The sequence below is a fragment of the Zingiber officinale genome, chromosome 7A (assembly GCF_018446385.1).
Source record: "Zingiber officinale cultivar Zhangliang chromosome 7A, Zo_v1.1, whole genome shotgun sequence".
In the NCBI taxonomy this organism is placed as follows: Eukaryota; Viridiplantae; Streptophyta; class Magnoliopsida; order Zingiberales; family Zingiberaceae; genus Zingiber; species Zingiber officinale.
Genome location: NC_055998.1, coordinates 3537011 through 3608238, shown reverse-complemented (window position 1 = coordinate 3608238; position 71228 = coordinate 3537011). Strand labels below are relative to the sequence as shown.

The following is a 71228-nucleotide window of genomic DNA, read 5'->3' as shown; positions in this document are numbered from 1 at the left end:
AGAAGAAGTAGATTAAATGGATCAGGTATTGGCTTCAGTATCTTTCAATAGAGAACACTCAGCAGGCTTGAACATCTGTGTACACAGTAGAGGTCCCCCCACTCATCGAGCTTCACGGAAAAGCTGCCTGGGGGGGCAGGTTTCAACATGCATGTACAATGCTGAAAGAAAAAGAAAGCCTGTATGAAAGCGATCCGACGATGGCACGAGAGTAGCATACAATTTCTTCCAGTAACTTTTAGATAAACAGTCAAATAAATCAATCTGCTAAAGCCACTTTGCAAGCAAAAGAATAGGACACGCATTTTAGAGTCTATAGCTTGTTTTCTTGCTAAACATGCCAAGCCATAAAGGTCATGCATTGACTCGCTAGTTGCTCCACTGGACGAAGGCATACTGAGGACTGCACGAGTGACAATTTGAAGGGTATGCAGCTACTTTATCAAAGCAGTAAATGCTATTGAATTGCAGAGATGTTCATGAAGGGACAAATTTCTAATAGGCATCCACATGAGACAATTGGGCAAAATGATCGAATTAAGGTGGAATTCATTTCATCTTCAAATGACTAATCATTTAAGCTGCAGTTAGCTGCACTCTTCGATGTTCATCTATATTTCGATAAATCTCAGACATGGGTTAGAAAAGAAATAAAACACACATGCCGAATCATTATTGTTTAGAAGTGGAAAACTGATCATGAGAGTCTAAAGAGAAAGCAAAGAAATACACGATCATAGGCGAAAGATATAACAGAGAAATTAAGCATGCATGACTCCAACAATGTCATAGAGACATCAACGTCTTAGGCAACGACGCCTTGGTCAATATTAAATCTCGAATCACAGAGATAACAGATATAGAACGCTTGCTAACTAAAACCCTTCTGATCCCAAGGAGAACCTATGTGCTATAATATTAATCGTTTTCCCCCTAGTTCCGGTTCTTGCACTTCTCCATGGCCCTTGGAGCTGTAAGAGAAAAATAAGAACTCATTTAGCGTAAAAATGATGGCATATTGAATCTGAAACAGTATTCAAATATAGGAATCTTGTTCAGTCAAATATATGCAAATTTTATATTTTGGAATTATATAGATGTCAAGAACTGACCGAGTCCAATTGCATCAGAACCCTTCATGATCCTCAATCTTCTGCAGGAGTCAGTGAACATCCTGACATATCAATAGATCAACAGTGCAAAATTAACTTTTCAGGATCTGGCAAAATTCAAAAGCAAGAGAGGCTGCTAATCTAAACAAACTTCAATGCAATTAATATGCATTATAGAAAAGACAAAGAATATGTAAATCTCAATTTTATATTGCAATAGCATCACGTGAAGAGATCAAACAACTGTAAATAGTCAACTTACTTCCATGGCACATCACCAACAAGCATCCAATCTCCATCCTTGTCTTCATAAGTAAGGACATATTCAGATCCATTTAATAGATCCAACAACCTGCTTTCAGATAGCCCGTCTCTCATTGGAATTTCTTGAGAGCTGCAATGCCCTGAAATTCCAATAAAGAAGAAAACTTTATATGCTACAATAACCAGTGGGTAAAATGTATAGGGTAGTTCGGGTAAAATCTACTCTGTCATGAAGCATATATATGATAAAATTTGCTCTTACTTTATCTAGATAAATGGGTTAAAAGAAATGTCAAAGTACAATCAAATAAGTCATCTGTCAAATATAAATATATGGAAGTATATACTCTATAACAGTATTAGGTGGGAGACCTAAGTAAGCTTTGGCAGTCTCAGAAATTTCCTTCTTTATGGAATTCATCCATGTTCCATCCAAGTTATAATGCATGTAGGATAGATAGGCCAAGAAAATACCAAATAGAGGTAATGCATCTAGTTTCTTGAGTTTCATGGCCAATTACTTACAAAACGACATGTTTGGCGATCATAAAATCCAGACCCAACAAGATGAGAGATTGATTGAGAATGACAAAAGGTTATTGTTAGAAATGTTCAAATTCTAGAACTAGGGAGGACGATAAAGGATGGGAAATCATTTGTTTTATGTTCAACGTAGTATGAAAATTGAAAACAAAGAATTATGAATTACAGAAGGTAAGACAAATTAATACAGCTACTCCCGGAAAGGTATAAAAGGACCAAAAGATCAGTTAGAAATATTTTTTCAACCCTTAAATCTATCGATTGAATCACCCAATATTAATATAGAGTTCAATGTCCAGAACAAGTGTGTGTTACCCTTAGATATTTAGAAAAGATTCTAGTTATAATTTTCCTGTCTTATCAAATACATAAGCCAGTCTATTGTGAATTTCAAAGAGGAGAAAGAGAGCTTACCAATGGTGAAACCACTGAACATTTTTTCAAGTGCCAAAGAAAGTTCTTTGTAGTCACTATATGTTATCAAGTCAACTTTCCTGAGATAAGGAGCACCATCCATGCTAACCTTGACATAAAGACAACCGAACCCATGTTTTCCATCCACTTCTTTGTTCTTTGGGGGATTAGTAGCCATTGTGTTCTTTCGGTAACTACGAATTGGTGGCCAACCAACAACCTGTGCCCTGTCACGAACAAAGAAATAGTTTGATGAATGTATCAACAGACATTTTCACCAATAAAGCATCACTCTGCACATTATTTCCAGAAACAATTTGATCCTTAAAAGTAAAAGTGAAACATGTATGCATACACTAACTAAGATAACCAAAATATTCCATAACCATGTAGATCAGGAAGAGCATTATAAACGGGAATTCTTTGCATAGTTTAAATTTTAGAATAAACAGGCTTGTTTACAAATTAGGTTCAAGAAAGTAGAATAGAAATGGAGGAAAATCATGATCAACACAAACTAAGAACACTTCAAGGAAGATTAAAGATACTCCTAAAGTTAGTGCAACGATTCAAAAGAAAAGGGGGAAAAAAATTAAATCAAATGATTAAGACAAAAGGAGAGAACAAAGCAAATGATAGGAAAACACAGGACAATGTAAAAGCTTAAGGGGTAAAATTTTCTCATAGTAAGTTAGAATTTTATTATCCCAAATATTTTGAGATTTAAATCCTATAAAAATTCATGGATTTATGTTTGAGAATTCTTGAAAATTCATAAGACTAACAGCTCTATGTTAATACAGTCTCTCACACACAGAGATATATCAAGTTTATGATTACAAAATAGAATTTCACTTCTCATTTTCTCACTTAATCCAAACAAAATGATTGAAGTTAAAAATTTTAAGAACTCTTTTAATTTTTTTTCCCCCAACTAAAAATGATTCCAAAAAAAAGCCTTAGTAAAATGACAAACAAAAAAAAAGGAAGGAAAAAAAAACCTCAGTTTACTCGACTTACTTTGCAGCAGGAGGAATTTCACGCTGGATTTCGTCCGAATTTCCCACGGAGATCTTCGAATCGCGGCCGGCAGCCTTTGTCCCCACATCCTTAGCGGCACTCCCTAGCACAGCCGTCTTCCCACCGCCAGCCCCCTCCCTCTTGGGAGAGAACAAGGCACCGCCTTTCGACATTTCCTTCTCAGAGTCATCCCCACCGGCTGCCAGGCCCCACTTCCCGGCTCCAGCATCTATGGCATCAGCGAATCCCCTCTTCGCGCCTGTGAAGAAGCTCTTAGGCGGTAGCAACTCCAGGGTGAGGCCAACCTTGTCAAACCGGTCGGGTGACTCCGATCCAGGGAGGCCCAAACGGAGCTCCGTCTCCTTCAGGTTGAGAATCCCATCCCCGGCAGCGGTCGCCGAGGAGGTGCGCTCCGTTAGGACGATGCAATCGTGCTCCAGAGGTGGTGACATCAGCCTCTTCGAAGGCCACCAGCGAGCATTAGCACACGAGGAGACGAAGGAGAAGAGAAGAAGACAGCAAGATGAGAAGCAACGAGCGAGAAGGCAGAAAGGAGCGACCTTTGAGAGTTGAGTTTGGGTATCTGCGTCAGCGCAGAGAGAAGCCTGCTGTATTTTGTCTCCATTTATTTAGATCCAGAAATTTGTATAAAGGCGCTTCTCTTGATATATTTTTATTTGCATTAATTTTTTTTGTAAACCCAAAAGTAGCCTACTATATTAAAAAAAAAAGTAATTTTGCTGAATTTTATAATATACAATTAGTTTTTTTTTCTAATACTCCCAGACTCATAGTTAGGGATGACGATTTGTAGTGATGTAAACGAGTCGAATCGAGTCGAACAGTATTAGGCTCGAGCTCGATTTGTTAATTAAATTTTTATCACAAGATTCGAGCTCGATTCGTTTTGGAATTATTATGTTCGTGAACAATTCGAACACGACTCGTTATTAGTTCGATTATCAAAGTTAACGAGCCTAACTCGTTAAGCGAGCTCAGGCTCGTTTTCGGACTTATTTTAGAGCTCGTTTTTTGTTCGTTTTAGAGCTCATTTTTTTGACTTATTTTAAAGCTCATTTTAAGGTTCGTTTTAGAGCTCATTTTTTTTTTTACTCATTTTAGAGCTCGATTTGAGGCTCATTTTTTTTTGTCTCGCGAGCCTATAAATGAACATGTTCGTAAGCTCACGAGCCAAATATCCTTAAGCTCGAGCTCGGCTCGATAAAATTGTCAAGCTCGAGCTCGGCTCAATAAGATAAACAAACGAACTCAAACGAACTTTTCATCGAATCGAACTCCGAATAGCTCGCGAACTATTTGGTTCATTTACATCCCTAATGATTCGGCTCAAATTTATATCTTTCTTCGTATTATTATTTTTATATTTATATCTATTAAAAAAAATTAGATATTTTATATATACGAATAATTTCCTTTTTTTCATTCTACTATTATTTTTCGATAAAAATATATATAATTACATCATATAAACATATATATATATAATTAAAAAATAAATTAAATATCTATATAATCTACTTTTAATTTTTAAAAAAACTAACTTATAAATTTTTGGAATTTCCTATGTATAATTTAATTAGATATTTGAGTCCGATATCAATAATATATTTTTTCTATATTCTCAGATATCGAATTCTCCATTAAAATTAGAATAAATTGTCATTGCAAAGGTCCAAAAACTAATGTGACTGTATATTATTGGGACCATACTAGACTATTTAAAGGAGCAATAAAAACTAAATTTAGAACTATTGAAATATAAAGAAAATATTTGTATTATTGGATGTTTGAATGAGAGAGAGAGAGAGAAAGGATAGTAACTTTGTCGGGGCAATAAAAAAAAGCAATAAGTGAGGGGCATAAATTTTGATACTTTAACTTATTTTGTGGCAGGATGGAGCCTGCCCCACCGACAACCTACTGTAACTCGTTCGCCATGTCTCACATCCAGACAAGGACGCCTCTCTCCCCATTTTCTTATTTTATTGCATCCTCATCTTCAAAACGGCAACTGCCGTCGTGAAAAAAAATATCAAATTACAAACATATTTCAATTCAGTTGAATTACTATCAAAAATTATTATTATTATTTACTATAATAATTATTAATTTGGAATTTAAAGGTGAACCTTTTGATCAAAATGGAGCGCATTTGGGCTCTTATTGGGCTAAAAGCCCAAAAACTCCCTACCCTGAACGTCAAGGAAGTCAACACATGCACCGTTTCTTTCTCTTTCTTTTTTTTATTGTGTGTAAATTTACGTGATTAATTATTCATAGATCTAATCAATTAAAAAGCAAAATATTCCAAATTATCATAATAGCCTATGAGGACTCGGCACCAATATCAAACAAAAGGAGGGGGAAATTCCACGGAAAAGGTTGACATAAAATAATTTTGAATTAGATTTGGGTGGTTTAGGTCGAAAGGCTTCATTAAGAACCGTAATCATGAGCTCGCCTTAATTAACTTTTGTTTTTAATTGGAAAGTAAAGAAGCAATAGGACGAATTTGGAACAAAGGCATCCATTAATTACATTATAGAAAACTATTATAAGTCAACACTAGTGGTGTTTTCCAGGGGAAAAACAATTTGAAAGAACGATATATAGATAGATGCTAATTTTGTTGGTGTTGTAAAGAAAGGGAATAATAAAATTCCAAATTTAATGCACTGAAAATGACTCATGGGAACAAATGGATTAATTCATGTAACGTAAGATCCTCGAGGATCAGTTCACGTGCTTAGTGTCCTAACTTTTCTTCTATAATTTGGACTTATCTGAAGAGAAATATATATATATATATATATCCTTTGCTAATTGCTAGGATAGATCGATCGAGAAGAATATAATTATAACCCCTATAATTATTTTTATAATAATTATTTGGTGACAAAAATTAATGGGGATTAATTTAGGCTTTCTCCAAAAGAAAAAGAAAGTTTTTCTCACCATCGCTCTCGACAAACATAAAGCACTCGACCAAGAAATTTAACAAAGTAACTTTGTCTCGGTTCTTGATTCAGCTTCTCGAGTACAAGGACAAGTTGACAATGGTCTTAAGAAGTCAGTGAGGAGCATCATTTAAGGGTTGAATTTAACTAATATGTGTAGGTATTTGTCAACAATTTTATATTAAAAAATATATATTGCGACATAGAAATAAAATTAGTTTTTGTAGTCTAGCCCACGGATTTAGATTTATATAGCATGTTTGAATACAAATTTAAAGATAGATCTACTATTTTAACGGTCCCCATATTTAAATGAAAATTCAAACATCTATATAATCTACACACTAGGAAAAGATTAATGCTTATAATGATCTATTGGCAGTATTAATCCCAATAATCAAGGCTCTAATTGGATTGTAGTTTGTTGGCAATCATCAGTATAGGGAACTAAATCTCCTATTATGTATAAAGATCTCACTCCCAAAGTGAATTGTACTTGGACAATTTCTATGATCCTTTTACAATAATAATAATAATAAATAAATTGTTTTATTTTATTTTGAATATAAATTTTCATTCTATAGGATGTAAAAGGTGATAATACTCATTTGGTGCCCTTCCACTACACACCAAGGTTTTATACGTTAGAACACTCCAGCAAGTTAAAGGAGGATGATTAACTCCAATCATTTTTTCAATAATGAGTTACAATATAAAACACTTGAAATAATGTAAAACACTCAGATTTACTTGGTATCCTCCACAACAAGATAACTAATTCAATGATTCGCATAAAGTACACACTCCACTATAAAAATACTCTTTCTCAGAAACACTTCGGTGGTAAAGAAACCTTGTACAAGCTTATAAATAATAAATATAATACAAACAAGAAGAAATTACACAATATAAATGAAAACTTTACTTTCTTTCTTATAGCTTGTAAATACCTTTTGATCAGTTGGAAAATATAGCAACACTTGTTTTACAAAGCTCAAGGATCGACTGTGAATAATAGAAAAGAGGAGTTACGTTTGAACCTTCGTCGTCGCCTTTATATCTTGTGGATTAAGGCTCTCAATCGATTGATCTTACCCCTAATCGATTGCCACGTTAGATCCGAGTCATCCAATCGTTAAAACTTTGCAACGGATCTTTTCTTCGTCACTTAATAGATTAGTCAATCAATTACGGACATTCTTAATCGATCACCCAATCAATTATGAAGTCCGTTGTTCGCTTATGAGCTTATCACAATCAATTACCCAATCGATTATGCTCTCACGAGGAAGCTACTGTGCCTCGTGAAAAACTCATCTTGATCAATCAGCTAATCAATCAAGATGCTATTGTTTGTCGCGAAGAAACGCGGCCAATCGATCACTTGATCGATTGGTGCATATCTTGATCGATTAACCAATCGATCCAGCCACCTTCTATTTCGCAAACTTCTTCTCTCAATCGATCACCTGATCGATTGGGTTTGACTTCGATCGATTAACCAATTGTTCCGAACCCTTTTTGCTTCGTAAGACATGCTCCCAATTGATTCACTGATCGATTGGATTTGGCACAATTAATTACCTAATCGATTGCCCAACCCTAACTCACTTGCCAACGTGTGGTCCTCTTTGACCCAGTTGAACTTTCCTTTACCAAGATACGATCCTACTTGACCCACTTAGACTTTTCTTTACCTAACCATAGTTAAGACTTTTCTTGCCAACGTGCGGTCATTTTTGACCCACTTGGACTTTCCTTACTAATGTGCAGTACTTTTTAACACACTTGAACTTTCCCTTTGCTTAACCGCAATTAAAACTTTCCTTGCTAATGTGCAGTCCTTCTTAACCCACTTGAACTTTCCCTTTGCCTAACTCTCGAGTTAGGACTTACCTTGTCTAACCTCTAGTTAGTACTTTACAAATCAAGTATCGGTTCTCCTTGACCTACTTACCTTTCTCACATATTGTCCAAAAATATTGTCCACAATATATTGTCTAAACATCGAAATTCAAACTCGAATCCACTCGAGCTTAGTCAACTTTGACCTTGAGAATGATTACACTAACAATCTCCCAAAATTATGGAAGGGAGATAAATCATGGTATTGAATGGTCTCCTAGGTCGAAGAAACTTATTCCGGAGTAAATCCCATGAGATTCAACCTTTACTCTTGTAATGTAAATCTATCATCCAAGTATTAACTTAGCTACGCCTGGGGAGTTAAAATTTTTATCCTTTCTAATACAAAAGTTGATAATACTCATTCCATGCACTCATCTATTGTCCACCCCAAGACTTTGGGGAAGAAATATAAATTATGATAATAAACAACCTCTTAGGTGGGATGAATTTTCATCCTCAGTCATGCAAAATGGGTACCTGACAGAGATCAATTTTTGGCGATAAGGGATTATTTTTATGGACACGTGTTTTTGGAAAAAGACCCATTTTATTTTCTACTCAATTTGGAGTAACACATGAGATTAGCATAATCAAGAGAGAAGCGCACCATTCAAATCCCGTCCACTTAAAAATACGCCGTGACAACTCACACCACTAGAAAGGAATAAGCCAGCGCTCACTACAAGACAAACCAGAGAGCAACTACTTTTATTGATGCAAACTCTTTTATTAAAAAAAACACACGTTTTTTTAATAAATATATATTAATTCCTAAAAAGCGTGAGAAATAATTCCACAATAAATTTAAGTAAAAAAAGGCCACGAGGCTCCCGACAAAGATTGCAAGCAAGGTACGGATTTTGAGAAATGAGAACTCAAATTCTCGACCCATCCCGGAAACCCGCCACGGGCTCGGTTTTTGAGGGGGCGCGGCTAATTAATGGTGTGGCTTCGGTGGGGGCAAAAGGGATGTTGTTGAGGATAAAATAATAATTAAAATTCTCGTGTTTACTTAGGCAAACCGACGGCTTATAATTCTCTGTATTGTTGCTTTTGTGTTGCTATTGCGTCTGTGTGTGTGGCTTGAAGTGATTATTATTCCTTTGTACATGCAAATTGAACTCTGTTTCTTATATATAATCGAGAAAATAAATTCTTTTTCAAAGACTACTAGTCAATGGACAGTGAGATTCACTCGTTCTTCCACTTTCCCCTCAAGGCCTCAACTAACATTCTGCATAAATAAACCAACCATGCAATTAATTAAATACTTCAGATTAATGATGTGATTAGAAGCCCATCCCTAACAGTAGAATCATCTTTGCTAGCTTTTCTCACACTACTGGAATTATCAACCTTGCTTTAACCGTCTTTAATAAAAATTCGGTTAAGGTCTCATCCTGTCTAGCTAGCTAGCTAAATTTTATTCCATTAGATCAGTCTGATATCCCAACATTAAAAAACAAAAAAAAAAAAAAACTGCTACTCAAATCCCTAAGCCCACGCTGCCAACTCCTTGGCCTAATAATAAATTTTATTCACTCAGGCCCCTCATCAATTAAAGTCTCAACCCACTTCCTGGTCTGAAAGCACTGCCCTTCCCTTTTTGCTCGAGCTACTTTAACACAAAGCCAAAGCAGCAAAAGAGAGGGGGGGAAATTGTAGAAAAATTATGCCCTAAAATATTTTTAAAAAGGAGATAAAAGAGAGAGAAGCAGACCCCAAAACAAGAAGGCTTTATACCTCCATGTACTAAGCTGCCTCCGACTCTCTTCGCTCGTAAATTTCTTCTCGATTTAAGTTTACTTTGAGAGCTCCGATTGATGCAGCAGGTGATCATGGACGGTAGCAGTAGTAGTAGTAGTTCTGCCGCCCCGACTTGGTGGAGCTTGAACAACACGATGCCAGTACCCTTCCCTCAACCTTCCAGTAATCCTGAGATGTGGCATCCGGATCATGGAAGCCAAGACTTGCCAGAGTCATGGTGCCAACTTCTACTGTAAGCCAATATATTTTCCTTCTCAATCCCTATACACACACACACATGACACATATGTATGTATGTATGTAATTTTATCTGACAACAAAGAAATGATCCAGCGGAGGGTTGGTCGCAGAAGAAGAAAAGCATGGGTTCAAGAGGATGGGGATTAATGACAATTGTGGAGTGTTGGATCAATTGCTACGCGAGCAGCAGATGGTGCATCCATCGCCGTCTGAAGCACAAATAGCAGCTGGGTTTCATCATCAAGTGTCATCCTCATGGAATCAAAATCCTATTGTTTCAGCTTCATCTCCCAGGTCCTGCGTCACCTCCAGCAACATGTTGGATTTCTCACACAAGCCCAGGCAGCAAATCGATAACAACTCTTCTGAGGTAATTCGTAATCATCAGACCAATTAATAGCAGGAGTAGTAATGTTTGATCACACGAACTGATCAAATCTCACTACTTGTTGGTTTACTGAAACCATGTTGTATAATTACGAAGGGAAACAGCACAGAAACTGCTCCAGCTTTGAAGAAAGCTAAGGTTCTTGGGTGTTCCTCTCCAAAATCTACTCTCAAGGTTAAAACTCGTTTCTCTATCCTCATTACTAGTTAATTAGCTAGGTGATTACAGTTTAATGGAGTCTTAAGTAACCAAATTAAATAACTGAGAATTATATATGTGGGGTTTGGTTTCAGGTGAGGAAGGAGAAGCTAGGGGATAGAATAACTACACTGCACCAGTTAGTGTCCCCATTTGGAAAGGTACTTAATGCTTCTTGCAGCTTTTAAATGGAACACAAATTCTATCCCCCATTTGTGTTTCATTTAATGCTGGTTACATATTTATTTTTAATAATACAAAAAGTTATTGATCAAGTCCTGCATTAAACTGATAAACTATAGCTACTAGTCAAGGTGCATGTAATTGTCCACTCAATAATTAGCTTATTTTGATGTTTCAAATAAAGGAAACCTGACACGAACTCCTTTTTAGACTGACACAGCGTCGGTGTTGCAAGAAGCCATTGGCTACATCAGATTCCTCCACAGTCAAATCCAGGTCAATCAAAATGTTTCACCCTTCTCTAATTAATCTCTGACCTTTAACTTCCACACTGAAATCAAGTGAAATTTTCAATTTTTTTATTTTTTTATTTAAAAAAAAGTGGGAGATGTACAGGCACGCAGTAAAAGGGAAGGCATTATAGAATGCACTATATCTTTTGGTTATTGTTGTCTTGTAGTCATATTATCGGTTGTTCTTTGGTGTGTATTGTTTGTAATTTTGTAGGCTCTGAGCTCGCCGTACCTGGAGCAGCCGCAGGCCATGAGGCAACAGAAGCAGCAGAAGACTGTGAGTAATTATATCTATGTTGTTACCATTCCCAACAAATTAGCTCGCACGAGCTCACTGACGGATGCACACATGTCGATGATATTTCCTATCAGAAAATTAAAACAAGGAAAAATCTTAGGCGAAATTCTTATATAATATATATTTCATCCTTAAGATTATCAGTTTGGGACAGGTATGTTTATCACAAACATCTGGATCTGATCTGCCCAACATGGATGAAAAGTATATATTTAAAGAATCTCACTGGAAAGATGCGTTACGATGGACACAATTAAAGGCATTGGATTGGAACAAATTAAAGTTGCATTACCTTTACAGCTTCAAATCACACCTAATTCTTTTCCTTGCGCTAAGTTTATGCACTCATGCAGATCTTAGATTATTGGATGATAAGTTAATCATGTACTTGTTTGATTAGGTGAATGATAATGGTGATGGTGATGAACAGTCAAGAAAGGATTTGAGGAGTCGAGGGTTGTGCCTTGTCCCTGTCTCCTTCACCATGCACGTAGGAAGTGACAATGGTGCAGATTTGTGGGCTGCTGCTCTTGGTGGAGGATTCTGATAGCTAGATCCGGATGATCAGGAGGAGATTCATACACATGCATGTAATAAATATATATGCTCTTGAAATTAACTAGCTTTCATGCATGCTTCTTCGGACTTAATTATAATCACGATGGACATAGCATCATTAGCCGTCATTCTGCTCAAGGTGAAGGCTGATCGCTAATGATGTTATGGAAGTTGGTCAATTGCATGCATGAAACGTAGCACGGCATGCAATTCGGCAGACATTATGAGCAAGATTGTTGTTATATTTGTTTTACTAAACTCCCCAACTCAGTATATATCAGGCTGCATGCGATGCATGCCTGCCGTGCGTACGTTATTAAAGCATGCACGAGAAAACTGTAATTAGTAATTGAACAGAAGAGTACTAGCACTCTTTAATGCCTAGAGCTATCTTTGTTTGAGTTGAAGTATATCAATATCAGGATTTTCATTCTAGTAAATTGGATAAGAGTATTTTAGTCTAGTAAATTGAAAGAGCTTGATTTGAGAATCTCTGAAGCATGATTGGGTATTTCACGATATTAGGGGCTCAATTATTGTGGTTTGTTTATTATTCTACTATTGTTTATATATAGCCAGTAGCAAAGCTTTGTTGATGCGGATTTGGGGAGATCACAGTCTACATAGACATTTAGTATTGCTAACAGTTGGGTATTTTAGTTGAAAAAGTTTATTATTTCTTTACCACAAAAATTGACTATATTGTTATATTGCTAAGGCAAGAAGAGATTTTTCTGATGTAGCAAGCAAAAAACAAGATGATCTTCATCATGTCAGAGTTGGAGTATTACGTACATAGTTGTTGAAAATCTAGCTAGCCTCTTTCATTAAAAAAAGCATAGATTTAGTTGAAGAATCACATCATTCATTGATTATTGAATCACTGAGTTGAGCCAATATGTACGAGAGTTGAGCAATTCACAATGAGCTTGTTGCATGCTGCAATAGCGCTTGCAAGGGTGGGAAGGGCAACATCCTTAATTAATTACTAGGGTTTTGGAGGCAACTTGGGTGCAGGGACATGGAATTAAACAACACAATCCTCTTCTACGATAACATTTTATTAAATTATATGCCACACTTATATTACAAAAATGATAAAATAAAATCTTTTTTTTTAAAATACACGATATACTAATTAGCTTCCTTCCCTTTAACAGATTATACTCTAGCCTTTCAAAAGTATATACTCATAGTTCACCGTTACATTTCTGTTGATGTTAGATTCACAGAAAAGTACTGTATTTTTACTCGTTTCTTAACATTTTTTTATCCATGATTTTAAATATTTTTTGGTCATCATCAAGCCGGTTGAAAGCTACTAAAAATATAATACATTTTTTAACTTTTTACCGAACCATCAATTTTTAAAATTATTAAATCATCTATCTTAGTTTTAAAATTATTAAATCACATAATTAACGCAATTTTTACCCTGGTTACTGTTCTCGATCGAGTGTCTTTTTAGCAGTCGAATCGATTTCTTGTAAGCTGATTTTAGCCAACTCATATTTAAAAAATAACTGCTCCCAATATATTCTGTCAAATTTATATTTAAGAGTATTTTAACAATTAAGAGAGTTAGACAAATACTTATGAACTGATTTCATTCCTAGGTCTCTAAATATATCAATCAGTTTCGGTCGAAACATTTTAGTTTCATTCGGTCAAAATCAGTTGATAGACCTAAAGTACTCGGAATCATGTGAAATTAGGTCCTATGAGTTTATCTAATTCTTATATATGTTTATATTTATACTCTCAAATATCAATTTGAACCAATATATTGGGAACAATAATTTTTTTGAATACAAATATATTCGAAAAATCTAATTTGTATTCAAAAAATTATTGTTCACAATATATTGGGTCAAATTGATATTTGAAAGAATTGATATAATCATAAGAACTAGATGAACTCATAGGACCTAATTTTACTTCATTCCGAGCTTTTTAAGTCCGTCAATCGATTTTGACTGAATAAATCTAAAGAGTTTCGATCAATCGGCAAAAAAAAATCAGTTGATGGACCTAAAGAGTTCAGAATGATGTGAAACCAGGTTATATAAGGTCATCTAATTCTTATGATTATATTCATACCACAAATATCAATTTGACAAAATATAGTAAGAGTAATGATTTTTTAATACGAATTAGTTTTTTTTTGAACATATTCGTATTATAAAAAAGGCCGAAATTAGCTAATAGATCTAGATATATTGGAATAAAACGAAACTAGTTCTTATTTGTTCGTCTTATTTTTACGATTATAAAAATATCTCAAATATTAATTTGACTTAATATATTAAAATTAATAAAAAGGGTGTGAAGCTCCCGTCATGCGGGGTCTCGAAGAAGGATTTATTGTACGCAGCGTTACTCTGTTTTTTTGCAAGAGGTTGTTTCTAGAATTCGAACCCGTGATTTTTTGATCACATAACAATAATTTTACTGTTGCCAAGGCTCCCCTTCAAAAATCAATTTTTGAATGGAGTTTTATTCTTACTAAATAAAATCAATTTTTTATTCATAAATAAATACAATTTTTTTTTTAATCGAAACTTTATATTTAGTTTTCATGTCAGTAGAAATTTATTCCCGAGTAAAATCGAAATGTGTTAAATGAAATTAACCAGTTGTGGGTATAAACGTGGGGCAGAAAATCTGGGACATTAATCTATCCACCGATTAATTGGACCGAAGGCATTAAATATAAATAAATAAATAAATAAATAAATAAAGTGGGTAGAAAAAAAATATGATACATGTGTAATGTTCATCGCCGTCCTTCAATCGTTTCCAAAAGTCCAAAAATCTCGCTCTCTTCTCGATGTCCGCGCTGGAGCCAGGGTAAATGTAAATGGCCTGTCTGGTATGAGATACGAAACATCATATTTTTCCAACCTACTCTTTGTTATTTCGAAATATGACGTCACGATAGCTATCACGCTATCAGAGGTTGATGTTTCCTGCCTGCGAAGAGTTATGGAAAAACCCGCACATTAAGGCAAGCAATAAAGGAACGGCATCCTTTGCAGCAAACACCCTCCGTTAAATTTATCGCAGATATCGAGAGCGAGATCGACTGACCGAGAGCCTGAGCCAGAGCGAGATCGAGATCGAGATCGAGAAGAGAATGGCTCCAATCGCTGTTGGAGATGCGCTTCCGGATGGCACGTTGGCGTGGTTCGATGAGAACGACCAGCTGAAGCCAGTGTCGGTCCACTCCCTCGCCGCCGGCAAGAAGGTCATCCTCTTTGGCGTCCCCGGCGCTTTCACGCCTACCTGCAGGTAAGCGTACCGATTCCCTTCTTATCTCCCAGTACTCTGTCCAATAGATGCTCTATGCCCAAATCTCTTGGCAAAAGATTGTTTGTTTGACGCTCAGTTACCAGACGAATCACCGGCATGTCAAAGCCATGGGCTTCCTCTGCCCTCTTTGGATTGTGATTGTTTTTTTTTTTGGGCGTGAGAGATATTCTTCGTATGCAAGCGGAAAAATGTTTTACATAGGAATTGAAGGGAAAAAAGTGGGGGAATGTAAAGGTCATAGAAATTAATTTCGGCCAGTCAAGATCGCCACTATCGGGACGCTTATTATGCTCGAACCTTTACGCGATCTTGCTCGGGACATTTGCGCTTCCTCAGGAGATCTTTGATTTTATCCTTTTTCCTTTTGCAGCATGACGCATGTGCCTGGCTTTATTGAAAGTGCCGAGGAACTTAAATCCAAGGGCGTTGACGAGATCCTCCTCATCAGCGGTAATCATCTATTTTTATCTTCTTAGCGAGCATGATTCACACTGACGGACAATTTGACAATATTGCGTTAGTTCTGATGCACTAGTATTCAATTTAGATGAGATTAATTTCACATGTTTTGGATTGTGTGTTCATCTTAATACTTTTGGTTTCATACTTAATAGGAAAGAATTTTACCTTTTAAGTGAAGACTTCTATGCTACAATGGATTGGAAGGTCTCCAATCCCAAAGAATTAAGGAGCCTATGACAAAATGCAATTTTATTGATCAAACAACTTGCACATTCTGTCTTAGTTAACTAGTTGGTTCTTCTGTTTTTTCAGGTTTCATTAACTTTGTCATAGTTCTTGTTCCTCATGATCAAATAGTTTGGCACTCGTTAGGCTTAATGTTCTTTTTTATAATAAAGACAAAATGTAGATAAAACGTGAAAGAAATATAAGTTTTTCTATTGTTACAATATGGGCCTCTAAGCATTTGTATGAAAAATATAAACAATTGTATGACTTAGGCTTGTTTAGCAAATTCACAAGCATCAAGGACCAATATATTTTTGTTGCGAGCTTTATGAAGTGAAAGAAATCGCATAGCAAGAACTAAGAAACCAAAGTGACAACCAATGATGCAGTAGTTACAACTCTTATAGAACACCTTCATAAGATGAAGTATCTATTCACACATTTATTGGTGGAAAAGTCAAGTTACTTGGCAAAGTATGAAAAACAAAATCTCATCACTAGATGAGTCCACAAAAACTACTTGTTCTCTTTCAAACATCAAAGCTGCTCTTGAGATTACTGGCAATCTTGTTCAACATGAAGGATATGAAGCTTGATTACATGAAAAATCCTCTTTGGCACTGCCCGCATCGTAAACATTTAGCACAATATGATCTGCACACGTCACTTAAATCAAATATGTAAGTCCTTCTAGTTTGAAGGCATTGAATTGATTATAATTCAGACTGACATTCTGCTATAGAAAAGTGATTGGAGCTCTTTCTTATTTGTGTAAATCTCTTGCAGTTAATGACCCCTTTGTTATGAAGGCGTGGGCAAAGACATATCCCGACAATAAGCATGTGAAATTCTTAGCTGACGGCTCTGCAAGCTACACCCATGTTCTTGGCTTGGAATTGGATCTCGCAGATAAAGGGTTGGGGATTCGGTCACGAAGGTTTGCTCTCCTTGTCGACAACCTCGTGGTGAAGGTTGCAAACATTGAAGAAGGAGGAGCATTCACCATTTCCGGTGCAGAAGAGATCCTCAAGGCCCTCTAAGATCATTATGGTCACTTTGTTTGTGTCTGTACGTCAAGTCTACTAGTTGTGTCACCCTAGCAATGTTTTGTGGTGGTTTCCTTTATGAATCATGACGTTTGACTGATGCAACTATCGCTTAAATAAAGATCTGTTTTTGAGCAACTGAACTTAAAACAAGTAAATTTGCTTTCTGCTAGTCATTCTGTTGTTACTCAGGAGCCATCAGTCTTGCTGACAGTTCAAGAGACACCAACTCTTAGGGCAATTTTTTGTAGAATTGTTTAACTTGTACTGCTTTTGATTTCATCTGTAAACTGATCGATGGCTCGTATCTTCTGAGTGGATTGATGGAGCAGGATCAACGGTAAATTCTCAAACAGCACACGTGAGATTTTAAAATTATGATCCTCAAAGGTAGGGGTAAAATTATGATCCTCAAAGGCAGGAGGGTAGTCAGAATTTAAATTTATCTAACATTGATCGTCGAGATATAAACCTATGGTGATGGTCGCACTGATATCATATGCTATTTGAAAGAAGGGATGTCGTGATTGTATTCGTTGAGTCACTGTCGAATGCTTGCACAATACATGAATATAAAATATCATATGAATGATAATGTAAAGATTTTTAAAAAATTAAAAGATTATGCCGTTGAGAAAGGAGTTCGAAGAAAATCTATTTCGAAAATGAACACATCTACTCGAACGTAGTGATGGAAAAACAGGATCAAAATTAAATCTTTCACACCTATGGCTCCGCGGAAGCGAAGGGTCTTGCAAAATTTTTAATTTAATTAAAATTTCTAATAAAGTGATGTGTGCTTTGAATTTTAATTAAATCAAATCAAAGTTTTTGATTTAATAAAAAGCGCATGCGGCAGGAACGTGCAACAGGAAAACAATTAAGAAAAAATTATGGGGCAGAATTTTTTTAATTTTATTTTTTAATAAAAAAAATTGGTAGGGCTGGAGCCCACTAGCCAAGGGTGGCTCCGCCCATGCTCAAAGGATCTACCCAGCACCACAAATTATACTTTTACTTGTATGCATACATGTTTGAATGTATGCCTTTCTTCCTAAATTAATTAATTTAAACACCATTTAAAATTTAATAAATAATCCTATAAAATTATTTATTTTTACTTTTAAAACTTTAATAAAAAATTTAAAAATATATAAAATAAAGGTTAATAAAACATTTAAAATATTTTTTTTCAAATGTTTAATATCTTTAATTTTTTAATATGTTATTATAAAAGAGTAAAAAAATAAAAATAAGATTAATGGCAAGAATTGATTTTATTAATAAAAATAATAAAAAAATCACTTTGGTGCTGGTTTGACCAGCACCATAGTGATACTAGTTTTTGAAGACAATCATAGTAGTATTGATCTTTAAAATTAGTACTATGTCTTGACAGTTTTAAATCGTTTTGAGTATGGTTAGGAGAGCTTTAAAATAGTAAAAGAGAACTTATTTGGATTCATGTTCACCTAATAAATCCACTGAAGTTGGAATGATCCTGATCTAGATCCATGAATTTCAATTGAAACTTATTGATGGACATGCATAGATTACTTGGATTTCTAAAAGTTTACAATGAGATTGAAATATGGAATGTATAAAGATAGATATGATGAGAAATCTTGATCTTGAGTCTTTTACATGAAGTTATAGGTCTGTGTTAATTTGCAAAAAGTTTGAAACTTTTTAAACTTTTTTAGTAATGTTGAAAATCCTTTACGATGATAACAAAGTGCATATTTGGACATTGGGCATTGCAAAAATTGTTGGTTGCTACTCGGAAAGTCTAGAGGTTCCACTGTACAAAAATTTTGTACAAAGGTCTGAACCTTTTCCTAGCTACCATGTGTTCTTTTAAATTAAATTTTGGATCGCCTGCGGAACTTAACACGTTTGATCCAAAACTTAATCTATTTGTTCTTTTAGGTTTTGACTTGGATCTCCTGCGGAACTTAACACGTTCGACCCAAGTCACCTTAAGTTATTAATTCCATTAAATATTAATTTCCATAATCGGTTCCCAGTACTGACGTGGCGAGGCACATGGCCTTCTTGGATATGGGAGCAACCACCACCGACTAGACAAAACCTTTTATAGAAAGCTAATATTTAATTTCCTAAAATAACTTTAGGTTAACCGAAAAGAACAATCAAATCACAAGGAAAAGAAAAACAAAAGAACACTATATCGAAAACAAATTCGAAACTCTAGAATCGTATGCCTCTTGTATTTAGTATTATTTCCAAAAATAACTAGTATGATGCGGAAAGAAAAATTACTAGTTATACCTTTTAGAAAAACCTTTTGATCTTCTACCGTATTCCTCTTCTAACCTCGGACGTTGTGTGGGCAACGATCTTCCGAGATGAGAACCACCAAGCACCTTCTTCTTCCTTGCAAGTTTCGGCCATCAAAACTTCTTCTAGGATGAAGAGGTTCGGCCACCACCACCATGCTCCAAGGAATGCTAGAAACAAAGCTTTCTTTCACTCCTTCTTCTTCTTCTTCTCTAAACTTGATCCGGCCACCATATGAGTCTCCACAAGAAGGATGAGGTTCGGCCATCAAAGAGAAGAAAAGAGGAGAGGATGGCCGGCCACACCAAGGAAGAAAAAGAGAGAGGAAAAATAATAGAGTTGTTTTTCATGAAGACACCTCTACCCTCTCTTTTATAATCCTTGGCCTTGGCAAATAAGGAAATTTAAATAAAAATTTCCTTAATTCTTTTGCCATTGATAAGGAAAATTTATTTAATTAAAAAATATTTTTTTCTCATCAACAATGTGGCCGGCCACTTTAAACCAAGCAAAGGAAATTTAATTCAATCAAGAATTAAAACTTTCCTAATTTGTTTCCGGAAATTTTATAAAAAATTTCTCTAAAAATTTTTCCCTTCATGATGGTCAATAAAAAGGAAATTTTATAAATTAAAATATTTCTTTTAAACATGTGGATTAAAAAGAAAGTTATCTTTAAAAATTAAAATCTCTTCCAATCTACAAATAAGGAAAGATATCTAATCTTTTCTTAATCTTTGTAGAAGCTTTATAAAAGAGATATTTAATTTTTAAACTCTCTTTTAAATCATGAACATGATTAAAAGGAAAGTTTTTACCAAAATTAAAATCAACCTTTTAATCTACAAATAAGGAAAGAGATTTAACTCTTCTCTTAATCTTTGTAGAATCTTATAAAAGGAAATATTTAAATTTTAAACTCTCTTTTAAATCATGTTATCCACATAAGGAAAAATTTTAAAATAAAATTCCTTTTTATTTTAATAGGGACGGCCACATGAATTCACCCATGAATAAACACATGGCCAGCCCTAGCTTGGTCTCCAAGCTAGCTTGGCTCCCTATAGGATGGGTAAGAAGGTGGGTATAGGTGGGTATAGTACTCTATAATTAAGAGGCTACGATAGGGACCGAGAGGAGGAATTGGTTTTGGTCTCCCGATAAAATTAAGCATCTCGTGCTCGCCCCGAACACACAACTTAATTTTATCAATAATAATTCATTCCACTAGAGAACTATTATTGAACTACCGCACCAATCCCAAATTATATTTTGGACTCCTTCTTATCATGAGTGTGTTAGTCTCCCTGTGTTTAAGATAACAAATGTCCACTAATTAAGTAAGTTACTGACAACTCGCTTAATTAATATCTAGCTCCAAGAGTAGTACCACTCAACTTCATCGTCATGTCGGACTAAGTCCACCTGCAGGGTTTAACATGACAATCCTTTTGAGCTCCTCTTGGGGACATTCTCAACCTAGTATCTCTAGAACACAGTTTCCTTCTATAATCAACAACACACACTATAAGTGATATCATTTCCCAACTTATCGGGCTTATTGATTCATCGAACTAAATCTCACCCATTGACAAATTAAAGAAATAAATATCAAATATATGTGCTTGTTATTATATTAGGATTAAGAGCACACACTTCCATAATAACTGAGGTCTTTGTTTCTTTATAAATTCAGTATAAAAGAAACGACCTCTAATGGTCCTACTCAATACACTCTAAGTGTACTAGTATAATTATATAGTTAAGATAAACTAATACCTAATTACACTACGACCTTCAAATGGTTTGTTCCTTTCCATCTTGGTCGTGAGCTACTGTTTATAAGGTACTGATAACATGATCCTCTGTGTGTGACACCACACACCATGTTATCTACAATATAAATTAATTGAACAACTATATTTATCACAAATGTAGACATTTGACCAATGTGATTCTTATTTCTAGATAAATGTTTATACCAAAAGCTAGGCTTTTAGTATACACTCTAACAATCTCCCACTTATACTAAAAGACTAAGCTGCCATATCTGCTGCCATACATCTGATTCCCATCCCTTCAACATGCCCATCAAAAGCTCTTGCCTTAAGGACCTTAGCGAAAGGATCTATAGGTCATCACCTGATGCAATCTAGGCGGCAACAACTTCTCCTCGTTTATACGATTCCTCGTATTGGTTGGTACTTGCGCTCTATTGTGTTTACTTGCCTTATAGACTTATGGTTTCTTCGAGTTTGCTACTGCACCAACATTATTACAATAAATTGTAATAATTTTTGGACAAACCAGAAATCATATCTAAGTCTATCTGAGGTTATTGAGTCATTCAGCTTTTATGGCTACCTCAGAGGCTTGCCATATACTAAACTTCTATGGTGGAGTCCAGAAAAACACCTATGCTTATCACTCTTCCATAGTTATGACTTTACCTCCTAAAGTAAACACAAAAACCCCGAGGTTGACTTATTATTGTCCATATCCGATTGGAAGTCAAAATCCATGCAACCCACAAGGACTAAATTAACTGTCTTGTAAGCTAGCATATAATCTCTAGTGCCTCTAAGGTACTACAATATATGCTTTACTGCAGTCCACTGTCCTTGTCCAGGGTTACTTTGATATCTGCTAACTATGCCCTTGGCAAAACAGATTTCTGATCTCGTGCATAGCATACATTAGGCTTCCAACAGCCGTAGCATAAAGAACTGCCTTTAATTCCTTTATCTCCTTTGATGTCTACAGAGACATATCTTTAGATAAAGTTACTCCATCCTAAAAAGGTAAGAAACCTTTCTTGGAGTTTTGTATGCTTAAAACGAGCAAGGTTTTTTCCGATGTATGAAGCTTGGGATAAGTAAAATATTCTTTTCTTGCGATCCCTTATTACTTTGATCTCAAGAATATATACATTCTCCCAAGTCCTTTATATCGAATTGTTTGGACAACCATACCCTTACTTCTGACAACATTTTGATATTGTTTCCAACTACCAAAAATGTTATCTAAGTATAGTACAAGAAATACCACCACGTTTCCATCACATCTTTTGTATACACAAGACTTATCCGGTTACTAAATCCATAGATCTGGATTACTTTGATAAACCGGATGTTCCAAGACCTTGAAGCTTTGCCTCAGTCCATAGACTTGATTGAGCTTACACACAAGATGCTCTTAGCCCTTTGCAATGAACCCTTCTGGTTGCTTTATATGGATGTTTTCTTCAAGACTTCCATTAAGGAATGCTGTCTTGACATCCACTTGCCAAATAGATAAAAGAATCCGGATAGACTTAAGCATGACTACCAGTGAAAAAGTTTCCTTTTTCATCTAGCCTTGCTTTGAAAGTTTCTACCTTCCTGTCTATCCCTCTTTTCCTAATATAGACCTTTTTACACCCAAAGGCTTTTATACCATTTGGTGGTTATATAAGCTTCCAGATTTTATTAGAATACATATATTCTAATTCTGTTATTCATTACTCTTTGCCAAGATATTGCATCTTTATCTTGGAGTGCTTCGTCATATGTCCGGAGATCAGATTCATGTCCTCCAGGGATCGAGTCCAAAAACTCTCCCAAAACATAAATCTTTTTAGGTTGCCTAACAACCCTCCCACTACGATGAGGCACTTTCTGCAATTGTGTATCATTTATGATACGTGTTGCAGTTTCCTTGTGGTATCTCATCTTGTACAGTTAGTACTAGATTAGACATGTCTTTTATTATTTCCTTAAGAACAAATTTTCTTATGGGCATGAGGTTTATTACATAGTTCTTTTCTAAAAATCGATCATTGATGCTAATAATGACCTTCTGATTTTTAAGACTATAAACCTACTTTCATTTCTCTAGGATAACCCACAAACAAGTGAATTCCTGTCCAACTTATCATTGTCTCTCTTCAGCATATGTGCTGGACTACCTGAATCCGAATATGCTTCAAAATAGGCTTACGTTTATTCAGCAATTCTATATGAGTAGAGAGTTATGAATTTGGAAGGTATTATGTTCACTTCCGTTTCCAGAGTATATCCTTAAAATTAATTTGGTAATTTTATAAATAACTCATCATCAATCTACTTATTTCCATAAGAGTCCTATACCTTCCTTTTTCTACACCATTCTGTTGGGATATATCTAGGTGTAGTTAGTTGGGATTGAATCTCTACTTCTGATAAGTGACTCCTAAATTCTCCCAAGAGGTACTTGCCACTACGATCTCACCGTAGTGTCTTGATACTTTTACCTTGACATTTTTTCACATCAGCCTCATACTCTTTGAACTAATCAAAGCACTTAGACTTGTGGCACATCAAGTAAATGTATCCGTATATCAAATAATTGTCTATAAAATAGACGAAATATTTGAAACAGCCTCTTGCTTGGATAGTCATAGGATCACACAAATCAGAATGAACCAATTTCAACATATCTTTGACTCCATACCCCTTAGACTTGAAAGCTTCTTGGTTATTTTTCCTTCCAAGTAAGACTCGCAGGTTGGAAAGATTTCCACTACTAATGAACCCAAAAGTTCATCAGCTACCAATGAATCATACTCAAGTTAATATAACCTAGCCTTAGATGCCAAAGATATAAATGGTTCATTTCCGAAGGTTACTTTCTCTTAAAGTTAGAAGATGTGTTACTAATTTCCATTTGTTGCATCGTGAGAGTTATTGGATTTATAAATTGCCAACCAACGTACCAGAACAGATAACTTCCCTCTTTTTCTTAATAACAACTTTGTTATTAAAAGAGGCAGAATATCAAGTTCTTTGAATAGTTTAGAAACTGAAAACTAGTTCTTTCTAAACTTGGTGCGTAAAGACAATTACTCAAAAATCCATGTTTTATTCTTATCAAAAGATAAACATCTCCCACTGCAACAGCTGCCACTTTTGCAGAAGTGTCCATGTGGACGGTGTTTTTTATTTTCATTTAGTTGTCGGGTTTCCTGGAACCCTGCAATGAATTGCAGACATGACATCTGTATCTACACTCCAGGTTCTGGTAGATAACACCACTAAACATGTTTCAACTAATGAATAAAATACACCTATATTGTTCTTAGTTCTAAGAGGACAGTCTACCTTAATGTCCAAATCCTATTTCCAATCAATTATAATTGGGACCACTAAGTCTATCCTAAAGTATATCAGCTAGGGATTGACCATCATCCTAAGAATCACAAAAATATTTGGTTAAGATCAACTCCTTAAAAATCCCCATGAATTTTGTATGCCACGTTAGTGTGGACGTAAACAAATTCAAAGAGGAAATTTTATCATTTAATTTTATTATCTCGTCAACCTTACTTTATGACGAATAAAATTAATAGTTGGTCTATCTTTAATCAAATATTTGGTCAAGACTTCTAAATTTAAAATAATATTGATTCCTCTAACAATACTATTTAAATTTACCAACACCTCAAACACAGTAAATTTTGCATGCCACGTTAGTGTGGACGTATACAAAATCAACATTTATAAGAGGAGGGTCTTACCCATTAACTATCTTGTCAACGTAACTTTATGACAAATAAAATTATCTCAACCAGTTAATTTTGTATGCCACGTTAGTGTGGACGTATACAAAATCAATCATTTGTAAGAGGAGTTTTAACCCTTTAATTTTATTATCTTGTCAACCTAGTTTTATGACAAATTAATAGTTGGTTTCATTTGGTCACACAAATAATAACAGTGACTCCGATGGGGAGGATACTATTAGATGTGTCTAAATGTATACCATTACTTGACACTAAGTCCATTAATAAGATTATGCCCCTTCCGTTGGGGAAGATCACACGCTCTTAATTAATTTCCTATAGTCATCCAAAAATGGAAGTTTGTTCTAGTGATCTGCAAACTAGCTCATCCGTTATGGAGGAAGGCACTCAGAGCCAACGCGCAAGCTTGTTTGCATCACTTACAAACCAGTAATGGAGACCATGGGATTTACTTAAAAATCCCTCTCCCACTTAGTTATTTATTAATGAGGAATTTTAACTATGCTAGCCTACTAAACTTGTAAACTAATATGCACACACAGCACAATATAAAAGCAATAAATAGAAAATCTAATTTTCAACTATTATGGCTTTTATCTCTAGTTGTCCTCCGTGTGTTGTCATCCCAAGCTGCTGCCATATTTGGCCACCGTCACCGGGTCTAGCTGTCGCATCCATCTTGCTCCTTGTTCCGCTGCGCCTCTGGTCCTTAGAAGGTTTCACGCTTTGCAAGATTCGATCCGCGACATAAATAGAATTTTACAATTTTTGATCCTATATTCCATAAAAGGAATGTACATGTATCTAGATCAAAAATAAAATCCTAATAAAACTAAATACAGCTCCTGCTGTATTTTATAATACAATCATGCACACACATATAAATGCCCTTGACATGTCCAAGGGTCCAATCACACACATAAAACTATAAGCCATAATAGTTGGATCCTGCATCCAAAAAGTTAGCACATACTACTATTATCCTGCCTAAATTATGTATGACATGTGCATAATTAAACTAATACCAAATACACAGAGGCAAAACTTTAGCTCTGATACCAATTGTTGGTTGCTACTCGGAAAGTCTAGAGGTTCCACTGTACAAAAATTTTGTACAAAGGTCTGAACCTTTTCCTAGCTACCATGTGTTCTTTTAAATTAAATTTTGGATCGCCTGCGGAACTTAACACGTTTGATCCAAAACTTAATCTATTTGTTCTTTTAGGTTTTGACTTGGATCTCCTGCGGAACTTAACACGTTCGACCCAAGTCACCTTAAGTTATTAATTCCATTAAATATTAATTTCCATAATCGGTTCCCAGTACTGACGTGGCGAGGCACATGGCCTTCTTGGATATGGGAGCAACCACCACCGACTAGACAAAACCTTTTATAGAAAGCTAATATTTAATTTCCTAAAATAACTTTAGGTTAACCGAAAAGAACAATCAAATCACAAGGAAAAGAAAAACAAAAGAACACTATATCGAAAACAAATTCGAAACACTAGAATCGTATGCCTCTTGTATTTAGTATTATTTCCAAAAATAACTAGTATGATGCGGAAAGAAAAATTACTAGTTATACCTTTTAGAAAGACCTCTTGATCTTCTACCGTATTCCTCTTCTAACCTCGGACGTTGTGTGGGCAACGATCTTCCGAGATGAGAACCACCAAGCACCTTCTTCTTCCTTGCAAGTTTCGGCCATCAAAACTTCTTCTAGGATGAAGAGGTTCGGCCACCACCACCATGCTCCAAGGAATGCTAGAAACAAAGCTTTCTTTCACTCCTTCTTCTTCTTCTTCTCTAAACTTGATCCGGCCACCATATGAGTCTCCACAAGAAGGATGAGGTTCGGCCATCAAAGAGAAGAAAAGAGGAGAGGATGGCCGGCCACACCAAGGAAGAAAAAGAGAGAGGAAAAATAATAGAGTTGTTTTTCATGAAGGCACCTCTACCCTCTCTTTTATAATCCTTGGCCTTGGCAAATAAGGAAATTTAAATAAAAATTTCCTTAATTCTTTTGCCATTGATAAGGAAAATTCATTTAATTAAAAAATATTTTTTTTCTCATCAACAATGTGGCCGACCACTTTAAACCAAGCAAAGGAAATTTAATTCAATCAAGAATTAAAACTTTCCTAATTTGTTTCCGGAAATTTTATAAAAAATTTCTCTAAAAATTTTTCCCTTCATGATGGTCAATAAAAAGGAAATTTTATAAATTAAAATATTTCTTTTAAACATGTGGATTAAAAAGAAAGTTATCTTTAAAAATTAAAATCTCTTCCAATCTACAAATAAGGAAAGATATCTAATCTTTTCTTAATCTTTGTAGAAGCTTTATAAAAGAGATATTTAATTTTTAAACTCTCTTTTAAATCATGAACATGATTAAAAGGAAAGTTTTTACCAAAATTAAAATCAACCTTTTAATCTACAAATAAGGAAAGAGATTTAACTCTTCTCTTAATCTTTTGTAGAATCTTATAAAAGGAAATATTTAAATTTTTAAACTCTCTTTTAAATCATGTTATCCACATAAGAAAAATTTTAAAAATAAAATTCCTTTTTATTTTAATAGGGCCGGCCACCTAAGCTTGAGTTCAAGCTAGGGCCGGCCACATGAATTCACCCATGAACCAAAACATGGCCAGCCCTAGCTTGGTCTCCAAGCTAGCTTGGCCGGCCCCCTATAGGATGGGTAAGAAGGTGGGTATAGGTGGGTATAGTACTCTATAATTAAGAGGCTACGATAGGGACCGAGAGGAGGAATTGATTTTGGTCTCCCGATAAAATTAAGCATCCCGTGCTCGCCCCGAACACACAACTTAATTTTATCAATAATAATTCATTCCACTAGAGAACTATTATTGAACTACCGCACCAATCCCAAATTATATTTTGGACTCCTTCTTATCATGAGTGTGTTAGTCTCCCTGTGTTTAAGATAACAAATGTCCACTAATTAAGTAAGTTACTGACAACTCGCTTAATTAATATCTAGCTCCAAGAGTAGTACCACTCAACTTCATCGTCATGTCGGACTAAGTCCACCTGCAGGGTTTAACATGACAATCCTTTGAGGTCCTCTTGGGGACATTCTCAACCTAGTATCTCTAGGACACAGTTTCCTTCTATAATCAACAACACACACTATAAGTGATATCATTTCCCAACTTATCGGGCTTATTGATTCATCGAACTAAATCTCACTCATTGACAAATTAAAGAAATAAATATCAAATATATATGCTTGTTATTATATTAGGATTAAGAGCACACACTTCCATAATAACTGAGGTCTTTGTTTCTTTATAAAGTCAGTATAAAAGAAACGACCTCTAATGGTCCTACTCAATACACTCTAAGTGTACTAGTGTAATTATATAGTTAAGATAAACTAATACCTAATTACACTACGACCTTCAAATGGTTTGTTCCTTTCCATCTTGGTCGTGAGCTACTGTTTATAATTTATAAGTTACTGATAACATGATCCTCTGTGTGTGACACCACACACCATGTTATCTACAATATAAATTAATTGAACAACTACATTTATCACAAATGTAGACATTTGACCAATGTGATTCTTATTTCTAGATAAATATTTATACCAAAAGCTAGGCTTTTAGTATACACTCTAACAAAAATGTATATGAATTGGAATGAGCCCAATAAGAGTCCTAGAAGTCCATCAATGAGTTTCAATCAAAACCCATTGATGAACCTAGATGACTTAAATTTTTTACAATAAGATGGAAGTGTAGAGTGTGTAGAAGAGAGATATGGTAATAAATTCTGGTCCCAAATCTCTTACACGAAGTTATAAACCCATGTTAATTGATAAAAAGTTTAAAACTTTCTAAACCCTCTAAGCACAATGCTGGATATCTTTTATGATGATAACAGATGACACCCTTGGACTCTAGGGAACTATAGAAACCTATGAGAGTTGGAATGAGTCCTATTAGAGTTCTTTAGGTTCATTAATTAGTTTTGACAAAAATCCATTGATATACCTAGATGACTTGGATTTTTGAATTTTATAATGAGATGGAAGTGTGAAGTGTGTAGAAGGTAGAAATGGTGAGAAATTTTGGTTCCAAGTCTTTACATTAAGTTATAGGCCCGTGTCAATTTGCACAAAGTCTGAAACTTTCTAAACTTCTAAGCAATACTGAGAATCTTTTGCGATGATAATGGAGGGCACCCTTGGACTTCAGAAACTATAAAAATCTATAGGGGTTGGAATGAGTCTAATCATATCTCTCTAAGTCTATCAATGAGTTTTGACTGAAACTCATTGATGGACTTAAAGGACTTTGATTTATGAAATTTTACAATGAGATAAAAATATGAAGTGTGTAGAAGATAAATATGGTGCCCAATCCTTGTCCTAATACATGTAGACAAAGTTATGATCACATGCTAACTAGCAAAAACTACGGTGCTGATTTTCAAAAACCAGCACCATAGTGGTGCTAATCTTTATAAACCAACACTATAGTATGTGATCAGTGTTAGGATCGATGATCGCGGCTAGAGAGGGGGGTGTGAATAGCCGACCCCAAATTCTTTCGTTTCTTCCTACGATTAGGGTTAGTGCAGCGGAAATAACAAATAGAAACGAAAAAAGAGAAGCAAACCTCAACACGAAGATGTAACGAGATTCGGAGATGATACTCCTACTCCTCGGCGTGTCCGTAAGGTGGACGAAGCCTATCAATCCGTCGGTGGATGAGTCCCCGGAAAACCGGCTAATATAAACTCCTTATGGGTGGAGAAATCTCGCCACAAAAACTTACAACAGCAAGAAGGAGTACAAGTACAGAAAGCAAACAAAAACAATAGTAAAACCTTCGCTTGCCTTCTCTTCTCGACAGGGGCGCTGACGAGCAGCAACTTAGCGGAAGCTCGAAGCTCAGGCTTCGAGAGCTACAATAAGCTCAGTATGACCAAAGGAGCGAGAGGAAGGACAGACTTTATATCACGCCCCTTCCTTGCTTACTCCTCAACAGCTAGGGTTTCGAACTTGCAGCGAGAGAGAGAGAGGGAGAAATGTCGAAAAAGAACAACTTGGCGAAGCGGAAGAAACAGCACGAATTCGACCTCAAAAGTGAGATTTTTGCCCTCCTCGTTATTTTTCACAAATGCCTGTCCTTCCTTTTCTCCCTTCGCCTTTTTCCCGTGTTCTTTGTACGTTGTCTTTGTTCTATGCCTTCTGTGTGTGTTCTTTCGATCAGGAGAAAAGGAAGAAAGGGAGAAGAAAGAGAAGAAGCTGCAAGCTAAAAAGAACAATATGAAGGTGCGCCTCTTCACTAAGATTGCATTTTTTTTTTCTTTCAATTTATCGTTGGCTTTTTAACTTCTTAATGTCATTATCTCTTCTTTTTCATTAACATTGTTTGAAAATGTATTTCTTTTAATCATGAACTCTTTTGGATCAAAACTCGGTTCTATGCGTGGAGAACATAAAGCTCATACGGTCATACGACTCTGATATTATGTTTTTGACCTGAGCTTTGACTTGAAACAAGAACATCAATTCCTCACAGGACTTTCTCACTGCCTGGCTTCACTCACCAGGATTTCCAATCTGCCCGGCTTCACTCACCAGGACTTTTCAACTGCCTGGCTTCACTCACCAGGACTTTCCCACTGCCTGGCTTCACTCACCAGGACTTTCACCTACCTGGCTTCACTCACCAGGTCTTTCCGAACTGCCTGGCTTCACTCACCAGAACTTTCCGAACTGCCTGGTTTCACTCACCAGGACTTTCCGAACTGCCTAACATCCCAGTTAGGACTCCCCAGTCAAGTATCCGGTCAACCTTGACCTACTTGACTCTTCTTCATCCAACCTGATCAGACCCTGATCAGTATCTCTCCGCATGGACAACTGTACCTGCATTGTCCATGTCTACATGTCTTTCTGTATTGTCAAACATCGAAACCATGACCAAGGTTTACACTTGGTCAACTAGGTCAACCTTGACCTACTGGAAATTGCACCAACAATCAGAACCAACACTATGGTGCTTGTCTTCAAAAACTAGCTCTACAATTTGTGCTAGTTAGCATTCGACCATAACTTCACTTACATGTATTAGGACAAAGATTGGACACCATATATACCTTTTACACGCTAAACTCTCTCATCTCATAGTAAAGTTTTAAAAAACCAAATATCCTAGATCCATCAATGAGTTTCGGTCAAAATCCATTGATGGATTTAGAGATGTTTGATCAGACTTATTCCAACTCATGTAGGTTTCTGTAGTGCTCAAGAGTCCAAATGTGTCCTCCGTTATCATCGTAAAGGATTTCCAACATTGTTCAAAAGGTTTAGAAAATTTTAGACTTTGTACAAATTGACACGGGCTTATAAACTTTGTGTAGGAGACTCGGGATCAAGATTTCGCACCATATCAATCTTCTATACTCTCCACGTTTCCATCTCATTGTAAAATTTTAGAAATCCAAGTCATATAAGTCTACCAATGGTTTTCAATGAAAACTTATTGATAGACTTAGAAATCTCTGATCAAACTCATTTCAACTCATGTAGGTTTCTATAGTGCCCAAGAGTCCAAATGTGTCTTTCGTTATCATCGTAAAGGATTTTCAGCATTGCTCAAAAAGTTTAAAAAGTTTCATACTTTGTGCAACTTGGCACTGGCCTATAACTCATTTAGGAGACTCAGGATCAAGATTTTTCACCATATTTACCTTCTATATATTTCACACTTTCACTCATTATAAAATTTTAAAAATCCAAGTCATCTAAGTTCATTAATGGCTTCCGATCGAAATCTATTGATGAATCTAAAGAACTATGATCGGGCTCATTTCAACTTCAGTAGATTTATTTGATGAACATAAGTATAAATAAATTCTCTTTTATTATTTTAAAGCTCTTCCAATATTTTATAAAATGGTTTGAAACTTTCATACTGTAATATTGGTCTTCATAAACAAATACCACTATGCTGCTGTAAAGAAAAACAAAAAATGATTCTTTATTATTTTTATATTATTAATCTTATTTTTATTTTTTACTTTTTTATAATTACATATAAAAAAATTGAAGATATTAAAAAATAGGAAAAAATATTTTAAATGTTTTATTAACTTTTCTACATTTTTTAATTTTTTATTAAAGTTTTAAAATTAAAAATAAAATAAATTTAGAAGATTATTTCTTAAAGTTATATATAGAGTGGCCTTTTAGGAATATAATTCGCGGCTGGATCAAAGTTGGTGGTCAAGTTTCCCTTAGATATGAGAAGTTGACTTTGACGAACCTAAATGCTCTGATGTGATTTGGCACCGCACCACCACTGTCAAGTAGGGGTGAGCAGTCAATCCGTCAAACCGACCAATCCACTTATACCGACCCGATTTGAACCAAAAAAAAATAATCCGCCGGATATAAGGTCGGATGTAGGGTCCTAATATTGCATTATCTGATCAAGTAGGGTCGGATAGTTTTTTATCCCAATAACCGAACCAACCCGATCCGGTCACCCCTACTTGTAGCAACTAATGTTGATAAGCTGTTACACGTTGTAGCAACTACTGTCGATAAACTGCTACACGTTGTAATATTTATTTCCGATTAGCTGCTATAACGTGTAATGAGTAATGTCTATTATCATTTTAAAAAAATTTATTTTTTTTTGTTATATTTATATTTATATTTTATATTTTATTGGATATAGGGTCGGATATCCAAATAACTGACAACCTGTCGGATATCTGAAACATAAGAACCGCCAGATATAGGGTCGGATGTAGGTCCCGATTTTGCATTATCTGATATAGTAGGGCCGGATGATTTTTTACCCCAATAATCGAAGTGATTCGATCCGTGATCACCCCTACTGTCAAGTTGAAGTTGCTCGATTTTGCATTTTTTGATTTTTTTAATCAGTTTTGAAATATTTTTTTTAAAAAATATCATAAATGAGTTGACAATCCATATTGCATGCATAAAACAGAGGGATAGTGGCACAGCTAATTTAATAGTTGATTGATTAATATTTTATTTTTCCATGATATTATTTTTTCCTTTCTCTAACAAGAAACGCCGCCTTGAATCTGGATCTTCCCCCCTTTATTTTATCAGAAAGGGGGAAGATACGAAGGGTACACGATTGAGAAATGGGGCTCATATCGGTGCTCATTGACGCCGTGGTGGTGGTCTTCTCCGCTGTGCTGACGGTGACGGCGCCATTGTTCGACGCGCAGACCTGCCTCCCTAAATTGCTCTACCCGGCGCCACTCGTGGAGCTGAAGCGGTGGTACGCCGAGGAGTTCGGCGACTATTTGGTAGCTGAGAAGCCTGGCTTTTTCACCGGACTCGTATGGCTGGAGATCGCCTTCCTCTGGCCCCTCTCCGTCGCCAATGTCTACGGCATCGTCGCTCGCCGCCCATGGGCTACCACCACCTCCCTCATGGCGGGCGTCAACGTCGCCACGACAATGGTATTCGACATCTTAATATATCCCAAACCCTAAAAATTACATCTTTGAGAATGCTATCACTTCTAGCATGGATCCGCACCTCCTATCTCAATTTCTCGATCAAAAATTTGCGGTTCTATGTTGATTAGGAACTCTGTAATCATTTTTCAGGCTGCTATAATGGGAGAGTTGCTAAGTTCTGGGAAAGCATCAGATAAGTTGATTCGATTGTATGCTCCGTTCATGGTTTTTGCCTTCTTCGCAATCATACGAGGGCTGCTTCCTCGACGTATCCCTGCTTCTTCCTCTCATGCCGCTTCAGGAAGGAACAAGAAGAAGAGGGCCTAATTGAAGATAGATGCTTCCTTTTGCTGCTTTTATTGTTCATTGATATCCTGATGTTGACAAATTACCTGTTAGATTTTATGTTGGAACAATCTTCTTTGCAAATGGAATTGGACTTATTCAGGAACAATCGAGTTCTTGAGGTGGGTTTTTGGTTGTATAAAACATCATAAATGTGTTGGTTAAACGTTTTAAAATGTTGAATATTTCACACGCCACGAATCGAGGTAAATCGTTGAGCCCGGGCATTAGGGATTCGATCACGGCCCGCTATTGTAAAGCTTCTGGCCCAAATAAAAACACCATCTGAGCGTCCAGGCGGCCGACGCTCCTAGCTTCGTTCCGTCGCTCCGAATCGGGGAAGAAATGGGCCATCTTCGTGGCCTCGCGCAGTTGCCGGGTCCGCCGGCCGGCGTCGGGCTCATCGTCGCCCCAACTCGCTTCTCGGCGCTCTGCTACTCTCGTCCTCCCTCCGTCGTTTTCCCTGCCCCGTTAGGTCGCCGGTGCTACCCCTCTCGGCCAAAAGTGGTTCTTTTGTCTCGCCGGCGGAGCCTTTTCGCAATTAAAGGATCAGGTTCGTTGTTAGTTCGTCTATCTTCCACTTCTGCAGTTATTGGAGAATCGCTTTGATTTCTTGGTTGGGTCTGCGGTTCCTCGAATAACATTACAAGGTATCTGTAATTCCACGCTTCGCATAACATTACAAGTTTATGTGCTACTTTAAATTCTTACCTTGTGTTCACAAGAATTTCCTAATGTTCTTATTTGAAGCTCAAATTTCTGTTCAATTATATCCTACAACATAAATTCAAAAAAATCAAATAAGAACCATTTTAAATATGAAAATCCTTTAGAACATGATGACTTGTTAGGTACGAAGCTTATCATATTATTGAACAACAACTCACTTTTTCCTTTCCCTCTAAAGTTAAACATCATATACTTCTCAACCCATCTTATAGTCCAATTAAACTCCTCTCTCTCTCTCTCTCTCTCTCTTTTTTTTTTTTTTTTTTTTTTTTTTCATTTCCCCTTTCTTCCTTTTTTTCTCCTTAATTCCTGAATTCTATCTTTCTTTGATTCTTTCCTCTCTATTTCCCCCTTCTCTGTTCACTGGATGTTTATCCAACAACTTACAAATTACTCACTCTATCACACACATTTTCCATTGTGAAGCACACACTTACACACACTCTTGTTTCTTGTGGCAAAAGGTGATTCACTCACCCCTAGCGCCCCTGCCAACCCGTCCCTAAGCCAACACAGTGGAGATAAATCACGGGTGGCTACTAGCCATTAGTGCAAGTGGTCAAGGCATGTGGAGGACACATTGAGTTTCGATCCCAAGACATCATGTGGCAACACCCACCACTGCACCACCCCGAGGAGACACCGAGTTTCGCTCAGACACTCTCTTGTTTCTTGTGACAAAAGGCGATTCGCTCGTCCCCTGCGCCCCCGTCAACCCGTCCTTAGGCCAACACAGAGAAGGTAAATCACGAGTGACTACTAGTGCAAGTGGCCAAGGCATGAGAGAGGACATGCTCGGACGCGCCAAGTTTCGACCCCAAGACCTCATGTGGCAACGCCCCATGCCTCAACCACCGCACCGCACCGAGGGGACAACACTCTCTTGTTTCTTGCTACTAGAGGAGGTGACTTCTCCTCCTTTGATTGCTCACTCTATCATGCACATATTCCATTGCTAAACACACACTTTTTTTTTTTGTTACTAGAACAGGTGGCTTCTCCTGTTTTAATAGCCAGAAGAGAAATCTCCTGTTTGCCATCTTTCTCTGGAAAAATTAGGCCTTTTCGTCAGTTTTTTTTTTTAACTTGGGCTGAAAATGGGTTGTGCCCCTCAATTGTTTTGTGCGTGTGTAAAACTCTTTTCTTCATTCAGGCGCTGCATCTGGTGGTGATTTTGTTATTGAATTTAAGATTCTGAATAGACTGTAATATAGCAAAGGAAACCAGAACGCTTCATTTTGCTTCATAAATCCGGCTTCTTTTTATGATTATGACATGATAAGCTTCATAAATCCGGCTTCTTTTTATGATTATGACATGATAAGCTTCATAAATCCGGCTTCTTTTTATGATTATGACATGATAATACAATACCTGATTGTATTCTCATTACTTGGTTCTCTACTTCTGTTACTGTGGATTGAGTTGATTTATAATTCTTTCTTTCTATTAGATATGACTTCAGAGTTGGAGCTGGCAAAGCCTGATGGGAGTAGAGGACAAAACCGGCCCGCCAGTGGAGTATTCTGGATACTACTGCTTAACCTCGGTATTTATGTGGCAGACCACATACTTCAGGTGACCTTTATTTGTACATTTGTTAGACCAAAATGTTTTTGCATGGTTGTTAATTTCTCATGCCTTGTTGGTGCTATTTGTCTATTTATATTTTTTACACCAATGGTAAAATAAACTACATAGTAAAGGTAAACGTTTGATTTGGTTTAGTTCTTTTTTTTTTTTTGTAAACAAATTTATTATCTTGGTTTGAATGATCAAATAATGATCTTTCACTTCATCTTACTGAGGGGCTAAAATAAACTTGAACTCATTCTATCTAATGAGTAAATCTTGAATTCTATGTCCTAGTTCGGCTAAACTAGGAAAGAAAATATTGTAGATTTGAGAAACTATTTGATATATATATATATATGAGATTTGATATCTTGCACGCCTTATCCACGAGATCAGATCCTCTGTCCCGAGATTCCTTATGTCTCCATGTCTCCTTGTCGATCGGACGAGCTAGATCATATCTCAAGGATGCAGTGCACATCACGAGGTTGTCATGACTGTTAGGATCCTTTGTACTCGGCTAGAGAGGGGGGTATGAATAGCCGCCCCAAATCTTTCGCGTTTCTTCCTACGATTAGGTTAGTCGCAGCGGAAATACAAGAAAGAAACTAAGGAGAAGAAAAACAAACCTCAACGCAAGGATGTAACGAGGTTCGGAGATTAGGGCTCCTACTCCTCGGCGTGTCCGTAAGGTGGACGAGTCCGGTCAATCCGTCGGTGGATGAGTCCCCGGAGAACCGGCTAATACAATATACTCCTTGTGGGTGGAGAAACCTCGCCACAATAACTTGCAACAGCAAGATAGAATACAAGGAATACAAGTAGAAAGATAAGAACAATGTACAAACACTAACTCGCCTTCTCGTCGGGATGAAGTAGCAACTTCACGGACGGATGCAACAAGAAGACCGAAGAAAAACACGGAAGCTCGCGAAGCTTCGGCGGTTGAGCTCGTGGCTTCGAGCACCGAAAAGCGAAGCTTGAGGAGAGAACTTCGAAGGAAGAAGCGATGCGGGGACGGAGCTTTCACCAAGTCCCGTAGCCCTCATTTATACTGCGAGCGAAGAAAACACAGAAGAAATCTGGCCGTTGCGGCTGTGGGCTTACTGAATCGGTCGGGGACCGATCGGACTCTATTCGATCGGTCCCGGACCGATCGGCTTTCTTCGTAAAGCTGCCCACCTCATGCGGGTTACGATCGGTGCGGGACCGATCGGTGGATCGGTCCGACCGATCCCAACCCTGCTTTCTCGACGTCTCGATCGGTCCCAGACCGATCAGGACGTAACTGATCGATGGACCGATCACTCGCTTCGTCGACGGGCCCTGTCGACCAACCGAAACTTAGATATCGATCGGTCACCGCATCGATCGAGCAACAATATCCTCGATCGGTGCGGTGACCGATCCGCCCAAACCAAGTCCCAAGACTTCGAACCAATATCCGGTCAACCTCGACCTATTGGTACCGTCCCTAGCATCCGGTCACTCCTTGACTGCTAGAACTCCCCAATGTCCGCCAATCCTTCGACCTACTTGGACTTTCTCAACACCGGATGTCCGATCATCCCGATCCATGGATTTTCCTGCTTCACTTACTGGACTTTCACCGCTCACCAGATTTCGCCTAACATCCCAGTTAGGACTTTCCTCGGCCACGTACCGGACTCTCACTTCACTCACCGGGACTTTCCCTTTCACCTAGCTTCACTCACTAGGATTTTCACCGCTTCACTCACGTGATTTCCACACCGCCAGCTTCACCACTCAGTCTTTCCCTGCCGCTCCGGGACTTTCTCAACTGGACTTTCCGACCGCTGGCTTCACTCACCAGACTTTCTCCAAACTCCCTGCTTGGACTTTCCCGTGCCAAGTCTCCGTGCTTGGACTTTTCCGCCAAGTCTCCGTATTTGGACTTTTCCGTGCCAAGCTCCTGCTTGACTTTTCCGTTGCAAGTCTCCGTACTTGGACTTTTCAGTCAACCAGTCAACCTTGACCTAGGGTTGCACAATAATCTCCCAACCATCTATTCTTGTCTCACATCAAGAATACAACTCTTCCACGAGTGTCGAACATCAACATGCAACTCAACTAGGTCAATCTTGACCTAAGGTTGCATCGACAATCTTCCCAAGTCAAACATCAAAATACAACTCGAGTCAAGTCAACTCGAGTCGGTCAACCAGGTCAAGTCGACCTTGACTAAGGTTGCACCAACAATCTCCCTTGATGTTTGACAAAACTATAATCAAGTTAGGTTAACCCGATAACCTAACTTAGGTTAACCCGATAACCTAACTTAGGTTTTCCAACCATCTTCCATGTCGATGTTCTTTCCTTGAACATTCTCGGACATTCTCCTTAGGTTAACCCGATAACCTAACTTGGGTTCTCCATAGTTCTTTTGACACACATCAAAAGAATTCCAATGTTCTTCCTTGAACATTCCTTGACATTCTTCCCCAGCTTAGGTTAACCCGATAACCTAACTTGGGTTCTCCAACGAACTTCTCCCTTTTGACACACATCAAAAGTAAAGGAGGATATCAAGGTCAAAGTTTCTTCCTAATGAAAGTCCCATACCTTTCATCGAAACTCTAATTTCCCTGATACTAAACTCAACAATCAACTTAGTGATAATCTCATATCACTAATCCTCAAAAGTTTTAAGGAGTAAAAACTCCCCTAAAAGTCAACTCCCCTTGACAATTAGGTAAAACTCCCCTTAAAGGTCAACTCCCCTTGACCATTGCACCAACAATGTCTTTGAAAGTTCCAAACCTTTAGAAATCCAAAATCACAACTTCCATAACTGAAATTTCGACAAATTGAAATTCGGCAGGTTAACAGACGCCATCGGTCCCGGACCGATCGGAACCTCCGGATCGGTCCCGGACCGATCCGATTTCACCGGATCGCGGTGCTCGAACTCCTGGATCGGTCGCAGACCGATCCAGATACTCGGATCGGTCCGGACCGATCGAGCTTCTGATCGGTCCCGGACGATCCGATCGAAAATCGAATTTCGATTTCCTTCGAAATTCGAAACTCAGAAAATTCCAGAAAATTCAAAATTACGAAACTTTGAGGATACATTCCTCATATCATACACTATCATGGAAAATAATTTTCTATGAAAATAGTTTCCATTTTCAAATCTTGATACAAAATTCGAAAACTTTGAAATAGTTCAAAGTTAAGTCAGTTTTGTATCACAATGTTCAATGATGAGTGCTATCACTAGGAAAGCTTCATCAAGGTTTTTCAAATCAATTTCAAAATGATTTTAAACCTTTTAATTTGGGACCACAATCTTAGGGCTATATGCACATGACTTGTACACAAGCTTTCCCTATGATCCCCCATTTCTTGAATTAGGCTCATCTAGGTACAAGAACTATGTACCTTGATCCTAACTCATGATCCTAATATCTCACACACATCTAAGGTGTATCAAATCACATTCAAGTCAATTTGATGTGAGATATGGGTTTAGGTATCTTAGACTAAGGTCTCATGCATTTTCTAAACACAAATTTGATCTTAATATCAAAATGTGTTTTTCATTCTTAAATCAATTTCATTGATTATTAATGCAAGAGATGATGACATGGCATAAATTAATAACATAAATGAAAACATGTGCCAATGTCATGATGTCATGGCATAAAGTTTGAAACTAAACTAACACATGACATATAGATAACCTAAGCATTATCATGACATTTCAAATGATAATAAAATAAATATGATGTCATGGCATGGCATATGGCAACCAATCATGGCAAGTTAGCACAAATAAAATACCTAAATTCCCTATCTAAGTATCCTTAATCACTTAGCTAACTTAAGTCCTAATCCTAGATTGCCCAAAGTGCTCCAAGAAAATGTCAAAACCCAAATTGGCATTTCTTGATCTCTTGTTTGATTTATACCATTTAAAATTCTACAAGAGTAGCACTTCTAATTTAAGGCCCGGATTGCCTTGATTACCTAAGAGAATATCAAAATCCCAATTTGATATTTCTCTAGGTTTTTCAAAATTGTGTCAACTTAAAGTGAGATTAATATATTCTCACTTTGGCACACTTTACTCTTCCAAGGAGTGAATGATAAAGATTATTCCATTTCATTTTCAAAGGTTCCCAAAAACCTTGAAAATGCTCCTTGAGTGTCAATTTCCTTAAAGTTGGGTTAACTACCCTTCTTATTGGAGTTGACACTCTCTAACCCATCTATGGGGTAGAGAAAATGCTCCTAGGAACCCAATACCTACTTGAGCTCATTGGGTTCACTAAAAATTCACTAGGGATGACTTCCCTAGCAACCCTCCTAATGACCCTCTTAGGCTTTAAAGCCTTGGTCATTTGGGTCTCATCAAGGTCAACTATAGGGGTGACTCCCCTTGTGACCTTGGTAATGGTCTTCCTAGCCCTAGGTCTTGTTCCATAATCAAATGGAACATTATGATATGTGGGCTTGACCATTTGGGGCTTAGGTTTGTGACTCAAACCTTTCTTGTCCTTGGACTTGGGTTTTTGACTCTTAAACCCTAGAGATGGCTTCTCCATGTTTTTAAGAGCCTTTTCTAAATTATCAAGTCTTGACCTCAAGACTTGATTTTCCCTCTCTAATACCTCAAGTTTTAATTTGTCATTTTCTCTTGAGATATTCCTAGGCATGTGTCTAGTTGATTTAGGGTTTCTACCTTGGTTTTCCTTAACCTTAGAAGTGTTAATCCTAGGGTTAGCATTCCTAGTAGTATCCCTATCTAGGTTGACATGTTTAGCACCTAAGCACATGTATTGATTTCTAAGGTTATCATGCTTGTCATTATCGACAAGTGCAATAAAATTCCTAGCATGCATTTTATTAGAATTGCAAAAATGAACCTTAGAGGTTACCTTAGGGTTTGCCCTAGCTCCCCCTATCGATGTGCCCGGTCTCTTGCCCTTGTGAGGTTGCCTCCCCCTCGGACAATGGCTCCTATAGTGTCCCCTTTGCTTGCATTGGAAGCACACGATGTGTTCCTTGCCCTTGCGTTTCGGGACTCCGGCTTCCTTGACCTTTGGCGCCGGTGGAGTCTTTCTTACCCTCTTTGGACACTTACTCTTGTAATGTCCATGTTCCCTACACTCAAAGCACATAATATGTAATTTAATTGAACTTAAATTGCTTGAGTTACCTAGGGTTGAGGGTGGATGCGAGCTCTCTTCTTCATCCCTCCGGAGGTGAAGCTTCTTCTTCTTGCTCCGAACTTGAAGAAGAACTCTCCTCCTCTTCTTCCTTGGATGTTGAGTAGCCCTCGACTCCCAATTCGCTTCTTCCATGATGTGAGCTACTTGACTCACTAGGCTCCTCTTCATGGAGTTTTGTCAAGTTGTTCCACAACTCCTTGGCATTGTTGTACCTATCTATCTTGCACAAAACATTATTAGGTAAAGCAAATTCAATAATTTTTGTTACCTCGTCATTGATTTCGGATTGTCGGATTTGCTCTTTCGTCCACTCCTTCTTCTTGATAGGTTTTCCTTCCTCATCCATCGGAGGGGAAAACCCTTCTTGTACACAAAACCAATTTAACATATTAGTTCTAAGAAAATACATCATCCTTACCTTCCAATATGTGAAGTTGTCGTGAGACTCGTAGAAGGGTTGAATGGTGATGTCTTCTCCATAGAGATCCATCTCTAGCCCGTGCTCCCCCGGGTGTTGATCCGTCGAAGAGCGGCCTCGCTCTGATACCACTTGTTAGGATCCTTTGTACTCGGCTAGAGAGGGGGGTGTGAATAGCCGCCCCAAATCTTTCGCGTTTCTTCCTACGATTAGGTTAGTCGCAGCGGAAATACAAGAAAGAAACTAAGGAGAAGAAAAACAAACCTCAACGCAAGGATGTAACGAGGTTCGGAGATTAGGGCTCCTACTCCTCGGCGTGTCCGTAAGGTGGACGAGTCCGGTCAATCCGTCGGTGGATGAGTCCCCGGAGAACCGGCTAATACAATATACTCCTTGTGGGTGGAGAAACCTCGCCACAATAACTTGCAACAGCAAGATAGAATACAAGGAATACAAGTAGAAAGATAAGAACAATGTACAAACACTAACTCGCCTTCTCGTCGACTGGGGTCCCGGATGAAGTAGCAACTTCACGGACAGATGCAACAGCAAGCCAGTCGAAGAAAAACACTGTCGGGGAAGCTCACGCGAAGCTTCAGCAGCGGTTGAGCTCAGCAAAGCTCGGAGCACCAGAAGAAGCAGAAGCTTCAGGCAGGAGAGAACTTCCAGAAGGAAGAAGCAGTAGCAGGACGGAGAGTTTTCACCGAAGTCCTGTAGCCCTCATTTATACCTGCGAAGAAAGCGAAGAAAAACACAGAAGAAATCTAGCCGTTGCGACGCAACGGCTAGTACTGAATCGGTCGGGGACCGATCAGACTATTTCGATCGGTCCCCGGACCGATCAGCTTCTTCACGTAAAGCGCCCACCTTCTGCGGGTTCGACGGCCTGCGGACCGATCAAAGATACCTGGATCGGTCCACGCATCGATCCCAACCTTGCTTTCTCGATGCGATCGGTCCCCGATCAGATACCGATCGGCCCGTGGACCGATCACCGCCTTTGCCTCGTTGCTGGCGACGGTCACGTCGATCAAGAATCAACAGAGAGCTTGACCGATATCGATCGGTCACCGACCGATCGAGCAACAGATCACCGATCGGTCCGGTGGACCGATCCGGAGCTTGGTTTGGCCCAAACCAAGTCCCAAGACTTCGAAACCAATATCCGGTCACCTTGACCTATTGGTACTTCATCCCTAGCATCCGGTCACTCCCTCGACCTAACTGACCTCCCAAGTGTCCGGTCAATCCTTTGACCTACTTGGACTTCCTCAACACCGGATGTCCGATCATCCCGATCCATCTGGATTTTCCTGCAGCTTCACTTACTGGACTTTCACCGGCTTCACTCACCAGTGATTTCACACCGCCCAACATCCCGGTTAGGACTTTCCCACCGCCGCTTCACTTACGGGACTTTCACCGCTTCACTCACTGGACTTTCCCTTTCACCTAGCTCACCACTAGGATTTTCACCGCTCACTCACTGTGATTTCCACACCGCCTAGCTTCACCACTCAGTCTTTCCCCGCCTGCTTCACTCACCGGGACTTTCTCCAACCGCCTGGCTTCACTCACGGGACTTCCGACCGCCGCTTCACTCACGGGACTTTCTCCGTGCAAACTCCTGTTTGGACTTTCCCGCTAAGTCTCCGTACTTGGACTTTTCCAGTGCCAAGTCTCCATATTTGGACTTTTCGCGTGCCAAGCTCCCTGCTTGGACTTTTTCGTTTGCCAAGTCTCCATACTTGGACTTTTCAGGTCAACCAGGTCAACCTTGACCTAGGGTTGCACCAATAATCTCCCAACCATCTATTCTTGTCTCACATCAAGAATACAACTCTTCCACGAGTGTCAAACATCAACATGCAACTCAACTAGGTCAATCTTGACCTAAGGTTGCATCAACAATCTTCCCAAGTCAAACATCAAAATACAACTCGAGTCAAGTCAACTCGAGTCGGGTCAACCAGGTCAACCTTGACCTAAGGTTGCACCAACAATGACCGCCCGACAGAGCCGGACCTGAGCATAGTCTCGAGAGACATTTGTCTCAAGGCCCATTATCATAGGAGGCCCCAAAAAATATGGTCTATTATATATACATATATTTTATCTTGAGCTTTTGTATTAAGTGGCTTAGGAAAAAAGTATTCAGCCCTTCTATATATTTTCTTAGTCATCCCACATATGTAATATTCTGTTTATGTAATTAACAAATTAAAATATGATTTTTTTTTCAGCTAGTCTTAAATTAAACATTTCAACTTTCAACCATCTCGTCTCTCGCCTCTCGGACTCCGAACATTGCAAATTTACAATAAGTGAATGTGATTATATTTTGCAAATTATGGATGATCGTCGGACTCGGACAGCGAAGGACAGAACTCAAAAGGCTATAATAATTTGCAATCAATTAGTATTTTGCTTTGTATTTTATAGGTATTAATGAAGAAGACTTTTGATTAAGAAAAATAATTCACAATGTGAGAGAGCCCAATTTTGAAACTTTGACTCAGGCCTACGAAAACTCAAGTACGGCCCTGCCGTCCGATAGACAAGGAGACACAGGGACATGGAAATCTCGGGACAGAGAATCTGATTTCCTTATCCACATCTTATCCCTGCACACCCAAAAAAAATTATGATTTAAAATTTCTTTTTTACTTAATACTATAACCCAACCCCTAAACCTTAAAAGCAAAATCTTATTGGCACAACTAGGAACTTAAAAAAATATGGAAAAAAATTTGATTGAGATGCCTTGGATCATCCGAGGTGCCTCGAACCTGTGAGGGGTGCCCACGCAGGTGTGCAAGCTAAAATTACTATATATATATATATATATATATATATAGAGAGAGAGAGAGAGAGAGAGAGAGAGAGAGAGAGTCATGATTTGATTCATCATCAATATATTTAGAATTGATTAAAACTTGAAAGACTTTTGTGAATTTTATTTTCAGGTATTTAGTCTGTTCTCTTGAAACTGAGAAACTCTGATGCACTTTTGCACTAGTGTCTGTATTTTCTGATTTTGTCAAAATTGTGGTGGTAATCCTTCTTTGTTTCTAATATATACCCAAATAATTGCAATGTATGATCTATAAATGTAGGCTTAGGTTGTCTGCTTATATGTTGTTTCGTCAATGTATCATATACTACATTTAATTTGCAAAACTATATGGATGAAGGTATGATAGACAGGATAAAGAATGAGTGATTGGAACTAAAAGAAGTTTTTGGAGTCTTATTTGATCTTGAGTGACCCTTAGGATAAAATAAATTATACAGTCATACTAGCTACAATATTTTATGGGAGTTAGAAAACAACTCGTACAAAAAAAGTAATATAATGGAGATCAAAATGCTAAGATGGATATGTGAAGTTACTTGATAGATGTAAAATATATTATTATGTAGGAACAATTAGATGTAACACCAATAGATGATAAAAGGAAAAAAAAAATTGGGATAGTATGACACATTCAAAGGCAACCAATAAATTATATGGAGCAACTGGCCTAGCTGGGAGCCTGGGACAAACATGGCTTTGGTGGTGAGGATGATGGTGATGGATATGTATTATTTGATGGTTGTAAACTCATATAATTGTGTTATGAAGGATATTTGGCTCTCTATGTGAAATGTGAAAGGGTTTCTTTACGTTCTTGGGTAACATTAGATGTCTCCAATTCCTAAAGCCTCTCCTGATCCACGGAACTGACAGGTGCTTAGTAAAATTTTTAATATATTCTCCTTTTACAGATTCGGGAGATCAAAATCCTGTATCTGTATCATGGCTTGCCAGCGTGGTTCCAGTTTGTGACAGCAACATTTTGCCATGCTAGCTGGTTAGCCCTTCTAAACTTCATAGCCATAGTGATTTGTTTTTCTCCCTGTATTTGAAACCTGCAAAGCTGCAAGGTAATTAATGGGTTTCAGGGTTTGGACTGATGAAATGGCTCTATTTTTCTTTCATGATTAGTAACGTCAAAATAAATGTTTCACTGTAGGATTTACTTTTCACACTTTACAGGAACCACCTCTCTAGCAACCTATTTTTCTTGTATATATTTGGTAAGATTATGTAATTTTCTCTTGAAGGGTTACAATTTTCTTTTTCCGTGTTGAGTTTCTTTATATTCACAACTTTGTATTTACCTTGTCCTTATTATCAGGAAAACTAGTAGAGGAGGAAGAAGGGAATTTTGCATTGTGGATATCATACATTCTTACTGGTGCCGGAGCTAACCTTGTTTCATGGTTACTTCTCCCAAGATCTGCAGTATCTTTAGGAGCTTCTGGTGCAGTCTTTGGACTATTTGCAATAAGCGTCCTAGTTAAGGTAATTCGTTACTGATTTTTACTCACTGAAAGCATCTCTCTGATCATTGTTATCCATATTCCATAAAATGCAAACACGATTATTGCAGATGTCATGGGATTGGAGGAAAATCATTGAAGTTCTTATCCTTGGTCAGTTTGTAATTGATAAGGTACGTGGAGATTCTTGAAAAAAGTTAATGAAAATCGAAGGTTATCATGCATTTGTTGGGAGATTTACTTTGGCCAAGTATTATTCCGTCACTGTTCTGCTATGACCTGAAAACAACCTCCATGCTTTATGTATTGCTTACGAGGGCAACTAACTCTTTGATTAATCAAATGAGCAATTTTTGCTTCGAATGAGTTGTTTCGTGGCAATGCCGTGTAGGTCATGGAAGCTGCACAGGCTTCGACAAACCTGACAGGGACATTTGGGAGAGGCTCTTTCATGGCAGTCAATCACATTGCCCATCTCTCTGGTGCTCTCATTGGGGCTGCTTTGGTTTTGCTTGTGAGTCGCATTCCTTCTCAACCCTATCAGAAAGACATCGAGTCTGTTAGACATGAGAACAAACGACCTTGAGGCATCTCCTGTAAAAACATTTGGAAGTTGACTGTAGTGTAGGTTTTATAGATACGTATGAATTGATGTTTGGAAATTGGAATAGGCATCTCTTACTCTAACCGGCCCCCTCATCCTATCGGGTCAAATCTTTAACTTTTTACTGCCTCTGCAATTCTTTATAGATTAAATGGAAATGGAAATGGTAATAAATGATAAATTGGAAAAGAATTTAGGTGGTGTTTGGTTTAGGGGTTTAGGAATAAGGGAATGAATTTATTTTTAAATTTTGTGTTTGGTTGATGGAAATGAAATTAAAATTTCAGAATAAAATCTATAAATTTGGGTATTGATGAAATTCATCTCCTTCTTTAAGTTTTGATGGAAATGAGAATAAGAATTAAATTTTAAACTTCTTTCGTTTTTCTTTAAGTTTTTCTTTTTTTCCTTATTTTTTTACGTCTTTTCTTTCTTTTTTTTTATTTCTTAAAACATTTTTTTTTCATTTTTCTCTTACCTGATGATAGTTTTTGATAAAAAATTTCGTTAACCCTAAATAAAAAAATCTTACTTTTTCGAAGTTTTTCGATTCCAGATTACATACTCCTTTTATTGATCTGTCGGATATAGATTATTATTCGGGAATCACCGATTACTTAAATCAAATAGGATTTTCGTTGATAATCTTAGATGAATAATCGTACTGTTTTTTTTATCCTCATCCTCTCTCATCGTTCTTTCTCTCCCATCACTCTCTTCCCTCATTTTTTCTCATCATACTTTTTTTCTCATCATATTTTCTCTCTCATCAATCTCTCCCATCACACACTTTTTCTCCTTATTTTCTCTCATCATACTTTATCTTTCTTCATTCTCTCCATCACATTTTCTCCGTCCTCATCTCTCACCATGTTTTCTCTCCCATCCGGTCCCCTCGGGACGGTCTAGTAGCTAACTCATGAGGTATTGCTACCATGAGGTCTGGGGTTCTAACTCGATAAAGCCGAGGTGAATACCTTCCTTATGTGCTAGTCACTATTCCAAAGACTAGTAGCCGTTCATAATTTACCTCCCCCGTGTCGGCCCTGGGATGGGTTAGCGGGGGCGCTAGGGGTGAGTGTATTTATATTTTGTCATCATGTTTACTCTCTCATCCCAGCTTTAGTGCATGAGGTGTTGCCACCATGAGGTTTGGGGTTCGAATATCGGCATAACCAAGGTAAATGTCTCCCTTATGTGCAGTGACGTAGCTAGGATTTCCATTCAGGAGGGGCAAAGTGATGGAGTCGGCGAATGATGACGGTGATGCTGGCAGTAAATAACGGTGTCGGCTAAGCGAAAGAAATCAATTAAGTAAATTTCACCTCAATTAAAAGATGTTTTTTTTATGGAGCATCGGCGAAGCGACAACGTTAGCCAAGTGAAGACAAAGATCATGCAACAAATGACAGTGACGATGGTAGCAATCGGTGTCCAGTGATAGCGACTTGGGCTATAATGGCAACGACATGTCGCGAAAGATTTTGTGGGTAAAATTAGAGTTAGAAAAAAGAATATAAAAGAAATTATAGGAAGAAAAAAAATGAAAAGAGGAAAATAAAAGTTCGAGATTATAGGAGGAAGAAGAACAACGGATAAAGAAAAAAATTGACTTGAGAAAAGAGGAAAATGAGTTAGGTTGAAAGGGTTTTAATTGAATTTTTTTACTAAAAAGACGAGAAAGTTTCAAATTTATGACTATACATTTTTTTTAAAAAAATTTTCTCATCATTTTAATATTTTCTTTGAATTCCAGGGGGTGCGGCCGCACCCCCTGAGCCTTATATAGTTACGCCCCTACTTATGTGTTAATCACTGTTCCAAAAGCTAGTAGTCGTTCATGATTTACCTCCTCCGTGTTGGCCCTGTGATGGGTTAGCCGGGGCGCTGGGTGCAAGCGTATTCACCTTTTGCCACCATGTTTTCTCTCCCATCACGTCCCTTCGGGATGGTCTAGTAGTTAGTGCATGAGGTGTTGCCACCATATTTTCTTTCTCGTCACACTCTCTTTCCTCATTTTTTTCTCGTCGCACTTTCTTTCTACTCAATCTCTCCCATAACACACACTCTCTTTTCTCATTTTTTCTCATCACACTTTCTCTCTTTTCATTCTCTTCAATTGCACTTCCTCTCTCATCATATTTTCTCTCTCATCCTATCTCATCATGCTCTCCCATCGCACTCTTTTTCCTCATTTTCTATCATCACATTTTCCTTTTCTTTATTATTTCCCATCACATTTTTTTTTTCATCACACTTTCTTTATCATATTTTTTTTCTAACATTCAATTTTATCTTACATTTAATTTTTTTCTCTTATTTTTCTTAAAAAATAAAAAAAATAATTTATTCTAATAAAAAATATTCAACTAACTAAATATTATTTTTAAAAATTATATTCATATACACATTTATATCCATTTCATACTTAGATTCATATTCCTATTCTAATTCTTAGAAGAAAAAAATACTAAACGTCACCTTAGTTCTTTATTTTATTTCCACTCGAATTAAATGAAAATGAATGAAAACTAACAACGAATCATTTCTCTTTTCAATTTAATCCAAATAAAGACAATATATGAAATAAAATGAAGATTCTTTTCTTTTCTACACATTCAAAATTGCCTTTTATTTATTTCACTTCAAATAAACATGGTATTAAAGATTGAAATGTATTTGTAGAATTAAAGAACAAACTCGCAAGAAAATCATTTAAATCTTAATAGCCACAAATCATTTGATAAAATCCTAATCTCCCACTGTTTAAACCAGAAGTAAATCAACTGTCGAAGAAATATATTTCATTTCAGTATTTAATCAATAAAAACGTAGACATCACAAAAGAATCAGTAAGCTATTCATCATTATTGGAATCAACGAAACAAACACCTATGAAAATATTGTTCCTGTTTTGTATCAGATGAATTTGGTTTTCCTAGCCGTGGAACAAGGCTGGGCTTTACAATTGAATAGATTAGGCGCTTCTCACAAATTGCTGCCAAAACCATAGTCATACTTGTCTTTCTTATTTCTCAATTCTATCTCTTGAGTTTGTTGACCTTCACTGCTTGAAGCCGATGGAACCTGTCCATATTCACCAGTTGGTGCACTGTACTCGCTGCTAGCAAATTCTTCAGTTGTGACTGCCATTCTTCTGAACTTCTTCATATCCTCATTGTACTGATTGGAATCGTAATCAGAGCTGCTGTCATGGGAACTGTAAAACCTGCTGTGACCAGGTTTGACACCATTGTTTAAGTCATCGAGAGATGCATCACCTTCTAAAGCACGGACAATCTGTAGGTTACACTTTGTTAAGTTAGTGAAAGGTTGGTAATATTGCGATGACTGAGAGAGATCACAAGAATCAAAAAATGGACTAAGAAGAAAATGTGAACACCAATGCGAGGCACAAATTCAAGATGGTATACAATTATAAACTTTGAAAAAACTATAAACAAAACCACCAAGGAAAGGAAAGAGACCGAACCTGACTCATTCTTGGCCGTCGACGTGCTGAATGGCGCACGCATGCAGCAGCACAGGCAATCACGCAGGCCATCTCATTAGGGTTATAGTCCATTCCCAACCTAGGATCAACAAGAGCACCGTCGTATTTGCCATCTTCAAGAGCTCGAGTAAGCAATGGCCTTGCCTGAAGTTACAAGAAAAAACTGAAAAAGTTGGGCGGAAGTAAAGAAATGATTAGAACCAGATAAGACTGTTATGCAATCACTAAACTGACCCAGTCAACCAGGCTATCATCCGTGTAAGTTTGGGATGTATCAACAGGGCGCCGTCCAGTGATTAGCTCTAGAAGCATTACACCAAATGAGAACACATCTGATTTATCTGTCAGCTTGCCTGAAGATGCGTATTCAGGTGCCAGATAACTACAAGAAAACAGTGTCTACAGGTCAATTCAATGGTAGCAAAATCTATGACATCGAAACTTGACAAATCATTTAGGCCAAAAAAGATTCCTGCCAGCTATAGATACAAGTAGGAACAAACCAAATGAACAAATGATGCTCAATTTCAGAATGTAAATAAAGGAATCCTTTCAAACATATGATGCAAGGATACAAACACTACAATACAAATGAATAATAGGGGGAAACATACAGACATAATTCTAATATGCATCTCTAAAAATGATATTATTATTATTGAAAAATTAATAATCTACTTAAAATATACCATCGGAGTGAATTATTTATTCTCCATAGTGAAAAACACACCTCTCATTTAATTAACATCATATGCAGCAGAGGGCAAAGTCAACGATGGAAGCAGCAGCAACCTAAATCTCACTCTCAAATCCTGCCTCAGCAAAGGCATCAGAATTATGTAAGCCGTGTCAGCCGAGAGGCGATTACTCTCCCTTGGCAAGGCCATTGAGAAGAATCCTCAGCCAAGATGCAGTTACCCAAGTGATTGAATGAGAATAAAGGAGAGGATGTTAGAAGAGAATCGAGTGGTTGGCAGCGCCAATGCTGAGATCTTGGGATTTTGATGTTAGGCAGACAAGAAAGAAAGGCTATCCTGCAATCCATTATCGGATAGTCTCAAATATAGAGAAAAAGCCACTGCTGCTGCTCGCCCACCATTTATCAAGTTAACATTGTCAATGTCGCAGAGAATGCTGCTCGTCTCAGCGACTGGCAACAGGCAAGACACGAGGACAGTCAATGACTTTCTGTACATCTGTCATGGGTTCGGATTTCTGCCCATTTCACTACCAAAACTTCCTTCGACATCATGAGATCCTTGGGTAACAGTATGTGTCAAGTGGAGTCATCCTATTCATACTGTTTGCAGGTTACTTGCCTCTTAAGGATTCTAATATCATGACCTCTAGAAGAAAGTGAGTATTACAGTGAAGATAAAATTTCTGCACCACATTGTATTCTTATCTTTGTTAGAAAATTTTTAGTTATTTATTTCACCTGCAGGTTTCATCATCCACTGAATTCACATGCACCTTGGCTTTCCTTTTGTGCCACAGGTATAACCAAAAGCATCAGACTAGCACCTTTTGGAAGTGCCTACAATTAAAGTTTGAAAATGTTCTATACCGAAGAATATGACAACAGTGATAAACTAATTCTTTACAGGACTATTATTTTATAAACAATTTGGTATATGCTTGTTATTTGTTTTATTTCCTGAATTCTAGAATCAAGTGAAATTAATAGTATTTACTGATCAATGGAAATATAAGTTGGAAACCGGAGACATCTTTTTGAGACTTGGTGGGTTCCACATTAACCTATTAGCACAAGACTTAAGCCATCAAGGTTAATTGCAGAGTCTGCTTCATGGTCAACTTTTTAAAATAGCTGCTCGACTCATGTTAATATTTGTGGATTGGTGTATATAATATAAACCATGTAACTCTTTTATGAATTATTGTATTTACCTGATGCACTTTAGTATTCGCACTCTTTAAGAGAAATAGAAGTGTTTTAATACAATTTAGTGATAAATTATCACTAAAAATAATTATCTATTTTTAAAAATAAATTTGTCAATAGAAATATTATTTTGTCAAAGATCTATAATTGTCACTATGAATATATTTAGAGACATTGTTAATTGTCCCTCAAAAGTTCTTGACTTTTAGATATATTTATAATTGTCTCTAAAAATGAGGAAAATGATCAATTCAAATTCTTTGGCTTGTTAGAGACATTTATAGTTGTCTCTCTAGATAGTTTTTGTGGCAAATTAATAGATGTCTCTAAAAAAGTTAATAACTTTTAGACACAATTATAATTGTGTCAACAAATATATTTAGAGGCAAATTATTGTCTCTTAAAAAAATTATTGACCTTTAGAGGCAATTGTAATTGTCTCTATAAAGCTTCTTAGAGACAATAAAAAATTTGCCTTTGAAGACACTATTTTTTAGGGGCAAATTAAAAATATATATATATCCCTATAGAGACAAATTCATGAGACTTAAAGTTAAACTAAAATATCTCCGTAAATCTCACTTTTGTTGTAATGAAAATCGACAAGGATCCTGATAATTTACATAAATCCAGGGAAAGATATGGATGAGAAGAAATGATATGCAAAGGAAAACACAAGACATAGCTATCCTAGATAAGAAGAAATGATATGCAAAGGAAAACACAAGACATGGCTAACCTAGATAAGAAGTGATATGCAAAGTGTAATGACAAGAATGAAGCTTACCCAAAGGTCCCCATGACTCTTGTGGAAACATGGGTATTATTATCAGAAGCAAACTTAGCAAGCCCAAAATCCGCAACCTGCAAAACAGAAGATATAGATGAAATTAATAAACATAATGGTTAATCGACTAAAATAAGTTACCAGGAAACATAATACAGAAAAAACTGTTGGCTACTCGGGAGGTTTCAGCTAAAAGAATGATCCGCATCTAAAGATATACAAGGAAAGAACAGCCAGATATTTTTCACCACTTCTTTTTTTAAGGAAAAATAAATTCAGTAAGGCCATTCAAGCATCAAATAAAAACTATACAAACACCAAGGTAACTTTTCAAAATCCTATTGCAAAACAATCTAGAGCTTATTCAATTGGGAAAAAAATATATATCATCCTTCAGTTAATTTGCAGATTTTCATATGATATATAATGACAATTCTTAGAGATCCAAGTTTGGAATGCAAAGAGATCAAATGACAAATATCAATGCAGAAGTAACATCCCTTTTTTAGATTAATAAACAGACATTATATTCTATCTGAAAATTATTTTATTATGTGATGTAGTAGATTTGTTTACCTTTGCCACAAACTTGTAATCGAGAAGAATATTGGATGCCTTAATATCACGGTGAATAATCTTCGGGTGGCCTGCAAACCAGAGTACTCATTATAAGAACCAACTATAAATGAGGAAATCAAGTCTATAGTGATGGTGAACATTGGAAAATAGCAAAAATGCAAAATAACTCACAGTCTTCATGAAGATATGCCAATCCCTTGGCAGAACCCAAAGCAATTTTTAATCGTGTGGACCATTCCATGGTTGGTCTGCCTCTCCCTGAAAAAGAATTATTATCATAAACTATCCATGCAAATATCTTAAACTGTTACAGAATACCAAAAAGATCTACAATGTATATCAAGCTCTGGATATAGACCAACTACTACAAGTAATTAAGAAGGAACAATTTCAGTTACTCTTTTTTCTAAATTTTTCTAATATCAGTTCATTATATAGCTTGAATATATTGCTGGAACCCAATGTGTGCTCCGAATCAATGCATACACAATTACACAAATGATGGCTAGACAAATAGAAGTAAGGGGAGTAAGAATGCTCAAAATTTTGAGCAGGTAATGAAGCAAGAGTAGCATAATGCCTTACCGTGCAAGTGGAACTCCAATGTATTATTAGGAACATATTCATAGACAAGCAGCCTCTTGCCTCCTGCAATGCAGTATCCAACTAATGAAACAAGATGCTTGTGATGCACACGGCTGATGATCTCAATCTCTGCCTGGAACTCACGTTCACCCTGGCCACTTCCTATTTTCAATTGTTTTACTGCAACTTCTTTGCCGTCTGGAAGAACTCCTCTATGTACGAAACCAAAACCACCTTGTCCCAGGAGATTTGCATCTGAAAAACCATTTGTCGCTATAGACAATTCTTCATAAGTAAAAGTGCTTTTGGAGAATCCAAGCGCAACTCCTGGAGATGGTGGAGGTAGTGGGCTCTCAGAAGCAGAAAGATTAGACACAGAGCCTCCACTGCTATTTATCATAGGCGGTGGAGGCGGGGGTGGAGGTGGCAAATGGCTTGGAGAGTGAGGTGGACGGGAAGCATATGGAGGAGGAGGTAGTGGTCCAGGAGGAAGCTTTACAACATGATCTGCTGGAGGCGCATTCTGTTGCCAATATTCACCATAGATGTCACCTGAAAACATCCCCCAAAGTCATTTTGGTACCAATTCACTGAAAGAACATTATGTCCAAACCAAAGTCTAAAATAGAAGAGCTAAGAGGGCAGCCACAACATTTTTCTTTCAAAACAAAAACTGGCAAAATAGTTGCTGGTGACTGGTGAACGTTTTTGAAATGCAAATATTGGTTATGTAACCATACAAAAAGTGAATTGCAGATGCTATATAAGAAAGCGTCCAAATTGCAATCTGGTGCGAGTTGCAGTCCTAACAGATTCTACCGACATGAAGTAGAACGCACGATTTGTCTTCACAAAACATCAACTTTTTGATATAGATCATTATACACACAAACTCGCACCACCATACTCCTATCTCCTTGTCAAAAAAGCTCCCTACTCAAAGATAAGAAACTTATGCTTGTTGGTTACTTGGTGCGGTACATTTCCATGAAAATCAACGGATAAAGGAAAAATAGAGAGAAAAATATAAATCCATGGGCGTAACCGCACGGATATAAGTCGTCAATCTATTCGGAGGGGAGCAAACAATTTTACCCAGAAAATCAATAAAAGGAGATATTTTTAACCTTTCCCTGCCATCGGAGGCGGCGGTGGAGCTCCATAGTAATGGGCCGTCGACGGCGGCGCCCTGCGCTTCTTTCTCCAACAAAAAACGCATACGAAGCTGAGCAGCAAGACGATCACAACCCCACCAACCGCGACACCGATGACAACCGAGGTCGAGATCGAGCTAGAGCCTGTCCGAGTCGACGAAGGCGAAGAGGGAGGCGGTGGAGACGGCACTTTAGGCTGCGGTGGAGAATGCGAAGAGGGTGGAGATGGGGGCGGCGGCGAAGCGGATGGGTTGGTCGGCGGGGGAGGCGGCGAGGTCGAGGGAGGAGTCGGGGAAGGGAGGGAGGGGGAGGGCGGGGTGGCGGGTGGAGGAGGGGAGGCAGGAAGTGGGACGGCGGCAGGCGGGGAAGCTGGAGTGGTTGGAGGAGGGGCGGCGGGTGTGGCTGGAGGCGGAGCAGCGGGAGTGGCTGGAGGCGGAGCGACGGGAGTGGCTGGAGGCGGAGCGGCGGGAGTGGCTGGAGGCGGAGCGGCGGGGGTGGATGGAGGCGGTGCGGTAGGAGTGGAAGGAGGCGGAGCGGCGGGAGTGGCTGGAGGCGGAGAGGCAGCGGTGGCCGGGGGCGGCGCTGCGGGAGTGGCCGGAGGCGGAGCGGCAGGGGTGGAGTTGGGCGAGGGGGAGGACATGGCGTCTGGGCGGCGAGTAGAGAAGTGGAATTCCTTTTCTTACTTTGATTTTCTTCGAGAAGAGGATTATAAAAATAAAATAAAAATAAAAAAATAAAAAAGACTTCGGCTGGAGCCCTAGGCAACCTTTTTCGCCCGTAAATGAAATTTACCTGAGACTCAATTTTTTGAAAAAAAAAAAATGGAAAAAGATATTTTTTAAAAAAAAAATCATTTCAGCCTAATTACGACCTACTTTTGTTTTCTTTCTATTTTTCACTTAAATGATTAAAAAATATTGAATTTCCACATCAGTACGGGGGGTTGACAATTGCGATCTGTGATAATTCGTATTAAACCTTATTTATCATTGTGATAGTTGGCATAAAAATATAATTAAATGAGAGAAACTGTGGAATTAGTAATAATCACCAAAAAAAACTAGAATGAGAATGTGATCTGGAAGCCAACTTGCTTCGAATGCTAAAATAGATGATAATTTAAATTATATCGACATTTATGACAAAATAATTATATAAAAAATAAGATCGACTTTCCATAAAACTCCTCGGTGACTTTTTAAGAATTTCCTAATCGGTAGGGCGTTGCTAGAAATGTTCACAGTTTTATACAGCTTATTTTGATGTGAGAACAGCTAGACACGCCGCGAGACCAGGCCAAATGGAGACTAACTTCCTGTTCATATGATTAATTAACAAATCTGTGTTTACTAATTTAATAAATTGGCAGCTTAAGCAATTTTTTAATGTTATATATATATATTCAATTTCTAAAACTCGTTTACGTAAAGAAACGCGTAATTTAAATATTGTCCAAATTATGTGTCGAGTTTGAAAGGTGGAATTTTGGTTGGCAAAATATATTTATTATTGATGAGTTTGGTAAGTCAAGTGGAGATGTTTGATGCGGTCTAAGTCCAACCGGCCGAACTGATAATCGACGTATATTTTTAATATATTAAAGGTTGTGGTAATTTTATTATCAGAGCGATTAAAGTATTTTTCTGAAATTTTAAATAGAGTAATAAAAGATTCTTAAGAAGCACTATGAATATCTTCTGTGAAGTTTTATTTTTTTCATAATTCTTCCAATAGGAAATTGTGATTTTCCTTGTCAAACGCTTGTAATAATTTATAGGAGATGGAATCAGTCAACCACCTTAATAATTGTGAAGCATTAGGTAAATTGGATGAGTTTGAATACTAGTGGTGTAGTGCAGGAAGGCATATTTGAGGTGGGTCCTCCTCTTCTCCTCTTTTATTTATTTATTTATTGAATAAAAAAAAGGTAGAAGAAGGGGGAAGTACACCAATGGGATATAGAAGAAAGGTTGCCCTTGTGGCCCTCAGTTTTTTGGAATCTAAAGAGTTGATACAAAACGACAGGATTTGATGAATCAAACACAACAGTGACGCCGCCGGGCTACGTGCAGCAATTAAATTTTCTAAGCTATTAATAAGACATTTAAGATTTGAATTTTACGGCGTGTAGAAATTTTTCTGCCGTATGATGAATTTTTTTTTAAAAAATGATCGTTTGGATGAATCTGAGTTTTTCAATTTCCTTTGATAGTGAGAAATTTTAGTAGGATTGAGTTATTCATCTTCAGCTTGATACCTGAATTAAAAAAAAAAAACACTTGCTCCCAAGATTATGGTGCCACAATTCTATTCTCAACTAACTAGCACTACAAGGTATTTTCTTTTAGTCAGATGACATACTTAAAACGTTAGATGCTAGGTGACGAGATACTCATGTGCTTTTAAGTTTATTCTAATGGTCGATAGAAAATTTTCGTACGATTAAATCAGCCATCTTGATTCGAAGAGCACGAACTTGAATTATAAAAAAAACAAATGACACTTGGGCTGCCATGTCAGAAGCCCGACAAAAGGCATGGTGATTGAGTTATGCACCCAAAATTTGATTCTCCTAGAGGGTAACATTATGCCCATAGTGCTCGAACAATTGAGATAGATGTGCTACCCAGTTAGGAGTCATCTGTGTTTTTAAATTTATCTGATAAATAAATCAGGAGAGGCTGTCCTTCCCAGGATTAATTGAACTCAAGGCCAGAATCTACCGGGCTAAAAAATTATTATTTTTAAAATTTTCAAAAATCATTATTATTAGTTTTTAATAAGAAAAATGATATGTGATGTAATGATAAGTGTTCACATGTCACGGATCAGTTGACACGATATCGATCAAAGTTAAAACGTTCAATGTAGGAGCTTTGACACAGTGTCAGTCAAAGTCAAGATGGTTAACGCAGGGGCTTGGAAAAGCCTAAGCCAAGATGATTGTTTGTTTATCCCGGTCGACAAAGGCATAAGCCGAGCGGATCACCCGGACTCCGTCGGCAAAGATGTAGGTAGAGCGGTTCAATGCACCCCTTCCTTGGTTTTGGTTTTATTTTACAGGATTGAAGTCTTCGTCCCGCCAATAGTCATCTCATTCTCAACTTTTCAGTTTTCTTCATTCGGACATGATCAATATGTATAGAGTAAAATCTCAATAAAAAATTCAAGAATAGATATATAAAATGATGGAATTCACAAAAAATAAAAATATAATTATATGGATCAATCTATGTATCTATACTTAAACTTTTACCTAACAGTTTTTACTCCACGCATCATTACTCTTTTAATAATACGTGTTACTTATTACGCTAATTATTATTATTGGTTTTTAATTTCATGTGAATATTATGAGCATTTGCGCCGTGATTCGGGGAATCGCTCGGACAAAAACTGCCATGCGTGCCCTTTTCAATCCCTTTAATTTAAAGCGACTTGTTCTCCTCCATCTATCCACCAATCGCTGCGTTGATCACGTAAATTTTCACAAGGAATTACAAATTTCCTTTGCAATTTGCTTCGATGAAGGCATAATTAGTGTGTAAATTAATAGTTAGATTAGACTGTGGAAAACACATCCTCCTTCCGCTCTTTTTTATTTCCTAGTTCTTTTCCTCTCTTTTTTTTATCGTAGAATTAATTTAATTTAATTTTTAAATGTTTTTCTTTTCTTCATTTCAGCTCCCTACTTTTTTCTCTTGTTTTTTCTTCTTGTTTTGATTACAAACGCTTAGGTAAAATAAAGGTGTAAAATGGAAAACAATAAATCTAGGGATAAAATTAATTGAGCAAAGCATCATAAGGAAAACAAATTGAAGTTAAACCCCTTATTTCTGCATAACAGCACCTTTAATTCCTTCATTACCATCCATGATTAAATTAAACCTCTTATCGAGCTATGCAAAATGCCAGTATTAGAGGCTACGTACAATTCTTTTAAAGGCGCCATAGGCCAAAGGCCCAGAATAATATTAAATTGGATCATCGTATAGGCCGATTTGATTGGGAATTAGATTTAATTTGTTGGATCTAAATGGTGAAAATATAAATAAATCATTACTTTTCTTATCGAGGAAATTGATTTTTAAAAATTTGCATAGGTTTTTAATTAGTAGAATTTTGACAAACCTCGTTTAGAAAAGGGAAGTTTTATAAACAGAAACAAAATAAACTTTACAGCTTTACAAAATATCTAAATCACGGATCGTAAAAGCGACTCCTTTTTTTTTTCCAAGTTGAATCAAATTCTTTCTATTAAAAAAATTCAATCCGTTCATTTTGATATTAAACTAGTTCCTATATATTTATTTAATTCTCCTTATTATAAAAATATTATCAAACAATAATTTAATGTAATATATTGAGAACAGTAATTTTTTTAAATTATGAATGAACCTAAATAAAATCAATTTAGGTTAATTCAACCAAAATCGGTTGATGGACTTAAAGAGCTTGGAATGAAGTGAAACTAGATCATATGTATTCTTCTAGTTTTTATAATTATATTTATGCTCTCAAATATCAATTTAACTCAATATACTTAGAAGTGGTTTTTTAAATACTAATATATTTAAAAAATTAATTCGTATTCAAAAAATCACTACTCTCAATATATTGGATTAAATTGATATTTGATAGTATTTTTACAATCAGAAGAACTAAACAAATACATAGAAACTAGTTTCATGGCATTTTGAGGTCTTTAGATCCATCGGTCGATTTCTGTCAAAATTGGATGATGAACCTACAAATCTCGAAATAACATGAAACTAATTTCTATGTGTTCGTATAGTTCTTCTGATTGTAAAAATAATATCAACTATCAATTTGATCTAATATATTGGCAACAATAATTTTTTGAGCATGGATTAGTTTTCGGACATATTGGTGTTTAAAAAAGCATTGCTCTTAATATATTGAATCAAATTGATATTTAATAATATTTTTTTTACAATTAGAAGTACTAGACGAACATATAGGAACTAATTTCATGTCATTCCGAAATCTCTAGATCAATCAGCCAGTTTTGATCGAAACTGACTGATGGATTTTTCTAAAATACAAAAAGAAATTAATTTTATTAGAAAAAAATCAATCTACTGATTTTTTTTCAAATTGATTTGAGGACGAAAGTGAAAAAGTTGTATATATATATATATAGAGAGAGAATGATACCTTGTATAATTTATCCTGAGCGATGGATAGCGACATCCAACCAATTTTTTTATTTTGGATGTGATTGTTGGCGTAGTAGGGCCGGTAAAAGGAGGGTGAATTGGCTAAAAAAAATAATCCCTTCTCATTCTTTTGATTTGTAGCACGGTGATAATAATAAATTAATTGAACAACTAAATAAAAGAAAATAAGAGGACACTTTTATTTACTTGGTTACAACTTAGGCGGTTGTTAATCCAAGGCGTTGAAAAAAGCTCTACTAGAATTCTCCTTTATTGCAGACGTAGAAACCTCTTATAAAAATTGATAGCTTAAAAGAAAAACTAAGAAAGTGTACAATATTTGTTGTTCAAGTTCTTGAATATTTCCTAACTCTAGAGACCTTTTTATAGCTCTTGGAAAATCTTATCAGTGGGTGGAAGACACCTTCAAAAGAGTTCAAGGCGCCTTCAAGTGGATAAAGTTTTATCCACAACTGAACGACAACAAACAGATACTTTAGGTTGGTACTATTCATCGAAGGCACCTTTAAACTTTTGAAGGTGCCTTCGTACTGTTTATGGAAGGCGCCTTCGACACTGTTTATCCAAAAATGATTAACTTCCCTTGTTAACCATTTTTGCTCCACTCGCTTGGGTGATGCTCCGGCCATCCGGAATTGAGCTCACTCAAACCTAATTGCAACCTTTTCCTCGAGCAGCCTTCCTCCCCTATTTCTCGTCCCTTGGATGACTGCGCAGTCCTTCTCGTCCACCGATGTACTCTTCCGCAGCATCTCATCCTTTGGATGCACAAGCCCGTTAACTTCCTTCTCATGTCATCCTTCTCACTAGTTGCATCTTCCGCTTGACTTCTTGTGTTCTCAAACTCCTGCACATTTAGACACAATGATCAAATACAACATGACCTAACTGAACTTGATTGACCACGTCAAAACTACCCCGAGGTACTAACAGTGATTAACCGGGTTAAGTTAGGTCCTGTTGTATTTGATCCATGTATCTAAGTAAGCATGAATTTAGGAACATAAAAAGTCTAGCGGGAGACACAACTAGCGAAAAGGATGACACGGAAAGCAAGTTGGCGGGCTCGGTGCATCCGAGAAACGAGATGTTGCGGAAGAGTGCACTGGCAGACGAGAAGAATGCACATGGCTCTTCCAAAGGATGAGAAGCCGAAGCGGAAGACTGCTCGAGGAGAGAAGGTCAGAGTTGGATTCAAGTCAGCTCAACTCTGGATAGCCGAAGAATCACCCAAGTGACTGGAGCGGAAGATCGGACAAGTCAACACTATGTTGACTTGTCTGGGTGCTTGATAGGATCCGGGCGCTTGGACTCCCCTGGCGCAGTAGGGGCGCCTTGGTGAGTCGTTGCTGCAGATGACGTTGTATGTCCACGTCAGTAATACTCCAAGCGCTCAGGTCAGGTCTAGGCGCTCGAGCGAGGATAAAGTTTTATCCTAAGACCGTTGCATAGTCGTTGAGAGTAGTGCACTGCTGGGGCGCCCGAATCGGGTCCAGGTGCCCGGAGATACCATGTCAACAAAACGGCTAGTTCGACTAGTCTATAAATAAAGCTCTAGTCCTCTTCATTTATAACAACACTCTAATATGAACTTCTGAATTATATTTTCTACTTTCCTAGTCTTTTCTGTACTTAATTCCTGTAAGAGACTATTCCGCCAGAAGGAGATTTTCAGTAGAGCTTTCAAAGTCTTAGACTAGCAATCTTCTGATTACAAATCAAGTAAATCACTCTTCTCTAATTACTATTTTTTTATGTTTATTTTGATTAACGAATATTTGTTTGTCTTTACTAAAATCAAAAAACAAAAGAAAGTGTTGACTCAATTCACCATCCTCTTACCAACCACACGGGACCAACACAATGCTGGTTACCAGCACTAGCTAGTACTACGTTAAGTGCTAGTCTTTACGATAATTTAAAACCAGCACCAGTCAGCACCAATACTGGTTTCAAACCAGCACCAGCCAACATAACGTTGGTACTGGTCTTTAAAACTAGCACCAATACTGATTTGAAACAACACCAATCGACACCACATTGGTGCTGGTCTTTAAAGATTAGCACCACACCAGCACTACGTTACTTTGAAAACAACACCAGCCAACACAACACTGGTGTTGGTCTCATTGGTGTTGGTCTTTTTAAGATCAGTCGACACAAAAATGTAGGATCGATGAGCACGTGAGGGGGATTAATCATGTGTATTAAAATAAAACTCATTCTTTTATCGGTTTTATGAACAAAGTGCACATCAGAATTTAAAAAAAATAGAATGCGGATAGTTACTTGGTTCAAAACCTTCGACGACTCCTACTTTAAGACTCAATTTCCTTGGACCTATCGATAGATAATCCACTAAAATCTTCTATCGATAAACTATGAAGTTATGATTATTTTTCATAATCATAACTATGGGGGGGGGGGGATTAATCTCAATTCTGTGAAGTTTTATTTTTTTTTCATAATTTTTCCAATATGAAATTATGATTTTCCTTGTCAAACGCTTGTGATAATTTATAGGAGATGGAATCAGTCAACCACCTTAATAATTGTGAAGCATTAGGTAAATTGGATGAGTTTGAATACTAGTGGTGTAGTGCAGTAAGCATATTTGAGGTGGGTCCTCCTCTTCTCTCTTTCTTTTATTTATTTATTTATTTATTGAATAAAATAAGGATAGAAGAAGGGGAAGTACTACACCAATGGGATACAGACGAAAGGTTGCCCTTGTGGCCCTCAGTTTTTGGGAATCTAAAGAGTTGATACAAAACGACAGGATTTGATGAATCAAACACAAAAGTGACGCCGCCGGGCTACGTGCAGCAATTAAATTTTCTAAGCTATTAATAAGACATTTAGGATTTGAATTTTATGGCGTGCAGAAATTTTTCTGTCGTATGATGAAAAATTTAAAAAAATTGTTCGTTTGGATGAATATGAGTTTTTTCAATTTACTTTGATAGTGAGAAATTTTTGAGAAATTTTAATAGGATTGAGTTATTCGTCTTCAGCTTGATACATGAATTAAAAAAAAAAATTACTTGCTCTCCGAATTATGGTGTCACAATTCTATTCTCAACTACACAGCACTATAAAGTATTTTCTTCTAGTCAGATGACAAATTTAAAATGTTAGATGCTAGGTGACGAGATACTCGTGTACTTTTAAGTTTATTCTAATGATCAATTGAAAATTTTCGTACGACTAAATCGGTCATCTTGGTTCGAAGAGCACGAACTTGAATTATAAAAAAAAACAAATGAGACTGGGCTGCCATGTCAGAAGCCCGATAAAAGGCATGGTGATTTAGTTATGCACCCAGAATTTGATTCTCCTAGAGGGGAACATTATGCCCATAGTGCTCGAACAATTGAGATAGATGTGCTATCGAGTTAGGAGTCGTCTGTGTTTCTAAATTTATCTGATAAATAAATCAGGAGAGGTTGTCCTCCTCCCGGATTAATTGAACTCAAGGCCACCAGAACCTACTGGATTAAAAAAAATTAACATTTTTAAAATTTTCAAAAATTATTATTATTAGTTTTTAATAAGAAAAATGATATGTGATGGGTGATAAGGGTCCGCGGGTTAGTTGATATGATAAAATTAATGTGGTCAACGCAGGGGCTTTGACACGGTATTGGTCAAAATCAAGACGGTCAACGTAAGGGCTTACGGAAAAACCTCAGCCAAGATGACTGTCTGTTTATCCTGATCGGCAAAGACATAGGTCGAACGGATCAACCGGTCCCGGTCGACAAAGATATAGACAGAGTGAATCACCCAATTGGTTAGACAAAAAGACAGCATGAGCCGGTCGGACGAATTAACAGACCAATAGTCGGATTGTTTCAGTTGGCAGGAAAGCGAGCCACTCGAACCGCCCGTCCAGTGTAATGAATGACATTAGACAGGAGGAAAGAGAACACTCCATCTATCATTAAATATGAAGAAATCAAGATAAAGAAGAACATTCTATCTATCATTCATGCACGAAAGTTAAGATAAAGAAATCTTTCTCTAATAATTAATATCATTAGGGCAGATGAACGATCACTAAAAAAGATATCAAAGGATAGTATGAGGAAAGGTAAGATTGATCTATTTCTCAAATACTCATTCTCTTTTCTTGATTCTGACTTGAATATCGGAGGATCAACATTAGGGATCTCTTTCCTAATTTTAATTTTATTTTACAAAGTTGAAGTCCTCGCCCATTCTCGATTTTCCAACTTTTTTTTTTTTTTTTTCATTCAGACTGATCAATATGCATAGAGTAAAATCTCAGTAAAAGGCTCATACGCATAAAAAAAAAATCCACAGAAAATAAAAATAGTGGGCCAATATATTTATATGTCTACTTGAATTTTTACCTAAGATTTTTTACTTTATGTATCATTAGTCTTTTAATAATACGTGTTACTTTTACGCTAATTATTATTATTGGTTTTTAATTTCATGTGAATATTATGAGCATTTGCGCCGTGATTCGGGGAATCGCTCGGACAAAAACTGCCATGCGTGCCCTTCAATCCCTTTAATTTAAAGTGACTTAGTTCTCCTCCATCGTATCCACTAATCCCTGCGTTGATCACGTACATTTTCACAAGGAATTACAAATTTCCTTTGCAATTTGCTTGGGTGAAGGCATAATTAGTGTGGAAATTAATAGTTAGATTAGACTGTGGAAAACACATCCTCCTTCATCTCTTTTTTATTTCCTAGGTCTTTTCCTTTTTTTTTTTTGTAGAATTATTTTTATTTTATTTTTAAATGTTTTTTCTTTTCTTCATTTCAGCTCCCTCTTGTTTTTTCTTCTTGTTTTGATTACAAACGCTTAGGTAAAGTAAAGGTGTAAAATGGAAAACAATAAATATAGGGATAAAATTAATTGAGAAAAGCATCATAAGGAAAAAAAAAAATGAAGTTAAACCCCTTATTTCTGCATAATATGTGGCAAAAGATGAAATCGTTCGCCTCCAGCGTCCCCTTCGCACCCGACTCAAGGCTATCACGAGGGAGGTACCTTATTTCTGCATAACAGCACCTTTAATTCCTTCATTACCTTCCATGATTAAATTAAACCTCTTATTGAGCTATGCAAAATGCCAGTATTGGAGGCTACCTACAATTCTTTTAAAGCCATAGGCCAAAGGCCCAGAATAATATTAAATTGGATCATCGTATAGGCCGATTTGATTGGGAATTAGATTTAATTTGTTGGATTTAAATGGTGAAAATATAAATAAATCATTACTTTGCTTATCGAGGAAATTGATTTTTAAAAATTTGCATAGGTTTTTAATTAGTAGAATTTTGACAAACCTCGTTTAGAAAAGGGAAGTTTCATAAACAGAAACAAAATAAACTTTACAGCTTTCGAAAATATGTAAATCACGGACCATAAAAGCGACTCATGCTTAGCTTGTTTTTCCAGTTGAATCAAATTATTTCTATTAGGAAAGTTCATCCGTTGATTTTGACTAAAAATTATTTAATGGATTTAGAGACTTCGAAATAACATTAAATTAGTTGATATATATTTATCTAATTCTTTTTATTATAAAAACATTATCAAACAATAATTTGACATAATATATTAAGAACAGTATTTTTTTTAAACTATGATTGAATGAACCTAAATAAAATCAATTTAGATTCATTCAACCAAAATCAGTTGATATACTTAAAGAGCTCGGAATGAAGTGAAACTAGATCATATGCATTCTTCTAGTTTTATAATTATATTCATACTCTCAAACATCAATTTGATTCAATATATTGAGAAGTGATTTTTTAAATACTAGTATATCTAAAAAATTAATCCATATTCAAAAAATCACTACTCTCAATATATTCGATTAAATTGATATTTGATAGTATTTTTACAGTTAGAAGAACTAGACAAATACATAGAAACTGATTTCATGGCATTTTGAGGTCTTTAGATCCATCGGCCGATTTCTATCAAAATTGGATGATGGACCTAGAGATCTAGAAATGACATGAAACTAATTTTCTATGTGTTCGTATAGTTTTTCTGATTGTAAAAATACTATCAAATATCAATTTGATCTAATATATTGGTGATCCTGTCTGAACGCTGAATCAATGGACGCTGGGCACGTGGCGCTCTCCGAACTGATGACGTGGATCTCCGACTGACCGTATGAATCTCCGGCGAACCTGCAAGGAAGTCGAGTCGGGAAGGGGTTCCCGGCGACGACCCTCCGACGCTCAAGTCAGGCAAGAGGAAACTATGAAGTGGCTCCGAAGATGCAAGATTGCGTACCTCCGTCGAAGCATGAGGGCTCTTATATAGAGCTGTGGGGAGGCTCGTGCACACCTACCGAGGCGTACACGTGTCCTGTACCATACCTTAGTATGGGCTTGCCAGAGGAACATGTCTGACACCATACTGCTACAGTCTGATCACCTCTCTGATGGGACAGCAGAACCTTCCGTCGTACGATTCTGCGTATGGCCTGGTCGTCGAACATGCCCGATGTCAGAAAATGATGTTCCCCAATGTCCCCTTGCCCTTGTCTTCTTTTTCCCCGAGCCGAGCATCCATCCGCTCGGCAGGCATCGGTCCGACCGGGCGTAGGTATCGGTCCGAACGGGTTCTCGGCTGAGACTGTTCCTTCACAGCATTGATGCTTTACGCCTCGGCCGAGCGGGCTACCCGCTAGGCCCGGGGACCCTGTTCACCATGAGCATCGAAAACCCGACTCCTCGTCGGGTTGTCTTTGATTCCGCTTGAACCCGTTTGGCCGCTTCGTCCATCTCTTCTCCGATCGGCCGTTTGACTTTTGACCTCCACGTGACGTTGACTCCCCTCAAAGGGGGTCCCCCGTCCTTACCGCCGGATCAATTGGCAACAGTAATTTTTTGAGCATGGATTAGTTTTCGGATATATTCGTGTTTAAAAAATCATTACTCTTAATATATTGGATCAAATTGATATTTAATAATATTTTTTGCAATTAGAAGAACTAGACGAACACATAGGAACTAATTTTATATCATTCTGAAATCTCTATGTCAATCAACTAGTTTTGATCGAAATTGACTGATGAATTTTTTTAAAATATAAAAAGAAATTAATTCGATTAGAAAAAAAATCAGTCATTTTTTTTCAAATTGATTTGAGGACCAAAGTAAAATAAAAATGGATATAGGATTTAATAATTTTACAATTATGTTACAAATCGATTTAAGCATTTCAAAAACTTATCTACTACTTCAGTAAAAAGCTGTGAACTTTATTATTCTACTTCATTCTCAAACAACAGAGAGAGAGAATGATACCCTCTATAATTTATCCTGAGCGATGGATAACGACATCCAACTAATTTTTTTTATTTTGGATGTGATTGTTGGCGTAGTGGGATCAGTAAAAGGAGGATGAATTCTCTAAAAAAAAATAACCCTTTCTTGTTCTTTTGATTAGTAGCATGATAATAATAATAAATTAATTGAACAACTAAATAAAAAAAAATAAGAGGACACTTTGATTTACTTGGTTACAACTTAGGTGGTTCTTAATCCAAGGAGTTGAAAAAAGCTCTACTAGAATTCTCCTTTATTGCAGATGGAGAAACCTCTTACAAAAATTGATAGCTTAAAAGAAAAACTAAGAAAGTGTACAATATTTGTTGTTCAAGTTCTTAAATACTTCCTAGCTCTAGATGTCTTTTTATAGCTCTTGAAAAATCCTATCTGTGGGTGGAAGACACCTTCAAAAGAGTTCAAGGCGCCTTCAAGTGGATAAAGTTTTATCCACAACTCAACGACAACAAATAATTACTTTAGGCTGGTACTGTTCACTAAAGGCACCTTTAAGATTTTGAAGGTGCCTTCGTACTGTTTATGGAAGGCGCCTTCGACACTGTTCATCCAAAAATGATTAACTTCCCTTGTTAACCATTTTTGCTCCACTCGCTTGGGTGATGCTCCGACCATCCGGAATTGAGTTCACCCGAACCTAACTTTGACATTTTCCTCGAGCAGCCTTCCTCCCATGTTTCTTGTCCTTTGGACTATCGCGCACGTCCTTCTCGTCCGCCGATGTACTCTTCCGCAGCATCTCATCCTCTGGATGCACCAAGCCCGTAAACTCCCTTCTCGTGTCATCCTTCTCACTAGCTGTGTCTTCCGCTTGACTTCTTGTGTTCTTAAGCTCCTGCACACTTAGACACAATGATCAAATACAACAGGACCTAATTGAACTTGGTTAACCACATCAAAACTACCCCAAGGTACTAACAGTGATTAATCGGATTAAGTTAGGTCCTGTTGTATTTGATCCTTGTATCTAAGTAAACATGAATTTAGGAACATAAAAAAGTCTAGCGGGAGACGCAACTAGCGAGAAGGATGACACGGAAAGCAAGTTGACGGACTCTATGTTGGTGCAATATTCCCTAGGTCAAGGTTGATCTGGTTGACTGAGCTTGAATTGGTTCAAGCTCAAGTCTTGATGTTTGGGTTTCAATGTTTGACAATACATGGAGACAAGACATGGAGATTGCAGGTGCAATTGTTCATGTGGTGAGATTGTGAAAAAGAGTCAAGTAGGTCAAGGTTGACTGGATACTTGACTGGAAAGTCCTGGTGAGTGAAGCCAGGCAGAAAGAAATCCTAGTGAGTGAAGCTAGGTGAAAGTCCTGGTGAGTGAAGCCAGGCAGAAGGAAATCCTAGTGAGTGAAGCTAGGTGAAAGTCCTGGTGAGTGAAGCCAGGCAGAAGGAAGACCTAGTAAGTGAAGCTAGGCAGTATGGAAAGTCCTGGTGAGAGAAGCCAGACATAAGGAAATCCAGATGGATCAAGGCTGATCGGACTGTTGGTGCAATATCCCTCAGGTCAAGGTTGACCTGGGTAACCAAGCTGAGTCTTGGTTTGGGTTTAGATGTTTGACAATAAGATATTGATTGAAGAAGAGTCAAGTAGGTCAAGGTTGACTGGATACTTGACTGGGAAGTCCTAACTGGGATGTTAGGCAAAATGAAAGTCCTGGTGAGTGAAGCCAGGCAGAAGAAAAGTCCTGGTGAGTGAAGCCAGGCAGAAGGAAGTCCTAGTGAGTGAAGCTAGGCAGATGGAAAACCCTGGTGAGTGAAGCCAGGTGAAAGTCCTAGTGAGTGAAGCTAGGCAGATGGAAATCCTGGTGAGTGAAGCCAGGTGAAAGTCCTAGTGAGTGAAGCTAGGCAGATGGAAATCCTGGTGAGTGAAGCCAGGTGAAAGTCCTAGTGAGTGAAGCCAGGTGAAAGTCCTAGTGAGTGAAGCTAGGCAGATGGAAATCCTAGTGAGTGAAGCTAGGTGAAAGTCCCAGTGAGTGAAGCCAGGCAAGGGAAAATCCAGATGGATCAAGGATGATCGGACATCTGGTGTTGGGAAGTCCAAGTAGGTCAAAGGATTGACTGGATACTTGGCATGAAAGAAAAGTCCAAGTAGGTCAAAGGGATTGACCGGATACTTGGCACAGAGAAAAGTCCAAGTGGGTCAAAGGGATTGACCGGACACTTGGTAAGGGAGTCCTAGCAGGTCAAGGGAGTGACTAGATGCTAGGCATGACATACCAACAGGTCAAGGTTGACCGAATGTTGGTTAGGGATGTTTGGGACTTGGTTTTGGACAAAAACCAAGTGCTGGATCGATCCGTGGATCGATCCGTGGATCGATCCAGACCTGTCCCAGCGAACAGAGAGCTTCTGGATCGATCCTTGGATCGATCCAGATGTCCCAATCGATCAGTGGATCGATTGGGACGCGGCTGCTTCGCGCGATAAGCGCTGGATCGATCAGTGGATCGATCCAGGCGCGTTTCTAGAGCACAGAGGCGCTCTGGATCGATCCGTGGATCGATCCAAAGCCTCCCCGATCGATTGGGAACATTCGAATCGATCGGGATCCGACCGTTGGCGTCGTTTATAGCTGCAGGTTCGATGGCTGCGGTAAGAACTTCACCGATTCATTCGAGATCTTCACCAGCTCCTCCACAACTCTTCTCAAGCTCGAGATCGCCAGTTCTTGAAGGATCTTGGAGGCTCTTCCAAGTCAAGAGGCGGATCAAAGCAAGAAGAAGAAACTAGGGTTAGGGTTTGTGCACTCATTGTAAGCTTGTAAGCTTGTATTTCTTTACTACCCTTTCTTCTTCTTGTATTGAGTCTTGTAGGGCTTCTCCGCCCTTGGTAGTTACCATAAAGGAGAGTTTCATTAGTGGAGGGTGCGTGCGTTGTGTGGATCCTTGGATTAGTCATCTCCCTTGGAGGTGGATACCAAGTAAAATCCAATTGTTAGCGTGTTTGTATTTGTTTCTTTGTATTTCCGCTGCGCATCCTTGAAGAAACAAGCAACGCCGAGCAACGAGCACGCGAAGAGCTATTCACCCCCCCCTCTAGCTACTTTTGGTCCTAACAAGTGGTATCAGAGCAAGGCCGCTCTTCACCGGAATCATCGCCGGAAGGGTCAAGCATAACAAGAAAAGCTAGAGGGTGAAGAAGTTGAAGCAAATTCTTCAAGTTCAAGACTTTATCAAGCTCAACTTCAAGATGCAATTCCAAGATGGACTTGGATTTGACACAAGGGTGGCTCCACCATACACATCCACAAGCTTCAATTCTTGGAGATCAAGAATTGAAAATTTCTTGATGATGGAGATAGAGCAATGGTTTGCTCTAATGGAAGGTTTCAAGGTTCCAAGAAATTCAAAGGGCAAAGTTCTAAAGAAAAGCAAATGGAGCCCGGAGCAAGTCCAAA

At 37.5% G+C, this 71228-nt stretch overlaps 6 protein-coding genes across 8 annotated transcripts; 4 read left to right on the top strand and 2 right to left on the bottom strand.

Annotated features, from left to right (window-relative positions):
* Nucleotides 1–750: 750 nt before the first annotated feature.
* Nucleotides 751–3977, bottom strand: LOC122000789 (auxin-responsive protein IAA17-like). Its single transcript, XM_042555247.1, has 5 exons — nt 3354–3977; nt 2334–2560; nt 1375–1516; nt 1113–1174; nt 751–971 (listed from the first exon to the last, which is right to left on the bottom strand). Exons 1-5 carry the CDS (start codon nt 3803–3805, stop codon nt 934–936), a joined length of 921 nt encoding a protein of 306 aa, XP_042411181.1. The 5' UTR covers nt 3806–3977; the 3' UTR covers nt 751–933.
* Nucleotides 3978–9842: 5865 nt separating this feature from the next.
* On the top strand, nt 9843–12604 carry LOC122000788 (transcription factor bHLH68-like). Of its 3 annotated transcripts, none has more exons than XM_042555246.1 (8): nt 9843–9988; nt 10072–10238; nt 10340–10616; nt 10731–10808; nt 10928–10993; nt 11226–11291; nt 11523–11585; nt 12007–12604. In XM_042555246.1, exons 2-8 carry the CDS (start codon nt 10078–10080, stop codon nt 12151–12153), a joined length of 858 nt encoding a protein of 285 aa, XP_042411180.1. In that variant the 5' UTR covers nt 9843–9988; nt 10072–10077; the 3' UTR covers nt 12154–12604. The 3 variants fall into 3 exon arrangements, with proteins under 3 accessions (XP_042411180.1, XP_042411179.1, XP_042411178.1); XM_042555245.1 differs by having other exon boundaries at nt 9847–9988; nt 10069–10238; XM_042555244.1 differs by having other exon boundaries at nt 9882–10238.
* A 2593-nt stretch (nt 12605–15197) lies between these two features.
* LOC122000787 (peroxiredoxin-2C-like) lies at nt 15198–17350 on the top strand. The gene is made up of 3 exons (XM_042555243.1): nt 15198–15455; nt 15847–15926; nt 16953–17350. Exons 1-3 carry the CDS (start codon nt 15301–15303, stop codon nt 17204–17206), a joined length of 489 nt encoding a protein of 162 aa, XP_042411177.1. The 5' UTR covers nt 15198–15300; the 3' UTR covers nt 17207–17350.
* A 15786-nt stretch (nt 17351–33136) lies between these two features.
* LOC122000786 (sigma intracellular receptor 2-like) lies at nt 33137–33991 on the top strand. The gene is made up of 2 exons (XM_042555242.1): nt 33137–33548; nt 33699–33991. The coding sequence occupies exons 1-2, from the start codon at nt 33225–33227 to the stop codon at nt 33873–33875; spliced, it is 501 nt and encodes a 166-aa protein (XP_042411176.1). The 5' UTR covers nt 33137–33224; the 3' UTR covers nt 33876–33991.
* A 150-nt stretch (nt 33992–34141) lies between these two features.
* On the top strand, nt 34142–46860 carry LOC122000785 (rhomboid-like protein 11, chloroplastic). The gene is made up of 7 exons (XM_042555241.1): nt 34142–34446; nt 36076–36200; nt 45582–45667; nt 45853–45893; nt 45995–46161; nt 46250–46312; nt 46531–46860. The coding sequence occupies exons 1-7, from the start codon at nt 34239–34241 to the stop codon at nt 46723–46725; spliced, it is 885 nt and encodes a 294-aa protein (XP_042411175.1). The 5' UTR covers nt 34142–34238; the 3' UTR covers nt 46726–46860.
* A 2721-nt stretch (nt 46861–49581) lies between these two features.
* On the bottom strand, nt 49582–55966 carry LOC122000784 (proline-rich receptor-like protein kinase PERK1). The gene is made up of 8 exons (XM_042555239.1): nt 55242–55966; nt 54115–54666; nt 53701–53787; nt 53527–53597; nt 52951–53027; nt 50492–50639; nt 50237–50401; nt 49582–50043 (listed from the first exon to the last, which is right to left on the bottom strand). The coding sequence occupies exons 1-8, from the start codon at nt 55906–55908 to the stop codon at nt 49732–49734; spliced, it is 2079 nt and encodes a 692-aa protein (XP_042411173.1). The 5' UTR covers nt 55909–55966; the 3' UTR covers nt 49582–49731.
* Between the last annotated feature and the right edge of the window lie 15262 nt (nt 55967–71228).

Bases quoted from the DNA above. Each gene is read 5' to 3' on its own strand.
- LOC122000789 (XM_042555247.1), bottom strand. From the start codon at position 3,805: ATGTCACCACCTCTGGAGCACGATTGCATCGTCCTAACGGAGCGCACC. The intron at 1,517-2,333 runs GTAAGCTCTCTT...TTGGAATTTCAG, and splicing joins GTTCAGTGGTTTCACCATTG to GGCATTGCAGCTCTCAAGAA. The intron at 1,175-1,374 runs GTAAGTTGACTA...TTGATATGTCAG, and splicing joins GTTGGTGATGTGCCATGGAA to GATGTTCACTGACTCCTGCA.
- LOC122000788 (XM_042555244.1), top strand. From the start codon at position 10,063: ATGCAGCAGGTGATCATGGACGGTAGCAGTAGTAGTAGTAGTTCTGCC. The intron at 10,617-10,730 runs GTAATTCGTAAT...ATAATTACGAAG, and splicing joins TCGATAACAACTCTTCTGAG to GGAAACAGCACAGAAACTGC. The intron at 11,292-11,522 runs GTCAATCAAAAT...GTAATTTTGTAG, and splicing joins TCCTCCACAGTCAAATCCAG to GCTCTGAGCTCGCCGTACCT.
- LOC122000787 (XM_042555243.1), top strand. From the start codon at position 15,301: ATGGCTCCAATCGCTGTTGGAGATGCGCTTCCGGATGGCACGTTGGCG. The intron at 15,456-15,846 runs GTAAGCGTACCG...TTCCTTTTGCAG, and splicing joins GCTTTCACGCCTACCTGCAG to CATGACGCATGTGCCTGGCT. The intron at 15,927-16,952 runs GTAATCATCTAT...AATCTCTTGCAG, and splicing joins CGAGATCCTCCTCATCAGCG to TTAATGACCCCTTTGTTATG.
- LOC122000786 (XM_042555242.1), top strand. From the start codon at position 33,225: ATGGGGCTCATATCGGTGCTCATTGACGCCGTGGTGGTGGTCTTCTCC. The intron at 33,549-33,698 runs GTATTCGACATC...ATCATTTTTCAG, and splicing joins TCAACGTCGCCACGACAATG to GCTGCTATAATGGGAGAGTT.
- LOC122000785 (XM_042555241.1), top strand. From the start codon at position 34,239: ATGGGCCATCTTCGTGGCCTCGCGCAGTTGCCGGGTCCGCCGGCCGGC. The intron at 36,201-45,581 runs GTGACCTTTATT...CTCCTTTTACAG, and splicing joins TGGCAGACCACATACTTCAG to ATTCGGGAGATCAAAATCCT. The intron at 45,668-45,852 runs GTTAGCCCTTCT...CACACTTTACAG, and splicing joins ACATTTTGCCATGCTAGCTG to GAACCACCTCTCTAGCAACC.
- LOC122000784 (XM_042555239.1), bottom strand. From the start codon at position 55,908: ATGTCCTCCCCCTCGCCCAACTCCACCCCTGCCGCTCCGCCTCCGGCC. The intron at 53,028-53,526 runs GTAAACAAATCT...TCTGTTTTGCAG, and splicing joins ATTACAAGTTTGTGGCAAAG to GTTGCGGATTTTGGGCTTGC. The intron at 50,044-50,236 runs GTTCGGTCTCTT...TGTAACCTACAG, and splicing joins GACGGCCAAGAATGAGTCAG to ATTGTCCGTGCTTTAGAAGG.